We start from the raw sequence: 72,089 nt of genomic DNA, 5'->3' as shown, positions 1-72,089 counted from the left end.
CTGGCCTTAGCTGGGTTCCTGACAGCAGCTGGCTCCTGGCTCCCCTGATGACATTCTTACTTGTAGCTCAGCCCTGGGAAATTCCAAACAGAGGATTAGAGAAAATGGCTATTCTTTCTGCTGGGTTGTGTGGTACAGAAAGCAGCCTCAGGGCAAAGCTCAAGCACGTTTGTTGGTCGGATGCTCCTGGTGTCACCTGACTTTTAAAGTCAGGGTTATTGTCAGGGGGTGGGTATGGTGGCACGTAAGTGACTGTCAGTAGCAACTGAAGGTCTAGGGCCTTTGAATAATGCATATTAGGATGTACCAGCTTTGGTTTACAAATTCCATGCCTTTTAGTGCCCTCATCCACTGTTGTGGGTTTTCTTTTCCAAGGCCAGCGGTCAGCCCCCACTTTGGTAGGGGTGGGGCACACAGTGTCGATGAATCCAGAGGCCACTGTCTGTGTAATCAAGCCTTGTCTCTGTTCCCCCTTCTCTGCCCACTGGGGGCCCCCTCACATCAAACCCTTTTCATTCCCTGTGCCCAGGCTTCATTTCCTGCTTTAACCAAAGCCTATTATTGTGTGTCAAGGCATAGACTCATTTCGATGCTTTTGCTTTCCTCCGAAGCAGGGAAGCCATGGGGGCCACTGGGAACCACCTAAGGCTGAGTGAGGCCCAGGGGCTCCAGGGGAGGGCACGGGGGAGCTCCCATAACCTCCTAGACAGCTTGGTTTCCTTGTCTTGCAGAAATTAAGATAAATGTGTTTTTCTTAGAAGCCGAGTTTCTAACACTACTCACAAATTCCATTGACAGAGAGAGGGAAAACTGTATTCATTTCTTCATTGCATTTTGCTAAAATAAGCCCTATTCCCCAGTCCCTGAATGTTTCATTCTGTGGTAAGTGCTTGAGAAGTTGATCTGGTGGAGATGTCACCATCGCAGACTTTCTCTCACAGTGCTGTCTCCCCCGCCGCTGTGTTCTGTGACATTGCTCCTTTGCAGACTAGTTTTGGTGAGTGTATGTATATGGGTTTATGCCCAAACAGTGAATTGTACTTGGTTGTTCATTTTGACCTTTAGGTTTTCCAGCAAGTGATTTCTGTAGTGCATGTGTGTTGTCTACATTTGAGCTATTAGAATACCTTGGAAAAATGTTTGTTTTTTTTTTAAGCTATGCAGAAGTAAAGGAATTGCTTTGTGTTTTTTCCGAATACATGATAATTGAATAAAAATATAATTAAAATATTTAAAAATGCCTGGTAAAGACATTAATAAAAATCTGTCCTTGTGCAAAAGCATTGTTAGTAACTTGTTGATGAATATGTTTTTTAGTCATAAGAATTAAGTATGAATATTGACAGATCATCGGGTTTTCATTTCTTGCCTTCTTTTAAATTAAGATTTCCCCCCACCTTGGCTCTAATTCTGTTTTTTTTCCTCTCTCCTGTTTTGAAATTTAATATCTATGTTTCGGTTCTTTCAGGGGCTAACAGACATTTTAATATGCATCTTAACTCTAATTAATACTAAAATTAATCAGTTTTAAACTTTCTCTGGACTCATATGAAGGCCTTCACCCCAGTTACTTCCTTCCCAATTTATGTGCTATTGTTGTGTAGCACCTTAGTTCTATTATAATTTTTTTTTATCTCCTTAAATTAGATGTTTTTGTTTTGTACGGTCAACGTTGGCTTGGGTTTTATCCACATGTTTCTCATTTTCTTTGCTCCCATTCCTTCTTGACTAATTTCCTCTTGAGGTCAATTTCCATTCCCCTGATAGGCATCCTTTAGAAATAACTTTAGGGAGGCTCTGCTGATAGAAAACACACACAGGTTTTGTTTTTCTAAACAGTTCTTAATTTCACCTGCAATCTTGGAAGTTACTTCTGCTGAATGGAGGATGACAGTTATTTTCCTTTCATCCTTTAGAAACATTCTTCCATTGTCTCCCGGCTTTCATAGTAGCTGTTGAGAAGGCAGCTGTCAATGTAGTCATTCTGTTGGGAGGATCTGTCTTTCCCTCCTGGCTGCTTTCATGGTCATCTTTTCATGTTTGTTGGTTTGCAGCTTGACCACAGTATGTTTAGGTGGGGGTTTTTCTTTATTTTTCCTGCTTTAGGGTTGGTTCAGATTCCAGAATCTTAGGATAGGTGTCTGATGAATTCTGGAAAAACTTCAATCACTGTTTCCTCAAATCTTGACTCTTCCTTATTTTTTTCTCCTTCTGGAACTTCAGGTACATTGCTGCTGGGCCTCATCATTCTACTCTCCATCTCTGTTAACCTACCTGTCATATTTTCCACTTGTCTTTCTGTGCTGCATTTTAGGTAATTTCTTCAGATATATTTTACAGTTTATTGGCTATTTAAGACATTCATTTCTAGAAGCTCTACTTTTTCCCCCTTTGAATTTTTTTTCAAAAATTAAAAAAATCTTGGCTCTTTCCATTCCCTGTTTAAGTATCTTTTAACATGTTTCACATCTCTACCTTCTGTATTAGATAATTTCAATATCTGCTGTCTTTGTGAGTCTGAGTCTATGGTTTGTACTGACTCTTCCCTGGCAGTTTATTTCATCATATGTTGTTGGTTTTTAAAATCAGGTCTGAATGACCCCAAAGCTCTTGCCCTCATGCCCAAACCTCACTGCCTGTGTGGCCTGATGTTGGGAAGGTCTGACAAGGTGGCATCCTTCTGTGGGTGCTTCATCTATCTTTTCAGACCAGTTCACTTTGTAATACCCCAAGGAAAATATTTTGGACTGATGTACATTTTACTCTTCTGTTGGCAGGTTCATCAGTTTCCCCTTTTTGGAAAGAACTAGGATCTGAACAGAAATTAGGCTGTTTCCAATGTTAGTTTATAAATATGTCACAATTTGAAGGCCACTAGTTGAATTTCATTGCCTTTTGTGGGGAGGAGGGGTATAGTAGAAGGTCAGCTTGGCCCCTTGCCGTGCACATCCAGCTGGCAGCCAGGTCTGTGCTGTCTGCTGCCAACATCCAGCTCAGTCAAACCTGCCATCCCCTTCTTGTGTCATCACTGCATCATTAGTCCAAGCTGTCATCATTGCCTGACTCAACCTGCACTTCCTCGCATTGTTTCCTGCTGCAGTGCATTCTGGGGGGAGCAGTAACAAGCTCTCCAGTTATCATGCCCTGATGGGAGCCCTTTCAGCAGCCCCCTATTGTGTACTTGAAACTTGAAGTCTGGGGCCTGGCCAGGGTCCTGTTGCCCTCACTTCCTGGTATGCTTGCCCTTTCTTCCCTGGGCCGCCATGCTGCAGGCATGCTGGCCGCCCTTGAACGCTTGGAATCCCTCTGCTCTTTTCTGCCTCCTACGTGGGCTGTTCCTTTGGTCTCGGTGGCCCTTGACCCTGCTCTGTATGGGGTCATTTTATTCTTCAGTCCTTCTGCTTAAAGCTTACCTCCTTAGAGAGACCTCCCCTGGTCATCCTGTCCTCTGTCTTCTGCCTCCCTTGTCACTCGTGCCTTGCCACACCATGGGGATATTTAGCTGTCTCTGTGCCTCCCGACCAGGCTATAAGTTCTATAAGAGCAGAGGCTATCTCTGTTTCTTCACCAGTGTACTGACCAGCACCTAGCACAGTGTCTGGCAGTAGTAGGGAAGTTCTTAAATGATGGCTGTGCTTGCTTTATGTTATGCATTTGTAACACAGCAGAGACTTTTTCCAAACCTTTGCTGTGGGGCTGTGGTATTAAATGTGATCTGGGTCTGATTAGGCCTCTTCCCAGGACTGTAGGGTATCAGGAAGCCCTTGTTCTGAGCTGAGGTCACTCTTGGGCAGGGGCCCTGGAAGCAGGTATCAAAGAGGCCTCAGGGCATTACTGTTGCTACAACTACTATCATATTTTTAAAAATGAGTAGGAGTTTTTCCTTCTAAGCCTTAAAGTGGTTTACCAAGTGGCAGTACACACTCAGTCTCTCCTCTTGGCGCTGCAGCCACCTCCCAGCCCCAGCCACCTTTCTTGGGAGTGCGGCTCAGCTGGGCAGGGGTGGCACCACTGCGCTGCGAGGCCGGTGGTCTGATGAATCCTGTGCAGGTAGCCCAGTTAGCGCACATCAGCCTTGCCACTTACCTCTCTGTGAATTCACGTCTGTCTTTTTAATTCTTACAAGCTTTTCAAAGTAGTTGTTAAAAATTATTAATATGTGGGCAAAAAAGTTGAATAGATATTTCTCCAAAGACAAAGGGCCAGCAGGCCCATGAAAAGATGCTCAACAGCACTAATCATTAGGGAAATACAGGTCAAGACCACAGTGAGATACCACTTCACACACATTTGGATGGCTGTTATCAAAACAAACAAAACAAAACAAAACAAACACAGGAAATAACAAGTGTTGGGTGAGAATGTGGAGAAATTGGAACCGTTGTGCATTGCTGGTGGGAGTATCAAATGGTGCAGCCACTGTGGAGCACGGCAGTCCCTCAAAAACTTGGCATAGTATTTACCATGCGATCCAGAAATTCCACCTCTGGGTATAGACCCAAAAGAAGTGAAAGCAGGGACTGGAAGAGATATTTCTAGATCCACATTCTTGGCAGCATTATTCACAACAGCCAAAAGGTAGAAGCAACCCAAGTGACCATCGACAGGTGAATGGATAAGCAAAATGGGGTGTGTATATTTATATATCACAGAGTATTATTCAGCCTTAAAGAGGCAGGTACTTTAAGCAGTGCTGTGCTGAGTGCTAGCTGCCGTTTGGTACTGGTACACAACGCGTGGTCTTTGACACGACATAAATTAGCACATACGTGAACTGGTAATGGCCCTGCTAGGAATCTCAAGATCTGGGTTTGAGTCTCAGCTTTGGAATGTGTTTCCACACCTGAAAAATAGGGTTAGTGTTTTGTTCTTTCTTGACTTCTCAGGGTTCATGTAAGTTTCAAACAAGTGAGAAAGTGTGACAGCCCTTTGTAAACTGGAAAATACTATACAAATGCAAGGTGGAAAAGGGTATGTTTTAATGTGAGAACATACCACTATTTTTCTAATATTTTTTTCTTCCAAGTAGTACTTGAGAAACTTTGTTTATCCACAGAAGGTGTGTCTTCAATTTGAAACTGAACTGCTACCAACCTGGATGCAAGCCTTTGTCTTTGGCAGGCACTTCTTCGTCTACTACTATTACACAGACGAGTTTGGTGCCCTTATGAGAATGTAGCTTTCTCAACACATTTCCAGATATTGTGAAGTGACTGCATTTTCCCTAAGTGAATCACTGTCCAGGTTTAAGGTCACCCCACTTCTCCATTCGTTCTCCATGTGCGGTAGCCCGGGTGAAGCGGCCGAGGACTTACCCAGGGTGCATCAGCTTAATCTGGAACTGGGTCGTGGACACTGGGGACTAGTCGACTTTTAGCTCTCCTTGTTGCTTTGCACAGGGCTGAGCATGCCAGGTAGAAACCCAATTTTTGCCCTCTTTATTTTATTTATTTATGTATTTTTTTGTTTTTTTTTTGGATGGGGAAGTAATTAGATTTATTCATTTGTTTATTTATTTATTTAAATGGAGGTACTGGGGATGGAACCCAGGACCTTGTGCATGCTAAACATGCACTCTACCACTGAGCTATACCCTCCCCAGTAATTTTGGTCCTCTTTAGAGATACTGTTGTTTGCAGTGTAATAGATGGACATATAGGGATGTGATTTCTGGATGAAGTTCATAAAGTCCATTAACAGCCACAGTTTGGATATAAGTTCTGAGAAGTGTAATTCTGTGACTAATGGGTGAAAATGTTATGGTGACAGAGTTATTTTTCTTCCGCTCGTGTGTACTGTGTGGTTCAGGGCCCTGGTTCCACACTGGACAATTGCTCCCCTCCCTGCCTGTCCTCCCAGGATTTTCCCACCAACTTCAGGACCACCGCATGTTGTGGTCGTGTTGCTGACACTGGAGTATGGTATTTTTACAAGTCCTCAGTCAATTAAATTCAAGATACATGGCGTCAAGCTTTCCATGTTCTCCTGAGCGTGTGCCAATGCCCTCTTCCTTCCTGGTAAGGGTTAGACAACTTGGGCACAGTAATGGTGGCCACATGAGAGGGAGGGGCTCAAGTTCAGGGGCGAGACAGGCCTGAGCTTTCTGCAGTTGTGGCAGGTGAGGATCCCTCTTCTGTTACCATTCATGAGGAAGCAGATATTTGAGATGCTATTTCCCCCTGTCTGCCCCAAATAAGGCTCCACATTTGTCTCCAACTGGGACACCTCTTTGAATGCAAAAAGAGCAGCTTGTTTCAGCGCCACCTCATATCATTTTGAATGATTCAGCGGGCAAAATAGTTTTATCTTGGTATAATTTGCCTAAAAGTAAGATGCACCAATGCTCAGATTATGAGACCTTCATATTAAAAGCAAATAGGATTACATAAATCTTTGTGTGGGAGGCACATAAAGTCATCTGCATATTTTACCATCTTAGATTTGGGACAAGTGATTTATTCTCAGCCAAGGCAATGACAAGTTGCAAGTTGGCTGATACTAAATCTGTGATAACAGAGCAACAGGCTCCCTGTCAATTATTGGTAATGAAACCTACCCTGCCACCACCTGCAGACCTTCCCGGAGCCTCCCCCAGTCCCTGACAACTTTTCTCATCTGTTCAGAAATTCTAACATATTCTACATTCTGTCTTCCAACATTGTTTTTTTTTCAATTCTTTGCTAAGAATATTTTGACAATCAGATGCTCTTCAAAAACCAACAAAAATATCCAAGTATGTATTTGCTTCACCTTCTGTTCTCTCCTCCTCTGTGTAGAGGGTTGCTCTGCTGAAACCACAGCCCCCTTTCCTGTGGTCCCTGAGATCCGGGCATTTGCATGTTTGTTGTCTGTCTGATAGTGATGGGTCCTCCCACCATGACATTCTGCCAAGCACCCTTCTCTAAGATATCATTTGTCATCTGTCAGTCATTGTTCTGGGACAGGGGGTCCTGAGTTAAGTAAGTTTGGGAGATAAATGCTGGATTAAGCAAATTCCATTGCTGCAGGATTTCTGTGTCCCGACTGCAGGTAGGTGCATAGAACCCCCACCCCCCCACCCCAGTAGTGAGCTCTGAGTGTCACAGCAGGTCCCCTTTTCCAAACTTGCTGGCTTCAGAAACCTCCTTCCACAGTGCATCTTGTGAAGCTGTATCACAGGTTATACGTGTGAAAATGCTGACATGATACAAGGGAAGCAGGAACCTTGGATTCTTTGATATTAAGTACCAGGCACTGCCTCGCTCACACAAATGCAGGTATTCTCACTGTATATGGTTGTCCTCTTTTTTTTTTTTTTTAATTTTAATTAAACGTAATCAGACTTCAAGAGTAGTTCTCAGTTTTAAGGCATCCTGTGGAGAATGATTTGGAAGGTCGGGATGAAGTTTGCATTTGTGAGTACTGAATTATCTTAAAGCATGCAGCTTTGAAGACACACAGCTCTGAGGATCGGACTGTGCAGGGAAGTGCACGCCTCACAGAAATCAGGGACCCTGATGAGTTTCTGGTGCTGAATTCGGAGCCATCAAGGTGGCACTTAGAAATCTCCCTGTAGACACTGCTCTACCGCCATGGGTGTGCAGAACACCTGGGTTCAGATGCTCCTTGTCTGGTATTGTCTGCTAAGCTCAGAATTAGGCACTTAACCTCCCTCAGAAGATTTTTTTCTATAATAAGGATTCCTTCTTCTAATAATTTCCTTTTAAAGGAAAATTAATTTGTGAAGAAAACAACCAGATAGCTTATGTGGAAAATAAAAAAAAGCAAACATAAAAAATATTCTATACAAGTGAAATCTACTCTTAACCAGTTTTTGAAAACAAAAGTAGCACACTACATTATCATTTTGCATCCTTCAAATTGTTTTCACATATTATCATGAGCAAGAATTGTTCTTTCTATAATTCAAAGAATGACAACTCACATTATAAGTGATTGCAGCCAGCTTTTCCAATGACATATGCCATGCAGTTACTGACAGGGGATCTCAGTAAAGTCAAAATTCTTAAAAAGTGAAACTAGTAAAATTTAAAATACCTTTATTAACATTTCTCATAATTATAGTCCCATATGAGAAAAATTACACTTTCCTAGAATGAAAGAAATTTCCTAATCTTTGGGGTGAGGTGGTATGTGGAGAGAATATTCTGCAGGTGATACTGAATCAATGATTAAGTGCAGAGCATTGATCTTTTTCAGAGTGTTCATTAACTGGCATTGCTGTTTACATCAGGAGGACCAAAAAGTGCTAGGAAAGCCCTGGAACATTAAGCCTGACCTGACTGACTGGCATGGCTGTCGGAGCAGCAGTGGGTCATAGGCCTTCATGGAGCCCTGGAAACTCAAGCTTTGGTAGAAAGATCCTGAATGATTCAAGCATTTTCCCTGGAAGAATGCTTTAAGATATACCACTGCTTTTGTTTTTTGGGTGACTACAGCCCACATATGCTTAAAGTGAATTCTTAATTTGGGGTTCATTTGGGGATTTCAAATTCTTTACAGTCTGTAATGAGTTATCCTTTCAACTGTGTGCTTTTTTTTTTTTTCCTCCATAAAAGCACTTTACATTGTACTGAAAAGATTACATTCTTTTGGCTTTGGAAAAATATTTCCTGTTCGGTTCAGGCCATTAAAGCCTGTTAGCATTTCACATCTGGAAGCCCCTGCCCGAGTCTGCCTTCCATCACCAGCTCAGCGAGTGTGGCAGCCAGGCTGGCCTCTGGCGTGTGTGTAAAACTCCCCAGACTTGTTTACTTCTGAGTGTGCCCTTGCCGTTGAGGGTAGGGGGTGGGCGGAGGGTGGGGGAGCTTCCTTCCTGTGTGTGTGTGTGTGTGTGTTCTTCTTCCTCTCAGGTTGGGGAGGGGTCTTCCCTCCCAGCCGGCACTGGATGCCCCCTCCCCTCTCCTGCTTTAATGCAGCTCCTTTTTCCACTCCAACCCAGTTTTCCAGAAAGCTCACCCAAACATTTTCCATGTAAAAGGGGCAGATTCCCCCAGAGGGAGGAGAAGGAATTAAAACCCAAAACGCTGTCAGAAAATGGCCTCCCAGCATCCTGGCCAGCTTGGGGCATATCAGGCAGTAGGGTGCTCCTTCCCCGGGGCACAGGGTCTGCACCCGTCTTGGAGGTTTTAAAGGGGAACCCATCATGGGTGCTGCGTAGTTGTGTGAATATTGAGATTTTTGGATATTCTTTTTTGCAGAGGGTCAATTTACCTCCAGAGGCAGGCCCAACTGACTCTCAGGAAGTTGGGGCTGATGGATTCTGCTGGGCTTGGCCTTCGTGCTGAGAACCCCTGCCGGGAATCCGCCCCTGGGCTCCCAGGCAATAGAGCCAGGAGGGGGCAGGGTGCCCGGGGGATACTGTCCTCTGGATTCTAAGAGGGGGTCTCCCAAAGCCAGCAGCGTACCCAGGGGGAAGTGATTTCATGGTCTACAAGGAGCAGAATACAGTCAGTGCACGTCTGCTGACCACACACGACCAGAGCCCGTGCCAGGCAACCCAAGGCAGCCTCTAGGGGAACCAGGCCGAGGCCTCTGGGCCCAGGGATCTTGAGTGAGGTACCCCCTCCTGATGTTCCTCCGGAAGACGTGGCCAATTACAGTGTCTCCCAGTCCTGTGTTACCAGGAGACTCAGCTCGTGCCTGTGTTGCTGGGAGGAGGGGGGTGATAAGGCTCCTCTGTCCGCCCTCAACCTCACTGGAGTGGGCTGCAGGCCTGGATCCGACAGCCGTCTCCCCAGAGACACAGGGCCAGCACCAGAGAGTCAAAGTCAAGGTGGAGTTTTCACTTGTTCTTTAAGATGGCCTTCGGGGAGGGCATTTTTGAGACAGGTGGCTGTTGATGTTGTTTTCACGGGAGAAGCGTGCAGCGCGAGTCAGGTGCCCCTCGGCCGAGGCCGCCCACTGCCCAGCGTGTTTCTCCAATTGATCTGAACACATACCGTGTCTTTCTTCACACCTGCGGGAAGCCACTGGGCCAACTAGGTGATCGGCAGTTGGAACAGCCAGCTCAGCTAAACAACCGCCCACATTTCCCAAGTGCTGGGGACGGGAAGGCCACTGAGGGAGGTCTTTGTAGGGGGAGCTGTGGGCGATGAGGAGAGCGGCAAGTACTCAGTGGGCCCGCGGGAGCTCTTCACTCACGTTCGTGGTGGGGTGGTGAGGCTGCCTCCCCTGCTGACCGCTGTCAAAGGCCCAGTTGAGTTGTGGGGGGCTCTCTCTGCAGGACGGGGGGGTGGCAAAGGCGTATTAATTCTCATCCTAGGCCCAGGTGGAGACTCAGCAATCCACAGCTCCCTTGTATTTGGGGGCTCCAGGAAGGCCCTGGGAGTGCTGGAGTTTGGGGTGGGCCTGGAGGATGGCAAGGCAGGAGGGTCAGGGGAGTGGGGGTACCACAGGGGAAGGGAACATGGAATTGTATAGGGTCTTCAAGGCTCTGTAGGGGAGACCATTTTGATGGGGTCACTAACATCTTCTGAGTGTTTTATGCAGTTTGGAATCAGACAGACCTTCTGGCGTTGGCATTGCCACTGACTAGCCAAGTGTCCTCTGCAGGCCTCAGTTTCCTCATCTGTAAATGGGAGTTAGGCCTGACTCAGTGAAGTAAGAGGTGTGGCACCCTCAGCATCCTAGAGCTTGCTGCAGTTATTTTAATTAGTGGCAGATAGATGCAGGAGGGGCCAGGAGGGGGTGAGGCCAGAGGCTATCATGAGATGCTGAGGCCTTGAACTGAGAGCATCAGGACAACTGGAGAGAGGTGATGCGGGCTGAGGGTTTGGTGACAAGTTTGAAGTGGTCCCTAAGTAAGGAACCATCTGGCTTGGCTTGGATCCATCTGGCTCTGAGCTGTGTACCCAGAGGGCCCAGAAAGATGTAGGGAGGGCATATGGGTTCAGCCTGTGGGCCACGTCTGACCAGTTGCTGGGAGCTTCCTGGCCCATTGTAGTGAGGAGCCTGGACTTTGCTGAATGTGTATGTGTGTGTGTGTGTGTGTGTGTGTGTTTAGAGAACCCCCCCCCCCACACACACACACAAGTGTGTGCCTTCTGCAGCAGAATATCTCTGCTACTTAGAGGCACAACGTTTTTTAGACAGAGAGACCCCCAGGTTCATCATTGACTTGTTCATCGTCATTGAACGGACTGTTAATTTTTCATGTCTTTATTTGAAGCATTCGTATCAGTTCATTTATAGTTGTAAATTTTTTGCACGAATTTCACACTCATGTTTGAAAAAATTGACTAGCGGGAGGTATTTACTAGCTCTTGGCCACTCTGTGTGTGCCCATGATGTCTTCACCATGGCAGGTGGGGGCGGGGCCGGGGGCTCCCACAGAGGCTGAGGTTGGTCCCAGTAACTAACCACAGCATAAACCCATCATACGTCAACTTGGTGGATGGGAGACGTGCAACTTTTTGCTGCTAAGAGCAGTCTCTGTTCTGGAGAAGTGGCTGGCAGCAGGAATGGAGATTGGGAGGGAAAGCAGGAAGCTGGTATCTCAGTGGGAGTTTCTGTGCAGGCTTCTCTTTCTTGAGGAGGCAGAGGAGGAGGAGGAGAGCGGAGAGGAGGAGACAGCTGCTCTGGCACCCTCCCCACCATAGGAGGCCTGGAGGTGAATCAGAGGTGGGGTCCACAGACGGGCAGGGGCTACAGAGCCCCCTCCCGCTCGGGGACATGCCAGCCAGAGATGAGTCAGCATCTCAAGGGAAAACCAACTGCTGGTTCCAGGCAGAATTGGATGCTATCAACTCATATGATGACTCAGGGATATAATTTTCCTCTGAAAGTGTGATAAGAAAGAGATGCTGAGTGGAGCCGGGATCAAGACGTGCGATAGTCTATGTGTGTACAGACATGTAGGTTTACACAAGTAGTTTTATAGTTTAGATTAACTAAGTACATTTGAACTCTCTTACAGTAGAGTAGCCCAAGCAGAGGACAGTTGGCAAATCTTAACCTCATGGTGAATGTAAACTGGCCAAGTAATAACTCAGGCTGGATTTTGTCAAAGTTATCAAGGTTCTAAGCAGATGGTGTCAGCTCTCAAGGTTCCTCTTTGGACACATGGCCATTGCGGCTGCCCTACTGGGAAATACTTGGGAAGCCATGTGGTGGTTTGGGCGTAAGAAAGGAAGGTTCCTCCGTGGGCTTGGAGGGTTCACCTTGAACCTCATATCTCCTCGGGATTGGTTCCAACTCTGCCATCAGGAATGTCTAATGTTTTCTTTTGTTACCTGCTGCTGCACTGCTTTTTCTTTTTCTTTTTCACTTAAAAAAAATAGGTGAACATAATTTTTAAAGCAAGTGTTCAATTGGCTGCTTAAAAAAAAAAATCAAGAAGTGACTTCTCTTTGAATGAAAGAGTAGAGCTCGTCATTTTTTGCCTTCTTCTTCCCCCAGCAGGTGTTTACCCGGTGGATATTTTGGAAGATGACCCCACAGGGCACAGGGAAGCGGCCCTGGCTTACTATGCCGCGCTTAGGGAAGGGGCACGGAGCTCACCAGAGGTTTTCTCTCTTCCCACTGGAGAGCAGGTAGGTGTGGTCTTCCTCATTGGTAGAGAGCTCTGTAAACTCTTACTTGCGACAAAGGAGAATGTTAGTGAGAGTACTACAGGTGAAAAAAAAATTCCTTCTAGAGTGAATACTAGAATAATTTCACTTTGAAAAGCAAAAAGAATCCTGGACTGGGATTCTGGAATCCTGAGGTTAAGTCCAGTTCTACAGGGCAGTCAGCAGCTGGATCTTCCATGTCTACCACTAAATAGCTGTGTGACCTGGAGCAAGTGTCTTCACCTCTCTGGTCTTGCTATAGTCATCTCAAAAATTGGGACAACAACAGTGCTTATCTCATACTGTTGTTATGAGGATTAGATGAGATCCTGTGTGTAGTGCCTGGCTAGCCTCAGTTTTCCCATTTTCAGATGAGAGGAAGACTGGTCTTAGGTCTCTAAGTTTATTTATTATAACCTTATTCCTAAAAATTTTATGATTTGGACTGAAGTTATATCGATTATGGTTTTTAGCACTAATAAGACTGCATTTTGACTATGGACTGGAAGAGGACAGAAAGGAATGAAAACTGTTTATTTGTTAAGATGGTGGGATTGTGGGTGAAATTTAAAAATTGGCACTTTTAAGACCTTTCCCCTACCCTGAAAAAAGTAAAAAGAATATGTGATTCCTGGGCTGTACCTAAGCTGATCACCTTTCTTTCAGATTTGAATCTGCTCTATTGAAAGAGATAAGACTTTCTTGTTTTATACATGTTAAGGTTTCATTCATACTGGAAATCATTGCTGTCTGGCAGGTGAAGTTGGTTGAGGAAGACAGGGTTTTATTTCGCTGTACTGAAGTTGTTCTGGAACAGTTAATGAAAACAAAGGCTTGTACAGTTTCTATAGTGTGGCTTCCTTGAGATTTTGGAGATGCTGGTTTGTAATTGACTCCTGAAGAATCCAGTTCCCATGGGTGATTCCTCGTTGTTACGTCGAGGGAGGTACGAACACGCTTTCAGCGCCCCCTAGTGACAGTTATCCAGAAAGCAAGCAAGCTCTCGATCAAGGCTGGGGGTTTACTCTTAAGTGAGCCAGGGGTCTGCTGGGCTGGAGGGTTGTTGGATGGAGTGCCGTGAATGCTAGGTAATCTGAGAAGTGTGGTGAAACACAGGAGCTAGCCCTGAAGTACATGCGGATGCAGTTTTCAGTCATCTGCTTTTCTTCCACGCTTATTTGTGGATGACATTATTTAAAAACAAAACAAAACAAAACCCACCTCCGGTGTAGTATGCTCAGTGAGTGGATAGTTTTAGTGTTATTAGCAAAGACATAATAAAATGAGGCAATTACTAAAATTAAGTTGTTTTAATGTGATAGAAATGCTGAAATGGCTTTCCATCTGTTTGCTTCTCCTTCTTCTAAAAAAGTCCCTCAACTAATCATTGGTCTTCCTACCATTTTAGCAGCTAATTTAAAAATGAGAGCAGTTTCCCGCCATTTAGCAAGTTGAAATAGTCTGATTTGGGATGATATTGGACCTCCTCATTGCTTTTGGTGAATTTTTCTTTTTCAACCCAGAGAAATTTTTCCAAACAGAAAAGACAAGGAAAGATGAGGCTACAGCCATAATCACTCTGGTCTTCCTCAAGGTCTTTTCTTTTTAAAATCAACTCTGTTTTCAGTCTTGAAATTGTCTTATATTTAAAATGCAGTCACATTGATTGATTTTTCCTGATTGTAGAATAGTGTATGCTCAATGTGTACTAACTACTGGGGACTTATAGCCAAGGAGAGAGAAAGCAAAATCACCTGCGTTAACTGCTGTGAACATTTTGAAATATTTCCATTGAGCTTTCTTTCTGGTCACGCCTTTTTTCTTTTTTTAAACATTCAGCTCACACTCAGAATACAATATTGTCTATAATAAGCATCTTTCCATGTTGATACAATGCTCTGTATGTATTGTTTTTAATGTCCTTGTGACGGCCGTCTGGTGAGTGAACCCCACTTCAGGTGACTGCCATGGAGGGCCAGCACATTAAGGTGACTTGAAGATGGGGAGGTGTTGAGATGTGTGTAGTTCTCAGGATTTGCTAAGAAACAATTCTCTCAAGCCGCGGAGGCCTGCTGTCAACTTTTACAAGCAGCCTGCCTGCCTCGCTCTGCTGTTATGTCATTTTCTCATTTTCTTATACTCTCCTTGCTTTTCAAAGCAGACTTTGCAATGAAATTTGTTGCCCTTTTGCTTTGGGAGCTGGGAGCAGTGGGTTGGATGGCTGATGGCCATGAAAAGGGCTTGGCACGTAGGTGCTGGAGACAGTTCTGGGACAGTCCTATCGTCAGAGACCTGGCATGTACTGCTTGGCATCCGTCGTGTTCATAAACAGACAGACCCTGAGGGTCCCCACCTTGGTGCTGACTCAGAGCCAGAGCTGAGCCTGTGAGGCCCAGAGAGGGTGTGCGTTTCCTGAGACGGCTCACAGGGACCCGAACCAGGGCAACGGGCAGCCTGAGATACAGGCTTGTCCAGGCTGTTTGCAGAGAGTGGCTGCAGGAGAACGGTCAAGGCCAGCTCTGCAGGTGGGGCCTGAGGTTGGGATGCTGGTGGAGGAGGGGATTCCTGCTGGGGCAGGGAGTGAATGGAAGGAGAGACCACAAGGGCGTCAGCTGAGGAGGTGTTTAATTGTTGCTTGGAAAGACAGACAGGTGAGCGAGGGCAAGAGAGGGTTTGCTGGGTGGGAGACAGAAACAGGGCCTTCATCAGATTCCCTCGTTTAGCTTGGAAAGAGTGAGGTTTCCATTTTGGTGTTGCCTCCATCCTGTCAATTTAACCTCTGTGCACCATGTTCTTTCAGTGACTCTTGTGCTGATTAATTGTGAAGCAATTTCTTGGGCCTTTACCATGATAACAGAACAAAATGGTGATTTTATTATTTTTCTCAGGTGAAACTTGAAGCTTCATCAGTTTGCTTTTGCGCTGTGTACCCCTATGCACCGCAGCACAAAATCTTGGTCTTGGTTAATCCTCAGGACACAAAGACAGGTTGGTGGTTATTAATGAATGTAATAAACAAGGATTCTGACTTAATTGTTTACAGTGAATGGAATCAAATGCCTAGGAAACGAGGGCTGTACTCTTAGGCTGGACTTAGAAGAATATCAAGGCAGAATGGATGTTTTTCCAGCTGTTAGAGATTCAGTAGGGCATCCTAATTTCTGTTTATTTGATTCACATAATGGCTTTTGTGTTAAAGGCACTAGGCACCTTCTTGCCCGCAGTGACAGCATTCAGAGCTGCTTCCGAGGGTGGCACTTGCTGTCCTCATTAGTAACATGTATGGGTTGCACACACAGGGTGGAGCCCTTTTTGGGAGTGTCACCACAGCCCTGTGAGCACAGCGACCCTTCTGAGCACCCCTGCCTGGCCCTACAGATGCAGAAATGAGGCATCTGATGGTCAAGGAACTTGCCCAGGGCCACGCAGCTATCCAGAGCAGTTTCCTTTCTGGCGGTGAGGTTGCTGTAATCTGTAACTCATTTATTTTTCCTCTGCATTGTGACCAATTTCAGCTTCTCGGAGTGAGTGCTCTGAGCACATGTGGACGGCCATGCTCAGTTGCATACGAGGCAGGGGTCTGGGGCTGTTGGCGGGGAGCGTGTGAAGTGGGTGAAGGGCTCCCGCCTGTCAGCCCCCCTGGAGCCCAGGCCACCAGTGAGCTATAAGCAAAGTGCCTCACCTCTGGCCTCAAGGGAGTCCCAATTTAAATTCAGTCCTATCTAGAAATGCTTTCCTTTCTTAGACTTTTCTGTGTTTTACAGATTTCCTGTGATTCCTGTATATTGCTTTCCTAATAAGAAGTTAAAAAAAATCCTTAACGAGTTAGGCTTCTTTAAGTGGAGTGGTGTCTGGTGAAAGGTTTGGGTTTTAAGATAACTTGCAGACACGCCTCCTACCTCTCTCCAGCCCCCGCCCCCGGAGACGGGCTCTGCCTTTCACCCTGCGTGTCCGTCTGGGGTTTGTAGTCAGGGGCTGCCCTGCTCGATGCGTGTCACAAAGCCCAGGGTGACGTCGTTGACCAGGAAACATTATTTAGCACGTAGACTGTCATCAGTGCTTCTTTTGTTGCTAATCCCGAGACGCGAGTGTGCTTAGCGAGCTGCCTGGGAGTCTGGGGCATGTTGGCGAAGCCTCCTCATCACTCCAAGGCTGAGAGAGGCTGGGCTGTGTGTGAGAGCTTTCTGGTCAAGGTTCAGGACATCTCCTGTTTCTGTTGAGCCAAGCCCTGGTCGCCATGATGCCGACAAAGGGTTGTCGCAAACCGTCAATTTGTTCAAATAAACAAACAAACAAACAGCAAAGCCCAGTAAAGTGAAGTGCGTGCAACGAGGTGGGCCTGGAATGCAGCTTTCCAGCTTTCCCTTGGAAGAAACCAGACGGGCTTTTCGTGAAGGTGGCTTGAGAAGCACGTGCCCTCGGTCTGGCTGCTCCCTGTGGGCTCATTCTGGACTGTTTCTTGAATCAGAGGCTGGTTTATGTCACCGAGGAGATATAGCCAAAGGCTGCCGAGCCCATCTCTTCCTTAGCTGCCTCTGTACCTCCCAAGGGCCTTATCTTTCATTTATTTCCCCTTGTTTTGCTATTCCTCTTATTTTAAAATTATTAACTGATCTCAAGTATTTACAAAGAGTAAAAAATTTCTCATCAAGAAAGTTGTCTTATCTCCTGTATTAAATCAAAACTCCTAGCATTCCAGCTTCCCATCAGCTGATGGCCTTTTGCTTTTCTTTTTTCTTCCTGGGACCTGCAGAGTAGAGCAAGATGAACCTGGACCTTGGCATCGGATTCAGCAGACAGCCTCCTGGCTCTGCCAACTGACTGGGTGACCAGATAAGTTATTTAGCCTCTCTGAGCCTCAGTTTGGTCATCTGCAAAGTGTGGACATCTTAGCTACTTCACAGGGTAGTTGTGAGAATGAAATGGTTTGTGGTAGAAAAATCTGATACTTTGGACCATCCAGGGCAGACCGTGGGCATGGCATGTACAGTCTCCTTCCGTCATGGGCTCTCCTCTGTCTCTGAGTGTTGTGTTATAGAACAGTATTTTAAATTTCTTGTGAGTTGCTGGCCAAACTTTGGCAGCCGAATCACCTCCCTGACAGATTCTGCTTGCATACCTCATGGAGAGGAAGCCAACATCAAACCAGGGCAGTCTAGTCTGATTGTGAACCACCCTAATTGTAAAACCATTATTCTTTCTACTAATCCAAAACATTGGCTCAATGTCATGCAATCCACCCAAAGCAGCCAAAGATCAAGGATGGGCCAGGGAGGCTGTGCCTCTCCACCACCTGGATAGAAAGACCCAGGTGGCAATTCTCATCCTTGGAAGCATGGTGAGCAAGGGCATTGACGTGGGTGGCTGGACCGCGGACCTGACCTGGGGCTGTGTTAATGGAAGGATCATGTTCCAGCTCAATTACAGCTCCATTCTCTCTGGTGCTGCTCAGGCTGCAGATGGAAAAAACTGGTGCTTATCCGTGGAGAGCAACCGGGGGATGAGAGGCTTGAAACCTTTTGAACAGGGCTTGAGAAAACTAGGGCTATTTTGCTTTGGATAAGGGATGCGGGGGTCCAGAGGCTCACGCTTGAAAGGGTGTTCAGATCATTAGGCCCAGCGCTTTCCGAGATGATTTCAAGTGGTGCGGCTGAACTTTAGAAGGAGAGGAAGGATGGTCTTTTGAATTTTATTTCAATCTGAAATATATCAAGGTGAAAGTATCCGTTTGTGACTAATATGCCTTTAATGCTTACCTAACATTTGTTAATCTCCTTAAAAAGAAAAAAAGTCTCCTAGCTGAGCACCCTTAGCTAGAATTTAAAGATTTGTCATTGTAAGATTTCTTTTTATAATCATAGCAAATGATGCCTCGAGGGTGGTTTCTGGGTCTCTACTCCTGGGATAACCTGTTCTATTCTGGGACAGCTCTGACTATTAGAACATTCTTCTTAAGGAGCCCAAACCGGTATGCCCATATGTCTCCTCATTGGCCCAGTGCCCACCCCGGGGGCCATCCAGGCAGGTGGGCATGACTGTTCCCCGGGGCAGAGTTTCCCAGGCTGGAGGCCAGCTGCCCTGTCTCCTGAGACCCTTTTAAGATCGCCCACATGTTTCTCCTTCTCCATGGGTCCTCCTTTGATGTGGGCTCCAGAGCCCATCCCACCCTGGAATCCTCTTTCAGGTCTGGTTTCTCCTGGAACATGGCGTCCAGAACCCATGGAGTGGGTGCCCGGGTGGAAAGAAGTTGAGTTTTGGAGTCAGTTAGACCTGAGTTCAGACCTTCTGCCACTTATGAGTGGGTGGCCTGGGTTAAGTTACATGGCGTCTCTGACCCTCAGTTTGCTGTTTTCCTACTCGGTGGTGTGGCCCGTGGGCCTGCAGAAAGGTGTCACCGGGGAGCCTGTTAGAAAGGCAGGAGCATGTGCCCCACTCAGCCCTGCTGAGCCAGGGTCTGTCCTTTAACAAGACTCCCAGGGGCCATCTGAGAGATGCTCGCTGGAGAACTGCGAGAGGAGAGCGGTGGCTGGTGGGAGCATTCCTCGCTCTCCTTGGGCATCCTGTCTCCGCAAAGCTAGCCTCAGTTGACCTCAGCATCTCTGTAGAACCAACCCAAGGATGACTCACCTCCAGCTGACAGTGAGCTCATTACCACGCATGCCTGGCCCCTGGGTTTTTAACACACACTTATCATGGCTCGATCCTCCAAAATGTATGTAGTTGATGTTTTGAATCCTTTTTTAATTCCCATTATGTATTTATAAGTAAACAGATTTATTGAGATATAATTCATATATCATACAATTACCCATTTAATGCATACATTTCAGTGTCGCCCCACTTAAGTCTCATTACCCCTAAAAGAAACTGACCCCAGCCCCCTTATCTGTCACTTCCTTCTACCCGCCTCTTCCCCATCCTCAGCCTTAGGCAATCTATTCTGTTTCTGTGGATTTGCCTATTCTGGACATTTCTGGTGCATGGAATCGTGTGGTATGTGGACTTTGGTGTCTGGCTCCTTACATCACTTAACGCCTTCACGGACTATCCATTTCATGACATCTTTCAGTACTTCATTTATTTTTATGGCTGAATTCTGTTCCTTTGTATGGATTTACCACATTTTGTTTATCCATTTATTGATTGATAGCTATTTCGGTTGTTGCCACCTTTTGGCTCTTATGAATAATGCTGCTTTGAAAAATCACATACAGGTTTTTGTGTGGATATATATATGCATGTATCTTTCCAAGTTATTATTTTTGTTTTCTTCCAAGAAATACCCAGAAGTGAGATTGCTGAATCATGGGGTAGTTCTATTTAAACATTTTTGAGGAACTTCCATACTGTTTTCCGTAGTGGCTGCACCAATTTACATTCCCACCAATGGTGCACAAGGGCTCCCTTTTCTCCACATCCTTGCCAACACTTGTTATTTCTTGCTTTTTTGATAATAGCCATTCTAACAGATGCGAAGTGATATTTCATTGTGATTTTGGCTTGTGTTTCCCTGATGGTGAGTGATGTTCAACACTTCTTCATGTACCTGTTGGCCATCTGTATGTCTTCTTTGGAAAAATATTCAGAGTAAATGTGTTCTGAGATTCAATTTTCCATGTGCGGAAGGGAGTGTTTTCTCACAGCACCAAGTAATTCTCCAGACACCAGCTGAATGTTCTACCATTCAGCTCAATTCTGGCACTGGAGATACCATCAGATCGTTACCTGAAAACTGGGTTCGCCTCTTGGAGAATGTTGAGCCAAAAGACACAACCAAGCCAAAGATCGGGAGAAGGAAAGATTTATTATTACTTGCAGCGAGTAAGGAGACCACCGAGGATCTTTCTCAAAGCAGCATCTCTCCTAACAGCAAAATTGGGGAGGTTTTAAGATGAGGGTACATGCATATTCATGAAGAGGCTTGGGCAGTTGAAAAAGTCCAAGTTTTAGTTGACTGACATCACCAGAATCAGAAAAGGTCAACATCATTCTCCTTTCAGGCTTATCTGTACCACTGAAACAGAGCTAGGAGTCTTTAGAGCTGATATATTATCTTTGCTGTTGCTGATAATAGTCCTTTGTTTCTGCATTCTTCTGTACCCTTAGGATCATTAATTACTGAGACCTGTTCAAGGGCAAGCATTGTAGCCAGGCTTAGACTGCAAAATGGCTTAGGTAAAAAATGGCTTCTCTTATGTCAAGAAAGCCATGCCTGGTTCTCTTTCTCTGGGGATCCCCTGCCCTGTCTGCTTACAAGATTCCACAGTTAAAGGTTCAGTCCTACAAGACCCCCCTGCCTCCCCTTCAAGCCTGGGCTGCTACCTGTACTAATGACCTACTGGCTATAAAGCAGAGGTTCCCATGACTCCCTCCTCGGGTTGGGTTAATTTGCTAGAATGGCTGGCAGAACTCAGAGAAATATTTTACCTACTAGATTACTGGTTTGTTATAAAAGGATGTAACTCAGGAACAGCCAGATGGAAGAGATGCTGAGGGCAACGTTAAGGGGAAGGGCATGGAACTTCTATGCCTTCTCCACGTGTGCCAGTCTCCCAACACCTCCACGTGGCCTCCAACCCGGAAGCTCTCTGAACACTCTCCTTCTGGGTGTTTGTAGAGGCTTCATTACATAGGCATGATTGATTAAATCATTGACCATTGGCAGTTGGTTCTACCTCTAGGCACTCTCCCCTTTCCAGAGGTCGGGGGTGTGGACTGAAAATTCCAACCCTCCAATCACGTGGTTGGTTTTCCCGGCAACCAGCCCCCATCTGTAGGTGGGTTCAAAAGTCACCTCATTAACATAACAAGAGACACCTTCCTTGTTCTCATCACTTAAGAAATTCCAAGGGTTTTAGGAGCCCTGTGCCAGAAATGAGATGAAGACCTAATGTGTGTGTGTATATATATATATTTTTTAATTATAAATCACAGTATCACACAGATTCTCCACCCATTTTTTAACCACATTGGTGTTTTTGTTGGTTTTTTTTTTTTTTTTTTTTTTTTTTGCTATTGAGTTGTATGAATTGTTTGTATATTTTGGGTATTAACCTTTTATCAAATAAATGATTTGCAAATATTTTTTCCTATTCAGTACATTGCCTTTTCATTTTGCTGGACAGTTTCCAAACTGTGTTTTAGTTTGATGTAGTCCCATGTGTTTATTTTTGCTTTTGTTGCCTTTATTTTTGGTGTTAAGTCCAAAAAATCATCACCAAGACCAATGTCACGGGGTCATTGTGGTTTTGCTTTTCATTTCCCTGATGACTAAGGATGTTGAACATCTTTTCAAGTGTTTATTGGCCATTTTAACATCTTCTTTGGAGAATTATGTATTGAGATCCTTTGCCCATTGGGTTATTTGTCTTCTTGAGTTGGAAGAATTCTTTGTGTATTCTAGATACAAGTTTCTTATTGGATATATGAATTACAAAGACTTTCTCCTATTCTGTGGGTTATCTTTTTACTTTCTCAATGGTGTCCTTAGAAACACAAAAGTTTAAAATTTTTATCACATTCAGTTTATCTATTTTTCCTTTTTGTTTTGTCACTTGTGCTTTTGGTGTTAAATCTAAGAAAACTTGCCTTGTTTGGAGAGTAAGCCCTTTTATCCAGTTCTATTCACTCTTCCTTCTGGCTGTGTAGTTAATATCATTTGAGGTTCTGAAGATGTGAATTCTTTATTTTTAATCCAAATATTTAAAAAACTTTTTAAAAATGTGTGCAATCATTATACAACACACACACCGAACCCATTACTTAGTGTACATTTCTGGAGATTTCAGGGGACTCATAAAATGCAAGTCAAGAGACTTTATGAAATGCATGCCCGAGGTTAAGAATGGAGTGGAATCCGGCCACTAAAATTAAGGTGACATGTTTAATTATTTTCCTAACACTGGTCTAGAACGCTCTTCAGAAAAGGGAGTGAAGCCAGTTTACCTTCTGTGGTCTCGGTGAACTCATGCTGATTTTAGGGCCAGTGTCTCTTTTCTAGGGTTTTTATAGGCTGTCTTTCATAATTCACTTTATACCATCGTTAGGAGGGGATGTTCAGGGACCCAGGCTTTAGTTTCAAGACCTGCACCTTCCCCTCCCACACTGGGAGAGCACTGGCTCATGTGGCTTTCCGGCCCCCTCCCAGCACCCCGTGCTCTCAGAGACTCAGGGTGACAACCTCAGGATCGCATTCGCAGGACTCCCTGGCCCCTGAGATGTACGTTCACTGGGTCTAGAGCCTTGGGCTTCTCAACAGTAGCTAACACACTCCTTTGCCTGTCTGTCCGCTGTTTCCAGCTACCAGCCTCCCTCCTGGTTTGGAGGCCCTCTGCCTTCCCAGCGAAGAGGGGCCTCTGTGACCATCAGAGCATCTGGGTAAGGTGTGTTTCTCCCTTGAGCTCTCCCCCTGCCCCAGACCAGCCAGCCTACCCAGGCAGCTCGCCTGTTTCCTTGAACGTCTTCCCAGCCTACCTGAACTTTCGACTTCCATCTTCTTGGATTGTGCTGGGTCTGGGGACCGTGGTTCTGGGGCACCTCTTCCACCCTTCACATTTGTCCTTTTAACATCTGACCCTTTCTGATGGAAACCCTCTTGGCAATCCTAGGCCACATGTACAGTTTTTCTAGACGATCTCTTCCTGTTTTCCTTGTTATTAAACTTGTCAGATTTTTTTTCAGCTCTCTTTCTGACAATGTTCGACTTTTTTTTTCCTCTTTATAAAACCCAGTGGTCAGATGACCAAAGGGCAGGGCAAAGAATATGTAGAGGCTGATTAAAAATGGCAATTTATAATTGAGTCAAATGAAAGAGATGTAATGCCACAGTGCTATGGAAGTTTCCAGAATAAATGGACGCTTGGGTGTTGCTGAGTATGGGGAGGAGCACTGAGTTCTTGGCAGGGAAGTCCAGTCTGGCCAACATAGAGGGAAGGAGGCCAGAGAAGTTCTCTGGTACCCGCTCTGTAGGACCTCTGGGCCCCTGGCCTGCCGTCCAGGCTCACTGGTGGCCACACAGCCGCCTCTCTACCCACAGGACTGGCCGCTCTGGACCTGAAGCAACACCTGGAGAGGCAGATAGATCATGGAAGACAGGCCCCCCATCCCGGGCAGCGCCCCGTCTTGCAGACACTGGCCATGAGCCTTACTGGCCTCTCCTGTGAACGTCTGGAAGCTTCCTCACACAGAGTCTCCTCATTGTGCTCCAGGCCCTTGGCTGGTGGGGAGTCTGTGCTGAGGGGAGTTGGCAGGATGCCTGGTGATGATGCTATGGAGGCTGACTGGGGGGGACTGGGGCTGGAGGAGGGGACTTGCCTTTGGATCTTCAACCCTTTGCAGAACGCTTTGCTCATGATCGGAAGGGAGGATGGAGAGAAGGGAGGGCAGGTGCAGCATCCCGGGGAGGCTGCGCAGCCCAGGGAGAGAGGCGGAGGGCTTGTTTGGTGGGGAGGACATGGGTTGGTGAATTAATGGAAATGACAGGATTTGGGATGGATGGGAGGTGTGGGGGAGGGAGGCCTGGGAGGGACTTGAGTTCCGGCTGGGCTTGGTGGTGGTGCCAACAGTGCTGGGTGATCTGGAAGGAAATGCCTGGGGCGAGGGCAGCCTAAGCTCACGTCCGCAGGGTCTGCCGGCCTCAAACTGGAGGAGGGGTCCAGGCAGGGCCTTCACTTTGCAAACTCTTCCTGGAGGTTGTGTGCGGTAAATTCTCCATGCAGGGGAGGCAGCGAGGCTGAGAAGCAGAATGTGGGGGTCCTTCCGGAGAAGGCAGGAGAGGGCGGGAGAGGGCAGGGTGTCTGTGTTTGTTACCGTGTGTTGATTTCCTTGATTAGAACATCTTTCCCCTCAGCTCGCTTCCAGGACATTTTGTGACCAAGCATGACACTCATCCTTCAAATTGCTGCTAATTTATTTACGGTTTTTGGTGATTGCATGTCATGTGCATGCTGAGAAAAACAAGCAGGGAATCGAAAAATGATGATCTTTTCCTGGAAAAGCATGCCTAGTCTAGGCCTGCAGTGACAGCGAGAGCCAAGGCAAACATTCAGAAGGCCGCTACGGAGCCGCCTTCCTGGTGGCTGGCTGTCGTGGGCTGGTGGGGATTGCGACACGGCGGGCTCGGGGCCAGGCCCTCTCTGGGCTGCACGTGGGGCAGGTGGGTGGGGGGTCAGGAGGGGTGGGTGGGGGGAAGTGAGGTGTGCCCCTGAGATGCCCGGAGAACTTCTGCAGAGCTGAGAGGCCCTTCCTGGGACGTTCCTCACCCCTGAGCAGGCTGCCTAGATTTTGGGGAAGAGTCAGGGGTGGAAGGCCAGACAGTGATGGTGGGGAGGTGCTGTGAATCTGTGACCTCCAGGAAGGGACTCAGCTAGGGCCGCTCCTGGTCCCGTGCGTGCTGTGAAGGGAGAGGTCTGGCCTCCCAGTCGGTGGGACGAATTGGGCTCAACCCAGTTCTGTTTAGCAGGACGAGCCCAGCAGGCTGAATCAGCGAAGCGCTTCCTCCACCGTGAAGCGTGTCTCCGGTGAAAACCAAGCTAACGTGGTGGGAGTGGAGGAGAGGCTTGCTGACCTGGTGAAGTCTGAGTTTCGTCATGCGGAGAAGTCACTGCAGTTTTTCTGGCTTCCAAGTGTGACGACCCCTAGAGACTCAAGAACACTGAATGTTCAGGGACCACCTGCTTAGCAGGCCCCCTTTGATGGCAGCCTCTGCCGTTTGTTCGGTGGACGTTGAATCTTTATGCTCAAGTCTGTGCTTGCTTTTGGGATAATACAGAGGTAGATGTCAGCCCCAAATGGGTCCCATTCTCCCACCATTCACTGGGGGAGCCCCACTTAAGTGGATTTGACAGTTTGGGGGAAAAGAGTTTTGGCCAGAAACTCAGCCTCGATTTAGATACCTGCTCCTCCTGGCAGCAAAGGTGCCTGTGTGGCCCTGCAGGCTGGGCCAGGGTCAGGTGGCTCCCAGGTTGAGTAGGACCCAAGTTCACATAAGCTAAGGGAGATTTGTGCCAGAAGCAGAGAGAGTTCTGTTTTCCCTGGGCCATGATGGATGCAGATTGAAGAACTAGTCACAGTGACAGCGCTGTGTTTTGGGAACACATGTTGGCTATTGTTTGGGATTTCCTTCTTTATTCCCTATTAATTTATGGCACTTACTGTGAGTTGGATTTAAATGTAGGGGAAAACAGCATCCCACGAACAAAGGCATGTCATTCTTACCAAGGGATGAATGGTATTTGGAAAACAGAAATTCCAAGGAAAATATTCCAAGTGTCAAGGATAGAGCCATTATCTGGGGGTGGAGAGCATTTCTTTGAGGCATCTGAGGTTTTTACCACTGCAGCGTGGGCTGTCTGCACCCTTATCTGCTTCCCCCAGCCCTGAGAAACTCTTGCTTGCCTCAGTGCAGCCTGTGTGTGCTGTGGGTTTCTTCCTGTCTCCAACACCTTGGTGTCCAGCTGTCCCGCAGGACCCAGGCACCCCATCTCACTGCATCTTCCTTGATTGAAAATCTCGACTCATGATAACAAAATTGCTGGAGGCAAGAAAGGCCTGGGAACCACAGGGAGGCTGACGCAAAGATACTGCAAACCAGATGTTTCTTTCTCCATGGCAAGGAGGCACCCAGATTCACCGGGCATCTGGGGAAGTGCTTTTCTTTAAGGAAGACATCTGTATGGAAAAGGTAGCCCGAGTAATGCGATGTGACAGTTGCTACATCAACGCACGTATTTTTCCCCTCCCCTTAAATTATTGACTGGCTCAGTCAGTGTTGCATAAAAGTCATGCAATGCCTTGGAATGTGTTTATGTGCTGTCCTCTGCCAGAACTTTTCAGCATTTTTTTTCCCTATGTGTATTTCGCTTTTGGGAAGATGGCCTGTCACTTTGGTTTAACTGTGCTCTTTTTTGGGGGGAAACTACATATTTCTTAGATTTGTAATGGGGCAGTGGTGGCTTAGACTGCAGGGGAGTGACTGGGGGCCATGGATGGCAAGGTGAGGGGCAGCAGGGGACTTGAAGCCCCTTCAGCTGTAATAGAAGAAGTTTAACCGTGGGCCAGTACGTGAACAACTTGTAGTTAGTGTGGGGAAGTGAGTGTGTGTGTGTGGACCCCTTCCTTCTTCCTTGGATCCCATGATGGTGGGGGGCACGGACCTTCTCTGTCTCTGCTCAGGTCCAGGCTGTGTATCCAGCTGCCTGTTGGCCACCCCAACCTTGCTGTGTCTAAAAGGCATTTCAAAACTGAAACTCTCACAACTCCTCCTTGTCTTCACTTCTTCCTGTGAAGGCACCTGTGTCTTTCTGCTCAAGATTGAGAGCCAGCTGCCGCCTGCCTCCCCTCTCTCTTCTGCCTTAGGACCAGTTCGATTCCCAGGTGGTCTTTTCTGCCCCTGAGAATCTCCCTTCTGGCCAGCATGATTGCTGCACTCAGCCCCTCCTCACTTCTTGGCTGGATCACCACGGCCTCCCATTGTCCTCCCTGCCTCCAGCCTCACCCCCACCTGAATCCATTTTCCACACTCAGTGTGATCCTTCTCAAATAACCTTTTTTTTTTTTTTTTCAATTTCAGAAGGACTCATTCTTCCCACCTGGGTATAACCCAACTGTTCTCTTCCTAAAACACCACTCTGATCACGCCTCACAGCGACCGTACTCCTCCAGAGATACATTGCAAAGCCAAAACCTCAGCCTAGTCCCCAGACCCCCAACACTGGAGCCCAGTCTGCTCAGGCCTATTCTTGGACCTCTTCCCCAGGCTTCCCAGTCAGCCTGCTATGGTCTGAATGTCTATGTCTCCTGCCAAAGATCTATGTTGAGATCCTAAGCCCATATGATGGGGCTGGGCTGTGGGGCATTTGAGAGATACTTAGGTTGTGAGGGTGGAGTCCTCACCATATGATTAGTGCCCTTATCAGAGAGACCCCAGAGGGCTCACGTGCCCCTTCTGCCACATAAGGATGCAGCGAGAAGTTGGCCATCTGCCACCCAGAAGGGCTCTCATCAGCACCCATCCATGCTGGCACCCTGGTCTCAGACTTCCAGCCTCCAGAAGTGTGAGAAATAAGTTTGTGTTGTTCTAACCCACCCCCTACAAGGGTATTTTGTCATGGGGGCCTGCGTGGACGAAGACACAGCCCCTGAGTGGGTTTTTGATGCTGCTTACATCTCGGGCACTGGTCATGGTGTGGATGGTGGTGGCCTGGTGGCCTGCTTGCTCCTGCTGGGCAGTGTCTTCTGTCCTGGACCCTAGGTGCCAAGTCCAGTGCCCGACATTCATCAGTGTTTGCTGAGTAACTGGCAACCCCTCCCCAACCCGAAGTGCAAAAGAAGGTCCACCCTGTTACAGTCTTTCCATGCTGGCCTCTCCTTTCTCGTCACTGTCTTGGCTTGTCCCCTCCACCTCACTTGTCTCATCTTTGTCTGCCCTACTTGCTGGCCTTTGTGGGGCCTGGGCCCGGCTCAGTCCCCTGGTCTCCCTGTCCATTCTTCACTTGAGGAGCACAGTGGTTAGAAAGGGGGCTCTGGAACCATTGAGACCCAGTTCACATTCATTCCCAACGCTGCTGCTTGCAGGCATGGCCATGTGGTTGGGGTGAATATTATGATTTTAAAACAGTAATCAGGTCACATCCCTCTCCTCTGAAGCACATGGCTGCCAGTGGTCTGCAGAGCGCAGCCCTGAGGCCTCCCTGGCCGGGAGGTACTTCATGTCCCAGGTCCTGTCTCCAACTCTGTGTGGTAAGTGTCTCAAGCCAGAGTCTGAATTTAGTTCCTCCAGTGGATTTGTTATGTGCTCAGCACATAATAGCTACTCAGCATGTAGGTGGGATGAGCACCATGTGCTTCAGAATCATGACCTCTGGAGGGTCCTGAGCCACCTTGCTGCCTCCCCCATCCTCTGTGCTGGGCAGGTGAGGAGGGACGGTAAGCACACCCACCCATGTCTCTGTCCACCTGGATGTTGCTGATCCATCACAGTGCTCCCCATGCTGAGTTGGACGGTGGCCTCAAAGTCCTTCTCAGGGCAGCTCCCCGCTACCACAACCCATCCACTCAAGGTGGTAGCTGACAGCAAGCTTTCCCTGACCTGAACTGTGGAGACATCACACTGACTTTTAAAAAATGATTGTTTTACAGCATGGTACTGGCACCAAAACAGACATATGGACCAATGGAACAGAATAGAGAGCCCAGAAATAAACCCACACACATACGGTCAATTAATCTTCAACAAGGAGACAAGAATATACAATGGAGAAAAGACAGTGTCTTCAGCAAGCAGTGTTGGGAAAACTGGACAGCAGGATGTAAATCAGTGAAGTTAGAACACTCCCTCACACCACACACAAAAATCAACTCAAAATGGCTTAAAGACTTAAACATAAGACAAGGCACTGTAAACCTCCTAGAAGAAAACATAAGCAAAACATTCTCTGACATAAATCTTAGCAATGTTCTCCTAGGGCAGTCTACCCAGGCAATAGAAATAAAAGCAAAAATAAACAAATGAGACTTCAATAAACTTATAAGCTTTTGCACAGCAAAGGAAACCATAAACAAAACAAAAAGACAATCTATGGATTGGGAAAAAATATTTGCAAACAATGTTACTGACAAGGGCTTAATCTCCAGAATACACAAACAGTTCATACAACTTAATAACAAAAAACAAAACAACCCAATCCAAAAATGGGCAGAAGACAAGGAATTCTCCAATGAAGATATACAAATAGCCAATAGGTGCATGAAAAAATGCTCAGTATTGCTAATTATCAGAGAAATGCAAATCAAAACTACAATGAGGTATCACCTCACACCAGTCAGAATGGCCATCATTCAAAAATCCACAAATGACAAATGCTGGAGAGGCTGTGGAGAAAAGGGTACCCTCCTACACTGCTGGTGGGAATGCAGTTTGTTGCAACCATTATGGAGATTCCTTAAAAAAACTAAAAATGGACTTGCCATATGATCCAGTAATCCCACTCTTGGGCATATATCCAGAGGGAATTCTAATTAGGAAAGACACATGCACCCTAATGTTCATAGCAGCACTATTTACAACAGCCAAGACATGGAAACAACCTAAATGTCCATTGACAGATGACTGGATAAAGAAGATGTGATGTATTTATACAATGGAATACTACTCAGCCATAAAAAGAATAAAATAATGCCATTTGCAGCACCATGGATGGACCAGGAGATTGTCATACTAAGTGAAGTAACGTAGAAAGAGAAAGAACAATACCATATGTTATCACTTATATGTAGAGTCTAAAAACAAGACACAAATGAACTTATTTACAAAACAGAAACAGACTCATAGACATAGAAAACAAACTTACGGATACCAGGGGTGGAGGGTGGGGAATGGGATGAGGAGGGATAAAATGGGAGTTAGAGATTTGCAGATACTAATGACTATATAAAAAAATAGATAAGCAACAAGTTTATACTGTATAGCACAGGGAACTATATTCAATGCCTTGTAGTAACCTATAATGAAAAAGAATATGACAATGAATATATGTATGTATATGTTTGACTGAAATGTGATGCTGTACACCAGAAATTGACACAACGGAAATTGGCTCTACTTCAATTAAAAAAAAAAGATCCTTGAAATGTGGAAAAAAAGATTTTTATTGATTGATTAAAAACATTTAAGTAAAAAAGGATTTTAAGAATCCTTAGGCAAGGTGGAAGATTTAAAAATCTTGTTGGGAGGTTCTGGGCAGGTGAGAGAGTGTGCCTCGCTCAGGAATGATGTGTGTGCATAGTTTTGGGGGGAGGAAGCAAGGGACACGGTGGTCAGCTTAACACTTCCTGATGGAAGAGGAACCATCATGAGTGAGTGTTCCAGCACCACTGGCCGAAAAGATAGTCTTTGTTCTGTTGTTGTTGTCTTTGCGCCTCTGTCAAAGCTGACTAAATATGTAAGTTGACTTTATTTATGTGGGTCTATGTCTGGCCTTTCTGTTCTGTTCCATCGAGCTGTCTACTTTTTCACCATACTGTCTTGATTACTTTATCGTAAGTCCTGAAGTTGAGTAGTGTCTGTTCTTCAAATTTGTTCTCCTTCAATGCTGGCTTTTGCTTCTCTACACAAACTTCAGAATCAGTGTGGTGAAATCCACAAAGTAGCTTGTTGGGATTCTGACTGGGATTGCACTGAATCTATAGATAAAGTCGGGAAGAACTGACATCCTGACAACATTGAGGCTTCTGATCCAAGAACATAGAATATCTCTTTCTTTCATTAGTTCTTTGATTTTGTTCATCAGAGTTTTATGTTTCCTCTTATAGCTCTTCGACATATTTTGTTAGATTATGTAAATCTAAGTATTTCATTTTGTTTAAGCCTAAGTATCTCATTTTGAGGGGGAGGTGCTCATGTAAAAATGGTATTGTGTTTTTAATTTCAAGTACCACTTGTTCATTGGCTGGCATATAGGAAAGTGATGGGCTTTTGTGTATCAGTCATGCATCCTGCAGCCTTGCTCTAATTGACATTTGTCGCTCTGTCTCTCCCTTGATTAAGCCTCACCCAGCTGCCCACTGCTTGGGGTCCCCTGAGTGTGACCTTGGACTTGGAGGGCTCTGTGATCATGGGTTGTCCTGCCTGTGGTGCCCTCACCTGTCATCTGTTGAAGCCTTACCCAGCAATCCAGAGCCCCAGCCAGGGAGCTCCTCCAGGATGCTTTCCCAAACCCCTCAGCAGAACTGACTCCTTCCTCTGGGTCCTTGGGACACTTTGGCTCCCAGCCCGATCCAAGTGCCGATCGCATCTTGCCTCCCTCACAGCAGCTTATTTAGATCTCTCTTCTCGGCAGGCCGTGAGCTCCCGGGGCAATGATGGAGACCTAGTCATCAGCCTCTGGGGGCCCGTGCATTCGGGAACTCTGTCACGGGTAGTTGAATTCGGTTGGTCCTGTTGGGCCTTGATGAAGCCAGGCCACAGGGAGTCAGCCTTAGGGACCTGACTGTCCTAACTTGTTTGGCAAACCTTGGGGTGTCATAGAATAAAATCCATTCCTAGCATCTTGTGTGTGGTCACCTGTCACTTAGGGAGAGGGGAGTTAAATCAGTGCAGCAAGGCTGGCCTTTAACCCCCAGTGCCCTATTGACTGCTGTCACCTCTGCTCAGCCTTCTGCACATGTCCAGTCTCTGCCCAGGTCCTAGGTGGTGACAAGCCACAGGATACTGATGAGGGTCGTAGTTTTCTTTTAAAACTACAGCTGTGTGGTTTCTACTTTTGAACTCTCGGAACTTGCTGGCTCCGGGCTCTCAGAAGTGATGCACGAGGCTGGTGCTGCGGTGACTTTCAGCCCCCCAGGATCTGCGTTTTGTCCTTGCTGAGCTGGGAACGGCCTCTTTCCAAGGGCTCTGCCACCATTCCTCCTGCCTGTTTCCTCTTAACTACGTAGCATGCTTTTCTGATCAAAAGCTGCTGTTCTTGAAAGGCCAATTCTGTTTCAAGAGTTGTTTTCGAGGGCAATTCATTTTAGGCTGATTAAATTTGATTGGACTTCACCTGCATTGTTATGTATACTTAGCAGCTTAAGATTCGTTTTGGGGAAAAAAAAATCCACTCTATCTTGTGACAACTAGTGTGACTGATTAATGCTCTGCAGTGCGCCATGAAACTTGCAAGGTATGGCACAAACACCAAATCATAACATTTTAGAAACTGCCTTAGCAATTTGAACATCTGTATTGCAGGGATATGCCGTATTAGTAAATTGAACATCTTTTATTGATTCACCTTGTTAAGCAGGAAAATAATCCTTACGGCTTTAGAAGCCTTTTGCAAGTTCTAGGAGGTGCCATTTGGAACACGAATTGAGTTGAGTAAATGAAGGCAGATGTCAGGCATTTAATTGGTCCTTCTCTCTCAGCTGGCTCTGTCAATTTTGGTACCACTGTTGGAGATGACAAAATTCACCAATGATGTGAAGCTGACATAGTGAATTAGATGCTGTTGGTTTTTAGGGGAGAGGAGGCTGGCTGTGCAGAGTTCGTGCTTAATAACTGGCTAATGTCATAACCTGGTCTTCACAGGGTTTTCTTCTCAAATTCCTCAAAGAGCAGAGAGGAACAGGGAAGAAGGTGGTGGCAGCTTAACTTGACTGCCCCACGAATCTTAAAGTCTTGAGCTTTGTATTAAATATTCAAGTGACTTTTGTTTTCTACTCTGTGTTATCATTTTCCTTCAACTCTTCAGCTAAAAGGATTCAACTGGGAAGATGCATTTTTTAATTTTGTGGCTTCTGGACCCTTAAGGCTCAGATACCTGGCTTGAGAAGCAGGTATAAAAATGGTAATAAAAGGGCTGTGAAAAGATACGGGAGGAGAACTAAACTATGATACCTCCAGACAATGGAATATTTTAGCACTGAATAACAGTGCTAAAAAGAACTTTGAACTCTCAAGCCATCAAAAGACATTGGGGGATCCTTAAATGCATTTCACGAAGTGAAAGAAACTAATCTGAAAAGGCTACATACTGGTATGATTCCAACCCTGTGACATTCTGGAAAAGGCAGAAGTGTGGAGACAGTGAAAAGATCAGTAGTTACCAGGGGTAGGGGGCAGTGAGGAGGGGTGAACAGGCAGGCACAGAGGATTTCTAGGTGATGCAAATACTCTTATGATACTTTAGTGATGGATTCATGCAATGATGCATTTGTCCACACCTGTAAAATGTACAACATCAAGAGTGAACTCTAATGTGAGCTATGCGCTTTAGGTGAGAATGATGTGTCAGTGTGGGTCCAGATGTACCCCACTGGTGGGGGATGTTGGGAACAGGGGAGGCTCTGTGTGTGGCGGAGGGAAGAGGGAATCTGGAAAATCTCTGTACCTTCCTCTCAATTTTGCTGTGAACCTAAAACTTCTCTAAAAATAGTCTTAATTAGGGAAAAAAAAGTTACCAGAAAACAACCAAAGTCACTTTTGTGTTGAAAATGTAATTCTCAAGCAAGAAAGGAGGGTTGCCCAGCTGAGAGACAAGAGGCGGAGGCCGTGATTGGGTTTGCCTTTGGAGCATCCACTTCGTAGGGATGGACTGGCGGGGAGGCTGGGGCAGGGGGCTGGGTGGGGTGCTGTCCAGTCACTGGTGGAGATGAAGGTGCCTGGGACCAGCTGGCACCCAGGGTTTTGGAGGAGGGCGTGGATACTGTCCCGAGGCAGCAGGTGGAGTGATGGGACCTGGAGATTGTGGCACCACGAACATAGGAGAACTGACACGTTAATGAGAAGATGATGAATGCGTGTTACGTGCCAGGACTGTGCTGGACTGTGATGAGGCGTCTGGAGCTTGGTGAGGTTGAAGTGTTCCAGGGTCACCTCTACTAAACAGCAGGACCTGTGTCCAAACGTGGAGTGGGCAGGATCAATGGGCCTCAGCGGGGTGCGAATCGGGGTGGAGGTCTCCACCCTTCCTCTCCAGCAGGTCCCAGCCCCAGACCCTTCTTATCCAAAGACTTCCCACCGCCCCTGCCTGACTTGCCCCATTCCTAACAGCTGGCCCATCTCCGGCCTCTTGGAAAGAGCACTGAACGTGGAGTCCAGTAGCTGAGGACTGGACCTAACCTCAGCCCTCCTAGCTGCTTGCTTTCACCTCTCAGAGTGTCAGCATCCTCAGAAAAGTGCAGATGACAGTTTTCATTGTGAGAATGGAAGACAAGCAGGTAAAAGAAGCCAGCACCAGCCCAGCACCAAGGGTGATGAGAAGATGGTTTGTTCGATGCCCTTAGATAATGTTGGGTTTGACTAAAATTTCAGCGTTCCAAGTTGTGTCACATAATTGGACACTGGAAAAAATGTAATTCTCATCCATTGAATTTGTCAGTGTTGGTGTGTAGCCTTTTGTGCCCAACAGCTTTGGGGTACATCCTGGGTTGAAATCAACCACGGGCCATCCATCCATGCAGGCACCTGTGACGTCCTTTTAGGTGAGAGTGATCACTCTATCCTGGCTCTCAGATAATTCAGCTCTAGAAATATCACCTGCTTTCCCCACACGTAAACTTCCTCTGCACCTTGACAGTGGCTGCATGTGCTAACCCTGCCCCCCGGGCGGCCGGGTGGCCGTGTGCACATCATGGGTTTCTCTTGGCTTTCTCCTTAGTCATGGCTGTTTACATGAAGGAGTCCTGGTGGGCCACCGAAGATGTGCTGAGAATCTCTGATCCTGCAAGAGAAGGTCTGATGAAGGTGAGGCATTGCAAACTTAATAAGGCCACTGCAAAACAGGCTTTAGAAATCAGTGTACTTATTACAGTTGATCATTTAAAGCAGTCTGCCCCTGTGGATTCCTTTTCTAGAACTGCTGTAACAAAAGTACCACAAACTGGGTGGTTTAAATAACACACATGTGTTATTTCCCAGTCCCAGAGGCTCGGGGTCTGAAATCAAGGTGTTGGCAGGGTTTTTTTTCTACTGAGGGCTGTGAGGGAGAATCTGGTCTCTACCGCTATGTGCTGGCAGCATCGGACATTCTGTGGCTTATCAACTGCCTTTTCCCTGTGTCTTCACATCATCTTCCCTCTGCGCGCGTCTGTCTTTGCCCTAGTCCTTGCTTTCTGTATGGACACCAGTTATGTTGGACTGGTGCCCACCCTAATGACCTCATCTCAATTTGATCATCTACAAAGACCCTATTTCCAAATAAATCCCAACCAGAGGCACCGGGGGGTTAGGGCTTCAACACCTTTTTGGGGGAGACAGTTTAATCAATAACACCCTGCCAGCAAGGAAGATAGTTGTAAACAGCAATATGCAACAGACATCCGACTGTTGGTAAACCTCTTTTAACTTCCTTTCATGTCTTAGTTTTGAAACTTTCATCCGCATCCTCTCTCTAGGGTGTAGGGAGTTTCTGTATTGCATTCCAGTAATGTTTGTTGGTACTCACTGAGTTAGACATATCTTAGATACTAGCCTGTGTATTACCTAGACCTGTTACAGGGATTATCTCATTTCAGAATCTTTAAAGTATTTGATTTGCGGATGAAGAAGCTGAGGCTGAGCCGCACAGCTAGTAAGTGATTTAGCTGGGCACAAAGTCTAGTCTCTCTGACGGCAGGCGGTCTCTACAGGGCAGCTGTAAAGCAGAGACCCAGGACAGCAAGCTGAGGGTTCCTTATGGCTAAGGATGTTGAGCGTCTTTTCATGTGCTTATTGGCCATTTGTATGTCCTTTTTGGGGAAAATATCTATTAAAATCCTTAGCCCACTTTTTATTTGGGTTATTTGACTTTTCACTGTTGGGTTTTCCACTTATTCTAGATGCAAGTCCTGATTGTATGTATGATTTGCAAATATCCCTCCTTCCTCATTCTATGGGTTGTATTTTCCAAGTCTGTTTCTTCCCCCAGCTTTATTGAGATACAACTGACATATAACATGGTGTAAGTTGAAGGTATACAGTGTGTTGATTTGACACACTGTATACTGCAGAATGCTGACCAGCGCAGCGCTAGGTAACATCTGTATCACATCACATAGTTGCCACTTCTGTTTCGTGGTGAGCATAAGAGGCCTACTCCCTTAGCAACTTCCCAGTACATAATATGGTAGTATTAACTACAATCATGATGCTTTATATTAGATCCCCAGAACTTACTCATCTTATAACTGGAAGTTTGAACCTTTTGACCCACATCTTCCCCTTTCCCCCGCCCCCCAGGCCCTGGGAGCCACCACCCGGGTCTCAAGTTTCTGTGAATTCAGCTCTTCCGTGTTATGCATGTAAGTGGGATCATGCAGGGTTTATCTTTCCCTTTATTTCACTTAGCGTCATGCCCTCAAGTTCATGCATGTTGTCACAAGTGGCAGGAGGTTTTCAGGTCTGCTTTTAATTGATTTGGTAGACACTATTTTGAAAAGGGTTTTCTTCCAGCAAATTAATGATGGCTTGAGGTTCAGCAAATGAGCGTGGTAATGTACGCAGTGAGGCTGCCTGGCGTACCTGTTCGTGTCACCGTCCATGGATGAACTAGGTGGTGTGAGCACTGAGTGTTCTGAGTCTCTGGAGGAGTCTGACTTACCCTTTAAGTTTTTTGTTTTTATTTTTAATCAGAACAAGGGCAATCACTTTCTTCATGTGTCACTGCTTCTAAGTTTAGATGAGGAAAACCCTCACAGTTTGTGAAAATGTGGCCTCTGCGGTGAACGGAAAGAAACCTGGATGTTAATTCCACTTAATGAACCAGATTGTAAAGATCTCTCTGCCCAGCTGCATGTGGTGATGGTTTCCTTCTCCATTTATAGAACCTGGGGTCTTGACTCTTGGTGTTTTAATTACATTTTGTTCCTTGGCCAACTCTTCTTCACAAATTATCCACCCCCCCCCACCCAAAACAAACAAATAAACGAAAACTTTTCTTAATGTTCTTTCTGTGAATATAATTAGTGGTCCTAATTGAGGGATTAAAACTGGATCTTAGTTTTGTGTTTTCAGAAATGTTTCTAAGTCAGAATCACATGTCACATTTTCCCCCTGTAATGAAACTGGACAAATTAAGTGCATTTTCTTTTTTCTCCTTTTTTCTCCTGCCAGTTTTTGATTGGATATTTCCCTTCTGCCAGATGCAATCTGTTTTTCTCTTCTGGCTTTCCTCTGAACTTTTTGGTTTTATAAGTCACACCCCACCCCCACCCCCTGCCCCAAGTTTTGTGATGAGCTGGTTATTCTTAAAGTTTGAACTTGATTTGGCTGCTACTGTCTGAGATACAAAATTGGGGTGGCTTCTCAGAGTTAAGCTGGTGTGGTTTTCGCAAGTCTTTTTCTCATCTAAGATTTGGCTCTGGATGAAGGTGAAATATTTTGCATTCTGGGACAATTAATAAGTTTATTGGCTCTAAACACTTTGTGCCATTTGCTAGAGTGCTGCAAGCTGCCTCATTTTTATTATTAGAACATACAAGTGTTTTAGAGACCAGATAGGTCATCTGCTCCCTTGACCAGCAGAGGAAACTGAGGATGAAAGGGGCTGTGAGTGGCTGCAGATCGCCTAGCAAATCCAGGCGGAACAGCCATGACCACAAATGATGATGGGGATAATGACAATAATAAAAATATAAGGGTCAAAATTAAATGTAAAACCAAGCATTAATATTTATATCAAACTTCCCTTTCCTGAAGTCTCAGTTCTAATGAATGAAGGTGCAGAAGGGAACCCCTGGCTGGGCTGCAGCAGGTGCAGTGGCCTGGGACTCAGGAGTCCTGGCCTGCCTTTGACAGAGGCCCCGTCCAGCCACCTTCAGTCCTCTTTGAGACATGGCAAGGAAATCAATACATGTAATTGCCTGCCCTCTTTGAGCTTCTGTCTCCTCATCTATAAACCAGGACCTCCCTGGTTTCATCACAAGTGCCACATTTTACCAGCTGCTTTTAGGAGGATTCTGAGACCATATCCAGGCTCAGCCCATAGAGTGGGGATTGATTAGCTATGTCTGCTGTGGGTGTGGGAATGGGAGACCTCCATTTATGCCATGTACTTGCCATCTGCGGGCTAGACAAGTGCAGAGAATTTTAACAGGCAGGAGCAGGAAGTCGTTTGGGCTGGTTACTGAGAAAGCCCTGCGTGGGCCTGACCTTGACCGCAAGACAGTTTCCTCACTTGTGATGACGCTGCGATGGGTAAGAAGTGGTTGGCTCCATTCTGTAGCCTGAGAACGGGCTGGACCTTGAGTCAGTCCTGGTAATTCTCTGGAATTGGGATTCTCATGTGTGCTCAAAATCTGTTGCAAGCCATTGGAAATCATTTTCTCTTGGTGTGGCAGTTTTACAGAGATAGTAATCCCCGATGATTTACCCTCCTTCTGAGGGCCAGAATTCTGGGGCTGTTGTTAAAAATGGCAGATTGGGTTTATTTCCCGGACACACCCGTGTTTCTGCTGACATGGCCTGCCCCAGGGTAACCTCCAGTGTCACTGGCTGTGACTGTTCTCTGTCTATGCACATTCTGCCACTGGCCCCCCCGGCACTGCCCCTCGCTCTGGGAAGCCCACTATGTGAAAGGTCAGGGGTGTGAAAACCTCCGTGAGAAACGGACCCATGTTCTGGCTTTGGAGCCTGAGGTGAATTGGATGATGGGGGAGCCCACACCTCGCCCCCGACCTCCGGGTGGACTCTAAGCGTCGAATTTACCAAGCCTGATTTTCCTCTCCTATCTCACTCAGATGTTCTTTTTCTTTCTCCTTCGAAGGTTCAGTCATTTGGGGAAAGGATTGTGCTTTTCCTTCTAAACGTCGTTATTTTTTGAAGATTAGAGAGGAACTTGGATGATGATAACATGTTTTTTCTACCTCACTCTGGGAAAGAGGAGGCTAAAATTCTGTGGAGAGATGGAGAAGCTGTTAGATTCTATACAATCAAAGCGAAAGTTATGGACGGGGCCTTGCGGCCACGTGGGACCACCATCCCTCCACGCTCAGGGAGAGGAGGGCTCCTAGATGCCAGCCTGCCTTGCACGACGGCTCCTTTAGCACCAGCATTGCTTGGAGAGAATCTCCTGGCACAAGAAATATCACTAATTCAGCTGTCATGTCAATAAGCCCAAGGTTTGGATTCCATTTTCACCACATTTCTCGTTCTACTGGCAAACAGGGTGGAATTTCAGCATGTCCCTTGGATTCCCAGGTGGTGCCATGTCCCCCCAGTAAAAGACTTGTTGCCATTCATGGTGTAAAATGACTTTGCAAGCCCCGTCCTTTTCGCGTTTCTTTAAGGTTACCAATCAGCCATCAGGAAAATTACTGTCGCTAATAGCTGACATGGGGTACGAAAGCACGCTGGATGCCAAGAGTTACCTCAGAAGAGAGGGAGGGCAGGCGGCCATGATAAAGAGGTAAGGGAAAATCCTGGGGCTTACTTTTAGGGGCTGTGATGAGCAGGGAGTGTGGAACTTGTACCACTTGGTCCAAGGCATTGGGCTCATCTTCAACATTGCTTTAATAGTCTCTTTAATTTTTAAAGGCTATCACCATCTCTGACCCAACTGGTCCAACCTCCATCTTTTCATCCTTATAAAGTTCTAAATTTTAGCAAAAATTAAATTTCCAGGGAAAACACCACATACCTGCTGTTCTCTGAGTTCACTGTATGGCTGCAGTGTGGTTTTGAGCTGTGTTCGCGTTGTGTGTGTGTGCCACCTGTCCAGGGTGGAGCAGTTCTGCATTTCTCGCTTTCTTCTCCCTCAGCATGGTGTGAGATGTCTAGTTTCCCATGCAAACGACTCCTGTAGTTAATTATTTGCCAAGGTCAGTCACAGAGGCTGGAGCACCTGTGTTTTTCAGCATCTTGGGTCACGACAGCCATTTGCTCTTTGATTTTGATGAACTGTTTCACTTTTTCGGGTGGCTGTGTTCTTTAGCCACTCATTTGAGAGAGCCCAAGGGATCTGAAGAGTCACTGAAATGGAAACGAACCTTTTTGTAATAATTCCTCTTTCTTGGGAGACTCATTTGTTGTCATTTTCTACCAAATGGCTGGTATTAGATCTGTAGCAAAATCATTTATACAGCAGATGTCCTATTAATAGTAACAAAAACTGGTAACAGATCCCAGCTTGATGTGTGAGAACCACAGCTGTGGGGCAGGAGGAGCTTGACTTTGCCTCGCCTGGCGCTGCTGTTGCTCCTGGTCCCACTGATACCCCAGACTATCCCCGAGGATCACGCAGAGGCTGGTACGGCTGCCTCGTTCTCCCCAAGGCAGACCCAGAGCCTCAAAGGGAAAGCAGGATATTAAGACGCTGAATTGAGGCAGATCGGACTAGATGCTTGGATATCTGCCTCCTCTTCATTTCTGGCGAATTCCACGAACTTGGTGGAAAGTTCTCTGAAGCTGCTTACTAGGTCTTGCTTTTGTCCATGAACTGATTTTTTAAAGTGGCAATTGACTGTCAGTTACTCAACAATTTAGTTAGTCTAAAAAGTATCAAACCTGTAGAAGATGAAATTAATAAAATATATTTTTCGGGTATATTGCCAACTAAAAATTTTTTTACTGCCTATTTCTGGATTAGTTTATTTTTGGAGAGACAGAATAATTCTATATACCTTGCTATCGGCAATGCAGGAGAGTTTCAGCCGCTCCATATCCTTGCCAATACTTGGTGTTGTGAGTATTTTTAATTTTAGCCATTCTGCAAGGTGGGAAGTGGTATCTAATTTTGATTTTAATTTGCATTTTTCCAATGATATTGATCATGTTTTCAGGGGCTTTTTTGATAGTCATAGATCTTCTTTGATGAAGCGTCTGTTCAAATATTTTTGCCTATTTTTTTTGTTAGGTTGATTGTTTTCTTATTATTGAGCCTTGAGCATTCTTTATATGTTATAGATATCCATTCTTTATCAGATATATATTTTGGAAACATTTTCATTTTTGTATAATAATTTTTTGCAAAGAGCAGAAATTTCAATTTTTGATGGAGTCTAATTTATTAATTTACCAATTTTCATTATCATTCAGTTCAAAATATTTTCCAATTCACTTTGTGACTTCTATGAGTTCTTTAACAGTAAGTTTTAAATTTCCAGATATATTTGTGGACTATTCTGGATGTTTTATTTTTTGTTTATTTCGAATCTAATTCTGTTGTAGTAAGATAATAGAATCTGTTACACTTTAATATTTTGAAAACTATTGAGGGTTGTTTTATGGCCTAGTATGTGGTTTATCTTGGTAGACACTCCATATGGACTTGAAAGAGTGTGTATATTCTGCAGGAGTTGGGTTTCATGTTTTGGAAATGCCAGTTAGGTTAAGGTGATTGATGGTGTCTTGGCTCTTCTATATTCTCACTAATATTTTTGTCTAATTCTGTGAATTTCTGAGAGATGTATGTTAAAGTCTTTCCCTATGATTATGGATCATCTTTCATTTTTTTAGTCTTATCAGCTTTTACTTTGTATTTTGAAGCTTTGTTATTACCTACATCAAATTTATAATTGATCTTTTTGCCTGATGTATTGACTGTTTTGTCATTTTGAAGTGTCCCCCACTTGTCTCCAGCAATATTTCTTGATAAGATGCCTATTTTGTCTGTTACTAATATAGCCACTTCATTGTCTTGTACTTTGCTGTTTACATAGAATATATTCTTCCTAGCTTTTTACTTTTTGTCTGTTTATGTCTTTATATTTAAAGCATATATTTTGTTGACAGTATACAACTGGGTCTTGGATTTTAAATCTATTTTTTAAAAATCTCTGTCTTTTGATTGGACTGTTAGTCTATTTACATTTCATTATAGGTATGGTTATACTTAGATCTTCTCTGTTATGATTTGTTTTGTCTTTCCTCTTTTGAAAATTTTTCTCTGTTCCACCTTGTCTTTTGTTTTAAGAAGATTTTTTAGTATTCCATTTTAATTTCTGTCTTGGTTTGCTAGCTCATTATTTTTGTTCTTGCTCTAGCTATTACATGCTCAGCTTAAACTTATTAACTTGGAGTTAATATTGAATTACTTGGGGTAAAATATAGAAACCTTAAAATAAATAGTGTATTTTTATGTATCATTTTATTTACAAAGTGCTATTTTAATATATTAGACATATTTGTTATAAATCTGTCACTACTGATTAATAAGTTTTAATTAAGTAGTCATATTTTTTAAAAGTATTAAGAAAAGAAAAATATGTAATTTAAAAATATTTACCATTAATTTTTTTTTTTTTTTTGTATAGGTCCCAGTTGCCATCCAGTGTCATTTCCCTTCAGGCTAAAGTACTTCCTCTAGCAGCTTTTGTAGTGGAGTTTCTGGCAACAGATTCTCTCAGGCTTTGCTTACTGAAAATACCTTTGTTTTATTTTACTTTCAGGTTTGAAGGATTGTTTAGTTGGACAGAGAGTAATTAGTGATAATTTTTTTCCTTCAGCACTTTGAATCTGTTGTTCCAGCACCTTCTGGCTTTCATAGTTTCTGGTGGGAAGTCAGCAAGGGAGTTATTGTCCCTCATACATAATGTGTCACTTTCCTATGAAGACTTTCCAGACTTTCTCTTTGGCTTTTTTGCAGTTTCACTGTGATGCGTCTAGGAGTGATTTTATTTTTCTTTATCTTTTTGGGGGGGTTGTTGAGCTTTTTGAATCTTTAAAGTTTTCTACCAAATCTGGGAATTTTTTGGCCATTATTGCTTCACAACTTTTAGACTATTTTCTTTCTTTATCTAGTCATATGTGTATCGGGGTGCTTCATATTGTCTTACAAGTCTCTGAAGTTTGTTCACTTTCCTTCAGACATGTTTCTCTCTTCTTAGGTTGGATCATTTCTAGAGATCTGTATTCACGTTACCTGCCATCTCTAGTCTGTTGTTGAGCATATTTAAAATTTTCAGTTAGTGCACTTTTTAGCTCTAGACTTTCTATTATGTGTAATTTCCATTTCTCTGTTGAGATTCTCTGTTTATTCATCAAGCATATATTTCCCTTTATTTAAAAAAGTCATTTTAATTCTTTAAACGTATTTGTAAAGCTGTTTTGAGTTCTTTGTCTGCCAAATCCAATGTCTAGGCCTATTTAAAATCAGTTGTATTAGTGGCATCAGCAACATGGCAGAGTGAAAAGCTCCCTCTGTCCCCTCCTTCAGTCTATAACCAGTAAAGTGTCCACAACTCAACAAAGGTGCCTCTGCTCAACACACAGGATGCTGGAGAATTCCACACATGCGTTCATTTAAAGGTGGGTGGACTGGAACACACAGGGGAGGCAGAACTGAGGGAACAGCAGCCTGGTTCTCTGGTCATGGAAGCTGAGCCCACAGCCCCAGAGAACACATAGCAGCAGGGGAGGCAGTGCATTCGTCTCCGGCCTCCTGGCCGCAGTGGTGCATGCACGCACAGGTAACTGGGCAGCAGCGGCAGAGAGGCCTAAGACTCCATCCTCCAGCAGCTGAGGCACCCACAACTCCAGCCTCCTGCTCCCCTGCCCACAGTGTTGGAGCCTGTGAACCTTACAACCCTGCACATGGCAGTGGCACCTGTGCAACTCCTGGTCCCCCTCTCCCTCTACCTCCCTCATGGCAACAGAGATTATGACTCCAGGGATCCTGGACTCCAGGGAAGAGCCCACCATCCCAGTGCAGCAGGCTGCAATGCCAGTGACACTGGCAGCAGGAAGGCACCAGTGACCCTGGAGGCACAAGAAGCAGTAACAAGGACACAGGTCCACAATTCTGACAGATGTGGTGGAGGGTAGAAAGTGCCAACTCTCAGACATAGTCAGAGGCAGCTCAGATAAGTCAGAAACTAGTGCTAGAGCGCCACCTCCTGGAAAACAAAAGAAAGACCTCAAATTTCTAACCTGTTGCATTGTTAGAATCGAGCAGAAAGATATTTGCTACTTCAAATATGCTGGCAGAAGAACAACTCATCAAGTATCATGAAGAACCAAAGTAACATCATGCCATAAAAGGAAAATGACAGTTCTCCAGAAACCAAATTTAAAGGCAGGAATATTGCAGTCTAATTAATAGAATTCAAAATAGCCTTCATGAAGAAATCCATTGAGCTATAAGAAAACTCAGAACGGTAGTTTAGTGAGCTCAGGAATAAAATAAACGAGGAGAAGAAATCTTTTACCAAAGAGAAACTCTAAAAAATAATCAAACAGAATTCTGGAGCTGAAGAACTCAATAAATGAGATGAGGAATGCATTAGAAAGCCCTGGAAATACATCAGACCATATGGAAGAGGGAATTTATGAGCTTGAAGATAGAAATCTAGAAATGATGCAAGTAGAAGAAGGAAGAAAAATAGGACATAAAAATGAGGAAATTCTATGAGCGCTGTCCAACTCTTGATGAAGGGTGACATTAGGGCCATGGGTATCACAGGAGAAGAAATGGAGAAGGGAGTGGAGAGATTATTTAAAGAAATAATAGCTGAGAACTTCTCAAACCTGTGGAAGGAACTGGATATATGAGTCTGTGAAGCTAAGAGAACACCTAATTACCTACATGCGAAAAGACTTTCTTCAAGACACATTACATTAAAAGTAAAATTATTAAATGTCATAATGTCAAAAGTCAGTGACAAAGAATTTTAAAGGCAGCCAGGGGTAAAAAGGGCCAATAACCTACAAAGGAACTCCCATTAGACTATCAGTAAATTTCACAGCAGAAACTCTACAGGCCAGGAAGGAGTGGAATGACATTCTTAAGATACTGAAAGATAAAAACTGTCACCCAAGAATACTTCATCCAGCAATATTATCATTCAGATATCAAAGAGAAATAAAGACTTTCCTAGATAAATAAAAACCAAGGGAGTTCATCAACACTAGATGTGCCTTAAAAGAAATGTTGAAAGGAGCTCTTCTACCAGCAACAAAAAGGAAAAAGTACATAAAACTCTGAGTAACGTGATAAGTAGACAGAATCAGAAAATTGTAACTCTTTATCTGAATAGGTTTTAAATGCTTTATTATAGCATAAAGATTAAAGGGTAGAAAAAGAAGAAAAAAAATTATAGCTACTTCAGTTGGCAACAGACTTACAACATGAAAGAAGGTAATTTGAGACAAAAACACAAAGGGGGAAGAGGAAAAGGACAGAAACCTTATAGGTAAATGAAGATAAGATGTTATCAGCGGAAAAAGGACTGGTTTATCTATGAGACATTTTATACAAACCTCATAGTAATCACAAAACATAAATCTAGAGCAGAGACATGAAACAGAAAAAAAGAGGAAACTGAGAAAAACATCATAGGAAGCCACCAAACTAAGCTGGCAGACAGAAACACAAAGAAAAAGAAACAACAGTGATGTAGAGAAACCAGAAAACAGGAGATAAAATGGCAGCACTAAGTCCTCACTTATCAATAATCACCCTAAATGTAAATGGGGTGAATTCACCAATCAAGAGACACAGAGTGGCTGGATGGATTGAAAAATAAGAACCAGCCATGTGCTCCAGGAGACTCCAAGAGGCTTACCTAAGCTCTAAAGACAAACGTAGGCTGAGAGTGAAGAAATGGAAGGTGATACTCCAATCAAATGGCAGCCAAAAGAAAGTGGGTGTAGCCTTGCTCATATCACACAAAATAGACTTAAAGCCAAAAGTAATAATGAGACATAAATGGACAGTATATAATAATAATATAGTGTATATATATAATAATTATATATTATATATCTACAATAGTATATAATAATAAAGGGGACAATTTAGAAGACATAACTGATATATATATATATATATATTTATTTATATATATATTTATTTATTTATTTATTTATTTATTTATTTATTTATTTATTTATTTATATATTTAACACAGTCACACCAAAATATATAAAGCAATTATTAATAGACCTAAAAGGAGAACTTGACAGCAACACAATAACTTTAACATCCCTCTTACATCAATGGGTAGATTATCCAGACAAAACATCAACAAGGAAACCGTGGCCTTAAGTGAAACTTTCGACCAGATGGATTTGGTAGATGTGTATAGAACATTCCTTCCAAATGCAGCAGAATAAAGTGATATAAGAGGGAACATATCTCAACATGATAAAGGCCATATATGATAAACTCACAGCTAACGTCATACTCAGTCATGAAAAACTAAAAGCTATTCCTCTTAAATCAGGAACAAGACAAGGGCACTGACTCTCACCTCTCTTAACATAGTATTGCAAGTCCTCGCCAGGGTAATTAGGCAAGAAAAAGGAAATAAAAGGCATTCAGATTGGAAAGGAAGATATAAAACTGTCACTATTTTCAGATGACATGATTTTATATATAGAAAACCCTAAAAAGTCCACCAAGAACTATTAGCAATAATAAAAAAAATATGGTAAAGTTGCAAGGTATAAAATCAACATACAGAAATGTGCTGTGTTTTTATTTGCTAACAATGAGCTAGCAGAAAGAGAAACTAAGAAAACAATCCCATTTACAACTGTAACAAACAGAATAAAATGCCTAGGAACTCATTTAACAAGGAGGTGGAAGACCCACGCATGGCAAACTGTAAGGCGTGGTTGAAAGAGATGGAAACGGACACAAGTAATGGGAAGGTAGTCTGTGTTCACGAATTGGAAGAATTAACATTGTTAAAATGTTGATATTAGCTGAAGCAATCTACAGATTTAATGCAATCTGTATCAAAATCCAAAGGATGTTTTTCCACAGAAGTTAAACAAAAATATCTAGAATTTATATGGAACCACAAAAGACTTCAAATAGCCAAAGCAATCCTGAGAAAAAAGAACAAAGTAGGAGATACCACACTCCCTAATTTCACACTCTTCTACAAAGCTATAGTAATGAAAACAGCACAGTATTTGCAGGAAAAAATGTACATAGATCAGTGGCATGGAATTGGGAATCCAGACAAACCCACACATTTATGGACTATTAAATTACAACAGAAGAGCTAAGAACGTACAATGGGGAAAAGGTACACTCTTCAGTAAATGTCCAGTTGGGGAAACTGGACAGCCACATGCAAAAAAATGAAACTAGACCACTATCTCACATCACAGACAAAAATTAACTCGAAATGAATTAAAGACTTGAATGAAAGCCCTGAAACCATCCTAGGGAAAAAGAAAAAAATTTTTCTAGGAAAAAAGAAACACAATTTTCTAGGAAAAATCCTAGAAAAAAACAGGCAGTATGCTCTTTGACATTGGTCTTAGCAATATCTTTCTAGATATGTCTCCTCAGGCAAGAGAAACAAAAGCAAAAATAAACGGCATCAAACTCAAAAGCTTCTGCACAGCAAATTAGACCATCAGCAAAATGAAAAGGCAACCTACCAAATGAGAAGATACTTGCAGATGATACATATAATAAGGGGCTAATATCCAAAATATATAAGGAACTCATGTAACTCAACAACAAAAAAATGAACATCTTGATTAAAAAATGGGCAGAGGATCTGAATAGACGTTTTTCTGAAGAAGACATACAGATGGCCAGCAGATACTTGGAAAGATGTTTGACATCACTAGTTATCAGGGAAATGCAAGTCAAAACCACAGTGAGATACCCCCTCATGCCTGTTAGAATAGCTCTTATCAAAAAGGCAATAAATAACAAGTGTTGGCAAGGATGAGGAGAAGGGGGAGCACAGAGACCCTTCATATGGTCCTGGACACTGTTAGTAGGAATGTAAATTGGTGCAGCCACTGTGAAAAACAGTATGACGTTTCCTCAAAAAATTAAGAATAGAGCTGCCAAATGATTCAAGAATCCCACTTCTGGGTATTTATCCAAAGAATGAAAAAGACTAATTCAAAAAGATACACGCACCCCTATGTTCATCACAGCATTGTTCACGCTAACCAAAATATGGAAACAACCTAAGTGCCCATCAATGAATGAGTGGATAGAGAAGATGTGGTGTGTATGTATGTGGATGTTTGTAGACACACACAAACACACACACACACACACACACACACAATGGAATGCTCTTCAGCCATAAAAAGATGAAAACTTACCATTTGTGACAATGTGGATAAACACTGAGGGTATTATGCTAACTAAGTGAAATAAGTCAGCTGGACAAAGACAAATACTGTGTCACTTTTATGTGGAATACAAAAAACAAACACAAGGAACCAAAAGAAATGAATAAACCATACCTAACAACAACAAACAGGTAGATACAGAGAACAGAGTAGTGGTTACTGGGGGGGGGGGGAGGACAAAATGTGCAAAGGGGATCAATTATGGTAACAGATGGACTTTAGTTAATGATAATATATTCTTACGGACTGAATTGTATCTCCTCAAAATTCATGTTGAAGCCCAAACCCCCAGTACCTCAGAATGTGACTTTATTGGAGACAGGCCTAAGAGGTGATGAGTTAGCTCTAGTCCCATCTGACTGGCGTCCTTATAAGAAGAGGGTATTTGGACACACAGAAGGTCATGCAGGAGGCGCGCACACAGGAAAAACCATGAGAGGACAGGACGTGAAGATGATCATGTACAAGCTGATATTTTTACTAACATTTTTACTGCCTTCACAGTTTTGCCTTTTCCGGAATATCACATAATTCTAATTGTATGGCATGTAGCCTTTTTAGATTGGCTTCTTTCACTTAATCCTATGCCATAAGCTTTCTCCGTATCTTTTCATGCGTGATAGGTCATTTTTGCACATTCACGACAGTAGTGTGTATCTGCAGTTCTGCCTGGCTGATCAGACTCAGAATCATTTTTCATTTGTTTTGGGAAATTACTCACCTTCTGAATCTTGGCGGGCACAAATACCACCTCGTCCAATAGGAACTGAATGTACGACGTATTTCTTTTCCTGGGCTCCAGCACACCTAGGGCACAGGCAGTTGGGAAGTGAGGAAGGTGATGTAGTCGGGTCCGTGTGGCATTGATTTTCTGCTTAGGGTGACAACAGAGGTGAACGGCTGCAGTGTCAAATTCCAGTTGCAGAAACAGCAACTGTGCTGGTGTTGGTACTGTTTGCAGTAAAGTTCAGTTCAGGTTGGAAAAGTGGGAAAGGTGCCAACTATCGCCTCTCCTGCTCTCCTGTCGCAGGGCATTGATGTTTTGATGGGAAACAGGACTTAGTCTGTTGGGGGTAAGTCTACTTTGCCACAATTGGACATGGTGAGCCCTTGTTAAGAGTTACTGGACAAGTCTGTGCCCTGGAGATGTGTGGGCTGCATCTCCCAGCCCACATCCTCTGGTTCAGGGAGAACTTTGATGTTATCCAGATGCTCCTCATTGACCTCAGGGGTCTCTGAAATGTGCACAGTGAGGGAGGGGTCTGAGGACCCTGGGTGTGCAGATGGCCTTGCTCAGCTCAGTCACCAGGTTTGCTTTTCATTTGGGGGCGGTAGTCTAGCGGCGGTGGGGGCAGCAATTCAGAACACGTGGGCTGACCGTCAGTTGGAGAACTGCAGGTTTGGAATGATCAGCTGTCTTGTCTTTGGTGGTTTAGTTTCTGAAGCCAACCCTGCTTCCAGGTGGTACCAGGGACCCAGCCCAGAGGGAGGGTCCTGGCCGGTTAGTCAAGCCCAGGGAACAGCGTGTGTCTCTTGCTTTCCCTGCAGGTGGCCTGTGTGGTGATGGCACGGGTGCCTGCTACCTGCTGCCTGTCTTCGACACCGTGTTTGTCAGGAAGAGGTACCGCCACCAGGGCCTGGGCCTGGCCATGCTGTGGGACTTCTGTGAGACTTTCCGAGAGGACGAGGCCCTGGGCGTCAGCTGGCCGATTTCCACCGCCATGTACCAAGGTAAGCCTCCTTGTCAGGGAGGAGCCTTCAGGCATCTGGGATGGATAATTGATTCCAGGTGCTTCCGTGGTGGAAGGGCACTTGGAGCCCCCAGCACGGTGACATGTTTGTGGGTTTTCTCTTCCTTCTGAGAAATCTCCCCTGGCTTCAGCACCAGCGAGACTTTAAGCTTGATCACAAGGGGTGAACCTTTCCAAGCCTGAGAAACAATAAAAAACCAATCAGCACAGTGCCAGAGAGCAGCAGAGTCCAGAGAACTTCCGCTGTGCTGCCGGTTGCTGCTGGGCCCCTGCTGCTTCCCTGGGAGATTACAGTCCATCTCTTCGCCCTTCCAGCCAGGAGCTACGGGGGCCAGGGGCTGAAGGGAAGGAAAGCTCTGAGTGCCCAGGGCCCCAGCCTCCTCTCTAACTTTTGCTGCAGAAGGCAGCTCCCCATCACCCATTCTCGTCTCACTGAGTTCCTGTGTTAGTCAGGGTTCTCCAGGGAGGTGGAACCAGAAGGGTGGATCCGTACATACAGAGAGGAGATTTATGGTAAGGAATTGGCTCAGGCAACATGGAGACTTAGAAGTCCTAAGATCTACAGTCAACAAGTTGGACAGTCAAAACAGCTAACAGTGTGGTTCCAGTCCAAATGCTCACAGGCTGGAGACCCAAGAAAAGCTAGTGTTTCAGTTCAAGTCCAGAGTCAGGAAAAGACCAATATCCTGGCTCAATCAGTCAGGCAGAAGGAGTTCTCTTGTACTTGTGGGAGGGTCAGCCTTTTTGTTCTGTAATCCAGGCCTTCAACTGATTAGACAAGGCCCATCCTCATTGGATGGCAATCCGCTTTACTCAGACTATGGATTCAAACGTCAATCTTATCCAAAAACACCCTCACGGACACACCCAGAAGAATATTTAACCACATGTCTGGATATCCCTGCCCCACACAAGTTGACACAGAAAATGAACTATCAGAATCCCCTTCCATGTTTTGGAAGAGAAATCTTAATATGTATTTGCCAGAAGCAGTTCAGAAGCTCTGGTGTTAAATGTCTCACTCCAAGTCAGCAAGCATGGGAGACTGGGGAGCTTCTCCCGGGATCCCGTTGTTCCCCAGGAAGCACACCCGCCCCACACTGGGCCCTGCCTCACTTCTTGTCATACAGATGCTTTGGACCCTGACTGTTGAGTTTCCAGAGTCCTTATGGTGTGAGAACAACAGATAGGAGGGAAAGACTGGGAAAGGCGAGGAAACTTCTGTTCCTCTGAAGTCATAAGTAAAGCAGGTGATAACATATTTTCCTCAAGTGGGTTTGGTCATTTCTTTGTATTTTCAAACTCTGTCGCTCACAAAACTTGGAAGATCCTGAATTTCTGCAAAGAGGGCTCAAGGCTTGCTGCACTGATTTGCTCACTTGGAGGTGTTGGAAAGTTCTGGAACCCAGATGCTAGTTCTCTGTCCACACTCACGTGCTTGTCCATCTCTCCCCTCATTCTTACTTCAGCTCTGAGACTTTTGTTTGCCCCCAGGCCAGTGCTGCAGACACCCTCGCAGGGGCCCGTGTCTCCACCTGGAGAGAAAGGATCTGAAAGTGCTGATTCTGAATCATGCTTGGGGTTCTGTCCAGCCGAGTGTGCTGGGGCCTCGAGCTCCTACATCACCCTGACTGTGCCTGCGCTCGTGGGCTGGCAGGCAGAGTGTGGACAGAGAAGCAGCTGGAGGCTCAAGGCCAGGGTGGGTGTTGGTTACTCCACGCTGCACTGACTGGCTTTTACAGTCCTGCCCTTCGAATGGACAAGAGGGTCCCCTGCCCAGGGCCTCCTGCTTTAGCCTCTCTTGAAGCTGTACCTTTCTCCATGGAATGAGGAATTGCAGACCCAAGAGGATGTTCTAAACCAGCTCAGGCTACCAGGACCCCAGGATTCCTGCCAGTGGGCGCTGAGGGCCCGAGTGGACCCCATCCCTGGATCTGTGCTCCTGAGGGTGGACCGCACCACTAGTTTGCACAGCCTGAGGCCGTGGAGACAGCTGCTGGTGGGATGTGGATGGAACGTGGGCATTGTGTCCATGTTGGTACGTCCTTGCGGTGGGAGGGTGGTGGGAGGAGAGAGGGGTAGGCTGTCAGCTGGAGGCCAGCTCTCTTGGCATCACCACATTCTGCTGCAAAGCTCCAAGGAGTCCAAGAATTCTAAATTTGAAACTGGCTTTCTCTGTTGGTATGAAGTTATATTTGTCAAGACAGGAGAGCAGAACATTCTATCTCGCACCCTGCTAGCTTGGCTTCAGGCTTTCGAGTCCTTAGCATCACGCTCTGTGGGTTTCCATCTGTGCTCTTGCCCTGGGCCTGATGGAGCACCCCCAGCACCCGCAGGATATGGAGCTGTTTCCCATCCACTGAACCCGGGGCCCTGCCACGTGGAAGTGCACACCATGTGAACGTGGCATGAAAGTCTACAAGCCTGACTGAGGGCACTCTGCAGTCAAGGCGTCTGTGGAGTCTGAGCTGGAAAGTTCAGGGGGAAAAGGGGGGCTGTGAGGCCCAGAGGGTGGACAGGCAGCGCCTGAGGTGTGGGGTGGGGTGAAGTTATGGGCTGAATTGGGCGCCCTTCCCATCAATTCTTCTGTTGAAGCCCTGGCCCCCGGTGTGACTGGGGCCTGTAAGGAGGAAATAAGGCTCGATGAGGTCGGAAGGGGGGACCCTGATCCAACAGGGGGGAGGCGGTCCCTGTAAGGAGAGGAGGTTAGGACACAGACGGGTGCAGAAGGAAGATGGTGTGAAGACGCAGTAAGCGGGTCCCTCTGCAAGGAGACGGGTCTCAGGAGGAAGCAAGCCCGAGACACCTTGATCTTGGACTTCTAGCCTGCAGAACTGTGGGACCAGAAATTGTTGTTTAAGGCTACCGGGGGTGGGGTTTCGTTGTGGCCGCCGGAGCGGACGAGCGGGGAGGGACGAAAGTGGGAGGTGGGTGAGGGTGATGGCAGTGGTTTGAGTGCAGCAGGGGCTGGGCGGGGGGGGGGGTGCTACAGGAAGGATGGAAGTGGCCGTGCCCCGGGACTCAAAGAGGGCCGGCCGGTGTGCACCGGGGCTCGGTGGGCCTCCCTGACTCCTGTGTGCCACTTGCCCTCAGTCTGTAGGAAGTTCCTGGCAGCCCATCCAGAGGAGCGGGGGCGCCTGTGGGAGGTGGGGGCCCCGGGAGCCTGGGGCCAGCGAGGCAGCATCTGGCTGAAGGTTCAACTTCAACAATCAAGAGATCCAGATTGTGAGTTGGGGTGGAGACCGTGCCCTTTGGTCTGGTAATTTCTAGCGTCAGGAACGGAGGCGCAGATTAACGTCTGCAGACGGGGTCGGGCTGGCCAGATGTTCCCTTTGTTGCTGATGCAGGAACAGAGGAGGGCGTGACACTGGGCTGGTGCCATCCTGGTTTCCTTCCATGTCCCTTCCTGAGTGAGCCGCACCTTCCAGACCCTCTTGCTCAAATAGATGTCCCCAAATGTAACCAAACCAGAAACTCCCTGGGACTAAGTGTTCCCTATTTACAATCAGAAAGAATCATTGAAACATGTGAGAGGACTAATTGCTTCTAACAGAAGTCCTGTGGAAAACGTGATTTCCAGCAGGCGATGTGTGCATCTGGGAACAATTCTGAGACTCACAGGATTTCCTGGCAGAGCAGCACCTGTCCCCTCTCCTTCCGGGAGGGCTCACTCAGGCGCGAGGCAGTGGCTCATGTTTGGCGTCTGCACGTGCCCGCCTTGTCCCTCTGGTCCTGTCTGATGGCAGCATGCGGGTGAGCTGCTGGTTGTTGGGCAGCCCTCGTTACACACACGCTGTCTTCAGCAAGTTTGCGGTGAGCTTTCGATGCAGTGTCTGTGCCCAGGTTGGGGGTCCCAGGGCAGGGACGGGAATACCTTTCAGTAGCCAGAGGGGCATGCAGGCCGGCAGACGCACTCGTCTCTGGGTGCCCAGGCTGCTTCTGACAGTGCTCCTTCCACCTCTCTCAAGTGTGGGAGGGAAGGACCCCCCCGGGAGGTGCGAGAGGGGGCAGGGCTGCAGGAGGGGTGTTGGGGGGCGGTGAGGGAGAGAGGGAGGGGCTCCCTGTTCAGGTTCCCTGGCCACAGCGAAAGTGGGGCTTTCCTTTCTCCTGGCACCCATGCTCTGGTCCGTGTCTCCTGCCACTTCTGAGACTGCAGGTGGCTCATTAGAGGACGGATGGGCAGGCCGAGGGGCCTCACTCCCTCTTCTCGTGGGTGACTGGCTCCTGGGAGGTGGTGACAGAGAAGACTGCCTTGGAGTTTATTGATGATAACAGTGGCAGGTTTGGCTTCTTGGTGCCTTTCAGCCGGAAGGCTTAATGGATCTTTACAGATATTAATGGGGTGACCGGGCACCTGGGAAGTGTGACGCCGTGACTGCCACCCTAGTGAGGCAGTTAAGGGACTTGCCCTGTGGCGTTGAGAGTTAAAAATGAAGGGGAACCAGCCCGGGAGTCTGGCCCTCAGCTGACCGGCCGGCTGGGCGGGTTTATCCACGTGTTTCACAGATGAGCTCGTGGCCGCCACATGGCCCGGCCTCTGTGGCTGGGACACTGGGTTCCTCAGCTGGGATGGAAAAAACCCCAAACGACTCACCTATCAGAATGTGAAAATCATGTGGAAATCGCACGGGCCAGAGGGCGTTTGCAGGGGAGGACGTTTTTGCATAATTGGGGAGGTGGCTTCCTTCCTAGAAGAGTTCCACTGGAGGTTATTTCAAGAGTGGAGAGTTGGTGTGGTCTCATCGGAGGAAATGAGCTGCAAGTCAGATGCCAGACTTGTCACTTTAACTCATTCTGAGGTGCACCAACTCTCTTTCAAACAGCAAATGAGGGGACTTTCACAGAGAAGGTTCCAGAAGCATGCTGGAGTCTCATGGAGAAAGAAGAGCCATCATTGTAATTAGGGGTATCATTAGATTACTAAAACTTTCTCTCTCTCTCTTTTTAAAATTCTAACTTATGGTCCTTGCACTCCCTGTATAAATCACTGCTGGTTCCCAGTTTCACCCACACCTCCTGCCTCCCTCAGGGCCAGCAGTCAGGATGTTAATTCACTCGGGGAGGTTTTCAGCCAGCCAGCTCCAGCTTGTAACAATTTTGTCAGTTAGTGCTGACATCTCAGGTTTTTTCCAGGTGGGCGAGTGGGGGCTGCAAATATAATCACAGATTAGCCCAGATGCTCTGCAGTTTCTCAGTTTTTAGTCTGTTTCTCTCCTCATGGATGTTAGCAAATGTTAGCCTGTTGGATTTTCCCACTGGTCACCAAACAGTGCAGATTCTGAAATCTCTTCTCTGGAAATCTTATATTAATTTAATTGTTTTTAAACTCATACTTAAAAATTTTTGGGGGCTTTTTTTTTTTTTTTTTTGGATAGGATAATTAGGTTTATTTATTTGTTTTGAATGGAGGTCCTGAGGATTGAACCGAGGACCTCATGCATGCTAGGCATACACTTTACCACTCAGCTATTCCCACCTCCCTGCTCTAATTTTAGTTTTTAATTAGTCAGTTATTCTTAGAGTTGCTTTCTTGAGTTGTTCAGCTTTTTCAGGTTCTATCTTTTGCCCCTTCTTTTCTTAGAATTGGAGGTTTCCTACAATTTCTTGGGTCATAGAAATAGAACTCTAAGCAAGAAGCCCAGGGGGCCAGGCACTTTTTGCATTCTAAGTAAGGCGTAGACATTTGACCACATTCCACAACATTCCAGCGAGACATTAACTCCTGCTCCTTTCAAATGTTTTAAAATCTATTTTTGAAGCAGTGTCATTTGTGGACTAGGGCCTTTAGAGTTTGCACGGTCCTGACTGTTGATAAACTGTGGCTTATAAAGGCACTGACAACATTACAGGGTTACTCAGACCTTTTCAGAGGAGTCTGGGAAATTTTTTTCTTCCTACATTCAGTTACATTTGAAGCCTTTGAAACTTGACCAACAGGATCATAATTCTATCTGATGTGACTTCCCCATTAGCCCGCACATGTCCAAGTTTCTTTACTGGAGGAGATGAAATTAAATACGTCGATAGTCAGAATGTTTTTTTTTTTTTATTCCAAAAATGTTGCTGGAGGCAGGAGGTAATTGCACACAGCTTTAAAAATTATTATTTTTTTCATATTTAGGTTATATTTTTGTTTTCTTTCCAGGTGAATTCTTAATAGATTCATTTGTAATCCATGGGAAAAATACTTTTATTTACATTTAATTTTTAAAGCTAGAGAGGATGCACATAAAGAGATGTGAAATATTTGAATGGGGGTGGGGAGTTATTTTTTCCAAAAGCCTGAGGCTTGGCAGACTGCAGCTGTAATTTGTCTCAGCTTGGAGAGTTGGACATTCACAGCATAGTAGCAAGACCAAGTTTATGGTGGTGGGAAGTGTTGAGAACAGAATCCCCATACTGGTTGGGTTTTTGGGCTAATGCTGCTCTTTGTAAGGTTGTGTGGCTCCCTCTAGTGGCCACTGTCATCTTCTGCAACCCTGGATGGTAACTCGTAGGTGTTTACCTTAGACCTACCTGCGTGGTTGCTTCTTAGATTCTCGTACTTGTAAGTCCAAATTAGTGCATTAATTAAAAAAAAAATTGAACTTTCATTAGCTGGAAATAAAATGCAAGTGGACATTTGATAGCTATTAGCATGCTTTTGTTTGTAACACATAAAAACATAGTTTTCCCCATTAGGAAAGGAGGAAGATTGATAATGGATTATCTGTTTCATTCTCTCATTCAGTCATTCACCATTCGCTCATTCATTCTCTCATTCATCCATTGTTTTTCATTCATTCATCATGTATTCATCTACTCATTTATGCAATTGTTTATTCTCTCATTCATTCATCACTTGTTAATTCATTCATTCAATTGATTACTGTTAACAGAGCATTTCTCAGCATTGGGCACTGACCAGGTAGCTGGGACAGGGTAGTGAATAAGGCTGGCTGAGTGAGTCTCTGAACTCATTTATGAGCTTACATTTTTGTGAAGGAAAGTACACAGGTAACCACTGTGGTATTATATAAATCTTCATGTATCAGAGAGGACTTAAGAAGGCTGGTATTTTTAAATGCTTACAATTAAATTTTTCCAAACCAAAGTTTGCTAATTTATAAAGTCAGAGGATAAGCTTTAAACATTTATTTATGCAGGTAACAAGGAATACATTTATTCTTTATTTGAAAAAATGTGTTTCATTTGTATTTTCAGCCTCAATGGATAACTGCCTATTTTTTCCCTAAAGGATCTGAACCCCTTCCCACACCTCCACTTACGGATTTTGGGGTGTGGGGAGGTGCGTAGTAGGATAAGAAAGTCATCCTCTTCCAAGCTGGTACTGATTTGGTAGGAGGCGGAGGGAGGCTGAGTTAACACGTGTGAGTAAAAATTCCAGTGAGCAAAGAGGAGGGTCTAGGAATAGTATGGAAATCTGAGTCCATTTAATGCCTGAATAATTGGAAGATCAAAACTCCAGCTCAGAGATGCTTGAGTAGAATCACTGTGTCGCGTCTTCTGATACCTGGCAGGCTTTCCTGTCCTCAGAGGGCACGTAGCAGGTGTCAGGATGAAGGTCAAGAGGACGGAAGTGGGTCATGAGGACATGTGCTTTGGGAAGGGGCCCCAGTGTGTTATTCATCTTTTGATTGTCCGCTCCCTTGTAAGCCATCCCGTTTGCTTATCCCTCTCTCTTGCTTGGGGAGGGCAGCTCACCCAGGGAGTTCCAAAGAGGATGTGAACGGTCACGGGCAGACTTCTTAAGGCGATGGACCCAGCCAGTCCAACAACGGAGAAGGCAGCAGGGTATGGTGATGAACGTGTCATTCTAGGAACAGTCCTCATGTTGTGCTAGTGCAGCTTCTCAAACACCTCTGCTGTGGGTCCTCTGTGGCCGCGGGCCCTCGAATTACGCTCAGCGTCTCTGAGCTGCAGTGGGAGGAGGGGCCTTCGCAATTAGACTTTTCACGGTCCTTTTCTCTGAGCTCGATAAAACTCTAACGGAGCCAAAACTAAACAGGGAACACATGGGGGATCAGCCGTAACTTTGCCTTGTTAAGGAAATATTGAAAAACCTGAATTTCAAATTCTGTGACAGACCAGTGTCTTTTGAGCGGAACAAATGTGTGGACAAATTGGTCTTTCTGCTCCCGCCCCTCAAGCCCAGATGCTGGAAAATGGAATAGGGCATTAGATTATCCTGTGGTTCAGCCCAGTGGGAGAGCAGACCCCTCGGACCAGGGTGGCCACTGAGTATTTCTTGGTGGCCTATTGTCATTCAGTATCTTACAATGTTTTGAAGTGATGTGATTCCACAAGCGTTTTCTTGGGTCCAAGCCAGACACTTCCCCACACAAGGCCACTGTGATGACATCCATTCTCTGGCGTGGAAGGGTCTTTGTGCTTGAACCCCTAAGGAGCTGATAATGATATTAAACTCCCAAACTTACAATTGCACTTTGTGGGGAATGCTGCTTATCTTGGAGAGCTGACAGTTCTGGGGTTGAAGACCCAACGTCAAAGGCATGATGTACCCCAGTAAGTGTGGGATTGTCTTAGAGAGGCTGCCTGGTGTCTGACATCAGTCCCAGCTGTTGGCAGAGGAGGGCTTTTGTGTTCCTTGGGTCTCGGATGGGCTGACTTATGACCCTACCAGGCCACTGAGCCAAGAGTGTGTGCTTTGCCTCTTGCAAACCCCTGACTGTCCTTTTAAACCTTGGGGGCCATTAGAGGAAGCAGGTGGTGTCCAGGGTGACCTTACGCCCGTGGATGTGTGTCTGGGGAAGGCTGCACTTTCAGTGTGAGCGCCAAATTTTAAAGCCGTGCCTCCTGGCCTTGTACTTCTCAGACCAACCTGGGCTGGGCCTTCATTTCCCGCCAGTGATTGTGTTCCCATCAGTCAACCTGGACTTGGAGCATCTTATGTACAAAACATGGTTTTTGAACACGGCTCACCTGCTCTGCATCTGAGCTCGCAGTGCAGGGCCCGGCCGGCCCTTCCGGCCTTAATTGAAAGGCTCGGTCGATTCTTTTCTCATTTCAGGAGAGGATCAGTGGCGAAGAACTGGAGAAGGATGATCAAGATTGCACAGGGAAATGAGCTGCGGGGCCGCTCAGGAGAGCCCGCCGGCCTGAGCTGCCGGACCGAAGGCAAGAGGAGGGCCGCGGACGCCGGGCTGCCCGGGGGCTCCTGGCGGAAGCACACGCCGCCCAGTCCCCGACTCCCAGGGGCGCATCTGATCTGAGCCTGTGCAGAGGCCCTGGGGCGTCGGACGTGGGTTTGAGAGCCGCCTGTCCCCGCTCGCGTCCCCTGGGAGCTGGGAGGAGCAAAGGGCCGCACAGACCCCGCCCACCTCGGGCTGGGTGCCTGGGCCCAGGGGAAGGAAGTCCGAGGAGGCACCTCGTTTCTTAAGCCCGAAGTGCCGTGCAGGTGCGAGTAATTTCCTTCCCGAGCTCAAGTTCCAGAAGCCCATCCGTTAACGCCGGTGTGCTTTCTGTTACTCAGGATGAATGTGTAGAGGCTGCCCTGGGACCACAGGACCCAGCCTCTTTCTTTAGCCCGAGGAAGCCCCCTCCCTGCAGAACTTGGCTTCGGGGTGCCCACTGCGGGCCTGCTGGACCCGAGACCCCTGGCGCCTGGGGGCTTCTAAGCAGATGCATTTCTGGAGAAGCTTCAGCTGCGTCGGGAGCCCCCTGAGGGCCGGGCGGGGCTGCCTGGTGCACAGCTCCGCCTCCTGCTGGCTGCGCCCGGCCCGTGTCCCGGGCCAGCTCCAGGGGACAGCCGGGGTCGCCACAGCTCAGAAGGGAAGCTGCCAGCCGAGGGGACTTTGGGCTGATGGTCCTTCTGGAGTGGACAGGCTTGTGCCCCTAAAGGTGACCGTGAAGGTGACAGCCTGGACTGCACGTGACGGGGTTCACCCATCCACTTCTTCATATCTACACAGTCCTGCTCGGGGCACATGCTCTGCGGAGACTGGGGTTCCCAAGCTGCGCCAAGGACCCTACCCCATGGACTGGCTGTGGCTGTACAGTGGGACCTCGGTTATGTATTTACTCATCCATGTGTCCTTCCATCCATCCATTCATCTATCCACTCACCCATCCATCTCCTTGTTCCTCCCTCTCTACTCATCTCCCCATCCATCCATCCATTTCTCTTTCTCCCTGCCTCCATTTCTCCACTCATCTTCCTATCCATCCATTTACCCGTCCACCCACCTGTCTGTCCATCTGTCCATCCATTCACATCTATCCATGCATCTGTCCACTCATCCATCTGTCCATCCATCCCTCCAACCATCCATCCTGTTGTACAACAGACATTCAGTGTGTCAGGCACAGGGGATGTGCAGATAAGTGAGGTGTGGTCCCTGGACTCAAGGAAACTGTCCTCTGGCAGGGTCTCTCCTGGAGTCTTTCTCTGCAGTTGTCTCTCTGACACTTGTTAGAGACACGGTTGAGAGCTCCCTACAGAGCCGTCGTGAAGTCCCCCAGCGCCAGTGGGCTCTCTGGCAAGGAGGCACAGACCGTACAGATGGATTCAGGTCTGCCGTGTGTGATGTCAGACGTCACCCTTCCCAAGGGGAGTAGACGTTTGCTGTGAACATTTCACCGTCCGAGATGAATCATCGGTGCTTTGTGTTTACGTGGAAGTGACCTGATGAAAGCGGCTTAGGGCTTTGATGACGTTGCTGTTCAATAAAAGAAAATCTCATGTGTTGAAGCAGTTCATTTAAGGACGCACTAACAAAGTGCCTGGCATTTGGAGGGAAACGCCCTGGAGCTCAGAGCAGCCCTTCCTGGGCAGCGGTCAGGCCCATAAGTCTGGGGTCCAGCGCAGGGTCCCTTCCACGTGGCGGGCGTGCACGGGAGTGTTGGTGAGGCCGTGTGCATGTGTGCGCGCGTTGTCTTATTAAATTGCCTTTGTTTACTTTATTATTCAGTTCCTCTGTGTTCTTGCTTGGTATTATTTAACAGCTCTATTGCAATATAATTTATAATCCATAAAATTTATTTCACTTAAGGTATATAATTCCATGGTTTCTAGTATGTTTACAGGGTTGTACAACCACCAGCACAGTCAGTGCCTCAAAAAGAAACCTGTGCTTTCCTGTTTGCAGTCTCTCCCTTCCCACCCACCCCCAGCCCCCGGGCAGGCACGAGTCTCCTTTCTCTGTGTAGACACGTCACTCAAGTGGAATCACACAAGATTTTCTTCTCTCACCGTAATGTTTTTAAATTTCATCCAAATCATATCATGTATCAGTGCTTTATTCCTTTTTAAGCTGAAGAGTATTCCATTGTATGGAGATACCACTTAAAAAAAACCATTGTTGACTTCTGGGTTGATTTCACTGTTAGGCAATTATCAATATGCTGCTATGAACATACGCATATAAGTTTTTATGTGGACACATGTCTTCAGTCCTGTTACGTATATACCCAGGAGTGGAAATTCTGGTCATCTGGTATCTTTTTTTTAATGTTTTGAGGAATTATTTTTCAAAGTGATACACCATTTTGTATTCCCTCCAGCAGTGAGTGAGGGTTCCAGTTTCTCCCCGTCCCAGCCAGCACTCCTTGCTTTTTTATCTTTGAGGTCACGGCCACCGTCCTAGTGCTTGAAAACCAGCATCTCGTGGTGGTTTTCTTGTGCATTTCCCGTGCAACGAGTGACCTGGAGCATCCTTCCATGTGCTTATCGGCTCTTTTTATGCTGCTTTGGAGAAATGTCTATTCAGATCCTTTACCCACTTCTCAACTGGGTTGTCTTTTTATTTTTGAGTCATAGTAGTTCTTTATATATTCTGGACACAAGTCTATCTTCACAGACATCATCTGCAAACATTTTCTCCCATTCTGTGGGCTGTGTTTTCACTTTGTTGGTGGTGTCATTTGACGTGCAGCATTTTGAATTTTGATGACGTCCAGTGTATCTGTTTTCTCTTTGGTCACTGTGCTTTTGCTGCTGCAGTAATAATGATTGTGTTTTATTTATTTTATTGAAGTATAGTTGATTTACATTGTTGTATTAGCTTCTGATATACAGCATAGTGATTCAGTTATACATACATACATATATATATATATATATTCTTAATCAGAGTCTTTTCCGTTATAGGTTATTGTAAGATATTGAATATAGTTCTCTGTGCTGTACAGGAGGACCTTGTTGTTTATCTATTTTGTATATAGTAGTTTGTATCTGCTAATCCCAAACTCCTAATATATTCCTCCCCACCTTCACCCTTTGGTAGCCATAAGTTTGTTTTCTATGTCCGTGAGTCTGTTTCTGTTTCGTAAATATGTTCATTTGTGTCCCTTTTTCAGATTCCACATATAAGTGATACATATGGCATTTGCCTTTCTCTGACTTACTTTACTTAGCATGAGCATCTCTAGGTCCATCCATGTTGCTGCAGGAGTAATGGTTATGTTTTATAAATGCTTGTCGAAGTTATTTGACTCTCTAATGAGTCTAGAAAAATCCACAGAGGAGTCATTACTATGAAGAAATCTGTCCCTGGGTCCCAGGCCCTGCAGGCTGCTCCACGTCAAGCTCACACAAGATCCAGAAATTCCTCTCCCGGGTATATACCCAAGAGCACTGAAGGCATGTGCCCACATAATGACACATACGCAAACATTCATCACAGCGTGGTTGATAATCACCAAACAGTGAAATCAATCCAAAGTCCCTCGGCAGGTGAATGGACAGATAAAATATGGTGTCTCCATACAATGGAGCAGTCTTCAGCTCTAATAAGGAATGATGTCCTGACACGTGCCATGACGTGGATGAACCTTAAAAACACGTGCAGTGAAGGAAGCCATGTGCAGGGTAGGCAGAGGACGTTGGGGACCCATGGTCGTGCAGAAGCTTGCCTTGTGGGTCAGGGTCTGGAGTGGTGGTGGACACTCCCTGCCGTGCACTGGACCTCAGACAGATTTTCCTCAGGGTGTCAGGCTACCTGAGCATCAGGTATTTTGTTCCAGAAAGTCTTTGAGAACAAGCCCTTCAGGATGAGGGATGAATGAATCCAGCGGGTTGGCTACTTGCAAAAACCTTACGGAGCCAACAGATTAGGAGAACGTTTCTAAAACCCCCCTTTTCTTGGAGGAGCAATATAAAATTTCTGGTTTTGATGAATTCTCTTTCTAAGGAGAGACTGGTCAGCACCTGGAAGTTTTGCGGTTCATTGTCTGGGTTTCCACGTCGAGAAGCCATGAAATTCCGTGGCCACCTTCCTCTCCTGCTGTTGCCTGTGTCCTTCAACTCACGCCCGGGAGAGGGTGCTGCAGAGCCCAGCGGCATGCGCTTCAGCGGCCCCGAAGCCCAGCGCCCAACCGGACATCAGGGAGCTGGGCTCTCGGTCATTTCCAGCATCAAATGAGACACAGTCAAAGTCATTTCATCTCCCGTCAGAGAAATCTTGTAAATGCCACAGTGATGGCAAGGCTCGTGTTTTCTTCTTTAATTCTTAATTTTTATTGAAGTGTAGTTGATTTTCAATGTTAGTTTCATGTGTACAGCAAAGCGATTATTATATACACACATATATACATATATATATTTTCAGATTATTTTCCATTACAGCTCATTATAAGAAATTGTAGTTCCCTGTGCTACACAGGAGGTATTTGTTTATCTATTTTATATGTAGTAATGGGCATCTATTTTTTTAACATTTTTTATTGAGTTATAGTCATTTTACAACGTTGTGTCAAATTCCAGTGTAGAGCACAGTTTTTCAGTTATACATGAACATACATCTATTCATAGTCACATTTTTTTTCGCTGTGAGCTAACACAAGATCTTGTATATATTTCCTTGTGAAGTACAGTATAATCTTGTTTATCTATTCTGCATATGCCTGTCAGTATCTACAAATTTTGAAATCCCAGTCTGTCCCTTCCCACCCCCCTCCGCCTTGGCAACCACAAGTTTGTATTCTTTGTCTATGAGTCTTTTTCTGTTTTGTATTTATGTTCTTTTTTTTTTTTTTTTTTTTTAAGATTCCACATATTAGCGATCTCACAAGGTATTTTTCTTTCTCTTTCTGGCTTACTTTAATTAGAATGACATTCTCCAGGGACATCCACGTTGCTGCAAATGGCATTATGTTGTCGGTTTTTATGGCTGAATGGTATTCCATTGTATAAATATATGACAACTTCTTTATCCAATTATCTGTTGATGGACATTTAGGCTGTTTCCATGTCTATTAATCCCAAACTCCTGATCTATCCCTTCCCTGCTTACCCCACCCCCGTAACTACAGTTTGTTTTTCATGTCTATGAGTCTATTTCTAGTTTGTAAATAAATTTTTTTTAAGATTCCACATGTAAGCAACATGATTTAAGAGTCCTTCTCTGACTGACTTCACTTTATACCTACTGGCTCTATTTCATGGAGTTGGCTTATCTGACTGAGCCCTCCTTCCCACCAAACAGAAGTCACCTTCAGGCTTTCTAGAAGGCCACTTCTCCACCCAGTGTGCTGGTGGGCTGCAGAACCGGTGAACTTCCTGGGCCTGACTGCCCAAAGCTCGCAGCACCCACTGGACGCTGTACAGGGCGGGGACTGAGCAGGTGCTCCTTTGGTCCCCGAGTTCTCAAGTTCTGTTCAGATTCTGGGAGGGCGTGTCCTGGGGAGGATTGTGGGAGAATCCTCCTGGTGCAGCACGAGTTGAAGGATGGGCTTGGTGAATCATCATTCCTTCCCTCCTCTCCACTCACACGCAGCATGGGTGCTTTGATTTGGGGAATGTCTGCTGGGTTCTCTCATGACCAAGAGAAGCAGGTCAAATCCACATGATCTAATATATAATATATAACAAAGTATATGTACTGTATTTGTAAAGTAACTGTGAAACCCATATACATTAAATCCATGTAAGCTATATAAAGAAATAAGGATTTTCTTTTGTGCCTCTTTCTTTTTCTGGGGTCAAGTCTACACTCTGGGGCTTGCATGGTGCAGGAAGGGGCCTCGGTGAGGAGGGGTCAGGAGGGGGCACGTGCTCTTGGCCTGGGTCTGTCCTGCCCACACTTGCACCAGCTCACACATCTGATTGTCCTGTCAGGGTCTTTGCCAGCCGTGTGGGCAACAAAGCTGCAGGGGTGCCTTCTGCCCCGTCTCCTGCCCCCACCTGGCTGCCGTCCACTGATACCTTCCCCTTGGAACCCACCAGGAGGTGACGCTGGAGCCTGCAGGCGTCCTCTGTCTGCCTGAGTCCTGGATACTCCTGGACACACAGAGAATCATTTGCTTCCCACGGGGATTCCTGTGGGGCGGGCCCTGGCATCCCCATCTACCTGTCTCCTGTGGTCTGGAGCGTGGGGGGCTCTTTGGGGCCTTTCCTTGTCTGGAAACTCCAGGCTGGGATGGGGCACACCCCTGTCTCCTCTGGAGATCCCAGTCTATTCGAGAGTTTCTTTCTTCCCTTCCCATCCCTGCCCAAATGAACCTGATTTTTTAGAACGTAAAGCCCATTAACGGGACATTTCTTTTCAGTTTTCTTCATGGATGCCCTGTATCCTTACAGAGCCAGACTCAGGTCTCACCTCCCGAGTCGGGGACGACTGACTGTCAGCTCCTGGCAGAGTCATGGTCCCCACGCTGCTCTGACATCCCGTCCCTCAGGCCAGGTGGGCTCCCTGGCTGATGCTCCAGGTCCTCATGTCTCCTGAGGGATGTGCGCTGTAGACAGCCATGCAGCCACTGTTTCTCACCAGACCTGATGCACAGCTGGAGGTCCCAGTGTTGGAAATGTTCTCCTTTGGGGGTGGATGGGGAACCAGGACTTGTGTCCAGGACGAAAGCACGTGGGGCTGGCTCCGGCCTGGCCCCTCACTCCCGTGGGGTCTGGAACAGCCACTGCCTTCTTGGGTACCACAGGTCCTCACGGTAAAATGAAAGGGGTGAGTCAGGGTCTGTGAACAGGCAGCTTGAGGGTCCAGATCAGTTTACAGATGAGACTTGTTTGGGCCACATAAGGTTTTGGGACATGGATGCTGCTGTCCCCACATCCCTTTCAGTGAAAGCATGTCCCCACCACCCACTGGCTGTCGGCACTCCTGGTGCAGGCCGAGCAATGCCCCCCAAAATGTCCATGTCAGACTCCCCCGCATCTTGGCTCTGTGGCCTCAGGTGTAAAAGGGGCTTTGCAGATGTGATTAGACATCTTTAAATGGCAAGATTATCCTGTGTTATGCAGGTGGGTCCAGTGTGATCACATGGTCCTTAAACAGCTTAAACAGGGAGGGAGATTTGACTACAAAAGACAGATGCGGTGTGAGACAGACTCCACCAATCACTGCAGGGTTTTAATGTGGAGGCAGGGGCCGTGAGTCCAGGGATGCAGCGGCTCCTAGAACCTGGGAAAAGCTGGGAAACAGATTCTCCCCGAGAGCCTGGAGGGGGAAGGAGGAACCCAGCCCTGCTGACCCCTTGCTTTTAGCCCCACTGAGACCCATTTGGACTGCTGACCTCCAGGACTTAGGATAATAAATCCATGCAGTTTTAGGACATTAAACGTGTGGTTATTTTTAACAGCCGCTGTAGGATCCTAGCATACCCCAGTCAGTGGTTCTCAGCTGGTTTTGATTTGCATACCAGGGGATGTCTGGCTGTGTCTGGAAGTGTTTCTGGTCATCACGGTTGGGTGAGGAGAACTGCTGGGTCTAGTGGGTGGAAACCAGGGAAAGTGCTCTACACCCCACAGTTCCAGAATGGTCCCCACAACCCCAGGAATTCTCTGGCCTGAAATGTTCTCCAAGGGTGAGAAATCGTGCCCAGACTAACAGGCGCCCTTAGCTCTCTCCAGCCCTGGGTGTCTGCGGGTTATCAGTCTCCGCCTTGTTCAGTTATGACTTCAGAGCAAGCGGAGAGCTCAGGCCTCCAGGAGACGTCAGCGAAAGACTTTAAACCGCTCTTAACTGAGCACTTGTTCGTGCCGGCTTGGTTTCTGCAAAAGAGAAACTCCTGGGTTCTGTCCATCTCCGAGACTGGGCGGATGGGAATGGGACTTCCACTATGACCAAGCGAGAACAGGCCAGTCTTCCGGTGCTTTACATCTTGGACCTTCTGACTGTCCTGACAGGTAAGAAAGTTCTTCCCTGTTTAGAGGAGAAACCACCATGTGCCTATAGTTCAGGTCCGTAGCAGGACCCAGGAGAGGCTCTGGAGAAGACTCACACTGGATGGCAGCCTTAGAACTTGATTTTCCTCTTGATCTATATCTTAAGCCTTCATTCTGCCTGGCGCAGGACGGCAGCTCTCAGTAGGTGTCCCCAGGGCAGTGGACACCAGCCTGCCTTCCTGCAGAATCTGTGGAGGCCCAGCCCAGGTGGGCATCTTTAATCACCGCTGGAAGCTCTGAGCTCTACAGAAGTAAAAGGAGCAGTGGTGCAGACTGCTCACGCCTGGCTCTGTTGATCTGTTTCGACATGGAACTAGTTTGCCACCCAGCTCTGGAACTTCAGGGATGCGACAAGACTTATTGATAAGTTAGACTAACAACAACCAAAAAACCTCCAATAAGTTAGACTTGTTCCTAAAAGATCCTGAGATCTCTCTCTCTCTCTCTCTTTTTTTTTTTTAAAGGGACAAAGTGTTCAGCTTTCATTGCAAGTCCAAAAGTGCAGACAGATTCCAAAGCTGCCTACTTTCTTTATTAGCCTCACAGGTTTGCCCACAACCCCCCCCAAATAAACCCCAAAAAAGCAGACCTGGAGCTACCAACCCGCAAAAATGCACCCTGTCTCTCTTCTCCCCAGGTTGAAAGAGGCTTAAGGCTTGCCTGCTCCCCGGGTCACTCACAGGATGGTGCTTTGGCGATGCTGCAGTGAAAGGGAAAGAATGAGAAATGTCGGGCGAACACTGTGCCGTCTGCTGTGGGCGTGCTGCCCTGAGAGGGGTTATTTCCTCTCGTTTTCCGTGCACCCGTGTGTGTGACCCACACCCTTCCCGTCAGCACTGGGCTGCAGAGGAATGGTGAGATTGTTCCATTTAGCTCTCTTTTTAAAAGCTTATTGAGCTATAATTGATACACAATACATTGCACTTATATAACGTGTAGGGTTTGGTGAGTTTGGGCCCATGCACACACCAGGTATGTAGGCTGCTTCCTGTTTTTAGCTCCTATAAAGAATAGTCTGTGAAATGTGGAGATCTTAGCCGAAGGAATAAAAGGAAAGTGTGGAGGGAGGGGTCATATTTTTGGTTAGGGAGGATTTCTGATAATTCTGGCTCTTCCTGAACAAGACCCGTCTTCCTTGGGATTCTGGATTTTTTTGTCACAAGCTTTGGCTGTAAGAGTCTACCTCCTCACCTCGTCCTCCAGACTCTCTCTGCCCAGGAACCCCAGCCCTAAGCTCTCTTCCTGGACGGATGGGAAGCATGGAGCATTGGCTGGACCGATTCTCAGCTGTGGAACAGTGCTGAGAACAGAAGAGCAGAGCTGTCTAGTGGCAAGAGGAGAGGGCAAGGGCCACAACTGCTTCCTGGCAGACAAGCCCTTTCTGTACTGCTGTCCAAGAAAGATGAAATTAAGCCCACATACATGGTCTTGACTTCAGAGTCCCGCAAGGGCATCCCAACACTTGAGAGGGAGGGGGAGGCATGGAGCTTCAGGGTGAGGGCGGTGGGATGGCCGTTTAGGCTGCACTGGTGACCCAGCCCCTGGAAAGAAGTGTAGCAGAACAGCACAGTGTTTGCCTGTGCTCCAGTGAGACCAGCCAGCTCGGATTCCCCAGAGAGAGCCTGGGACCCTGCCTGGGATGTGAGATGGATTGAATGGTGTGCAGATGACCATTTTTAAGTTTAAGATTTCCCAGTTGATTTTGAAATTAATTTTTATTAGAGGCAAGTGATCCCAGTTTGATTTACAATTGTGATATGAATGTGATGTTTTAAATCCATGTATAAATGAAACTATAAACAAAACAAAAGACAACCTACAGAACGGGAGGAAATATTTGCAAACACTGCTACTGACAAGGACTAAATTTCCAGAATATACAAACAGCTCATACAACTCAATAACAAATAACAAAAAAGCAAACAACTCAGTCAAAAAATGGGCAGAAAACCTAAACAGACATTTCTCTAATGAAGACATACAGATAGCCAGTCAGTGCATGAAAAGATGTTCAATATTGCTAATTATCAGAGAAATGCAATTCAAAACTACAATGAGGTAGCACTGGTCAGAGCGGCCATTATTCAAAAGTCTACAAATGATAAATGCTGGATAGCATATGGAGAAAAGGGAACCCTTCTACACTGTTGGTGGGAATGCAGTTTGGTGCAGCCATTATGGAAAACAGTACGGAGATTCCTCAAAAAACTAAAAGTAAACTTACCATATGATCCAGCAATCTCACTCCTGGGTGTATATCCAGCGGGAACTCTAATGTGAAAAGATACATGCACCCAATGTTCATAGCAGCACTATTTACAATAGCCAAGACATGGAAGCAGCCTAAATGTCCATCGACAGATGACTGGATAAAGAAGTTGTGTGTGTATGTATATTTAAAAGCAGTGCTTTACTGAGCTGTTGTTAACCCTGGGAGCCGTGCTGCTGCATGTCCACACCCCGTGACCCCTGTGCCGTGAAACCCCAGCCCACAGCACCCAATCCATTCACTGCACTTTATATATGCACAGTGGAATACTACCCGGCCATAAAAAGAATAAAATCATGCCATTTGCAGCAACATGGATGGAGCTAGAGATTATCATAGTAAATGAAGTTAAGCCAGAAAGAGAAAGACAAGTATCGTATGATATCACTTATATGTGGAATCTAAAAATAAATGACACAAATGAACTTATTTATAAAACAGAAAGATATTCACAGACATAGAAAACAAACTCACGGTTACCAGTGGGGAGATGAGGGGGAAGGATAAAATAGGAGTTTAGGATTTGCAGATGCTAACTGGTATATATAAAATAGATAAACAACAAGGTCCTATTGTACTGCACAGGGAACTATATTCAATATCTTGTAACAACTTACTCTGAAAAATATGAAAAGGAATACATATGTGTGTGTATAACTGAATCACCATGCTGTACACCAGAGACTAGCACATTGTAAACTGAGTACACTTCAATTAAAAAAATTTAAAAAAATAAAGCCCATGTCTAATAGGTGTGTTGACTTAGGAAAAATAAGCAATAATACAAGAGGCAAAATTGCAAGGGTGATATGGGTATGAGTACAGTTGGAAGACATGAAAAAGCCTTACCCTGGAAGGAAGTTTCTTAAGCTCCAGGCAGTGAAGTGACCAGTAAGGGCCATGGTAAAAGCTGGTTCGGGGTTTTCCAGCCCTTCGATTTTTGTCCCCGACACCTCTCTTGGGTCTGTCATCATTTTCTCTCCTCAATCCTCACACTGCAAGGAGACAGCAGTAAAGGGGCAGAACACACACCTGGAGTCTGGAGATTCTGGCTTTGTGTTCTGGCTGTGCCGCTTTGCAGGCAGGTGATCTTGGGTGAGTTGAGCCTCTCTGGGCCTCAGTCTCCTCATCTGGGAAATGGGGGATAATGAGACCCTGGTCCCCAGGGTTTGTTGGGTGGTCCCCATAAGCTGATGGATGCAGAGGCTGCTCAGCTTGGGCACATGCAGCAAGGCCGCCGCACTGGCTGTTCTGAGTGCAGGACGCCCCAGGTGGTTTGAGGGGGCGGGTGACCCATACCTAAGCCGGTCAGAGCAGGAGTTGGTGGACACAGAATGAATCTAAGAAGACTGAAAAGAGTTCGGTGGAAGTGAGTGTGGGGAGACTGCTGCCGTCCTGCAGCTACAGAGGAAGGCCAGAAACGGAACCAGAGCTAAGAGAGGGAGAGACAGTAGATCCTAGTGGCTCTGAGTTCCTGAATCCAGCTGTGCTTGAAGCCAGCTATCCCTAAAGTGTTCAGGTGCAAGAATTAAAAATATCCCTCTTTTGCTTAAGCCAGTTTGAGTTTTTGTTTTTGGGCGAGGGGAGGCGGTTACTTGAAAGCAAGAGTCCAGACAAGTACATTCTTTTCTCCAGTTTACTGTCTTTTGTAATAATGGAAGGGGAAGAGAAAGGTTGTAGGAGACTACAGATGATTAGTGCTGTTCAGGCCTTCAGGACCATCTAATTCTGCCCATTTCCCTGACACATCACTTTCATGGGGCCTGGCACTTTTTACCTCTGCCGGCCCCTTCCTCCATGAAAAACAAAACAAAAAGCAAAAACAAAAATCCATTTTGCTACTGTGTTAGCATAAAGATGAATCTAAACCAGGACATGTCCATTCCCCCCCCCCTTATTTTAAAATAAAACATTTCCTTGGGCCCTAGGCACAGTGTCTGTTGAGCTGATGAATAAGTCACCTCTGAGAGGATTAGCTTTTGTCTTGCTTGTGTACATTTTTGTGGTGTATGTACATTTGTAATGAACAGTTAGTTTCTAGTTACAACCAAATCACTTTTCAACTGATCTGTGATGCAGTTAAGGGCCATATCATCTGAGACCCAGTTCTTGACTTCCAAGTTTAAGCGATGTTGTGGATTCCGGTGGGTGGGAGCGCAGAACATTGATTACTTCCTATTGGGTCAATTCATTTGCGGTTTGATTGACTTTGATTGGAGGGGTGGCGGGATTGGCTGGATGCATTTGTGGTGTGATTTGCCTATAATGGGCTCAGGGCAATGCTCACTTCTGATTGGCTGAATATACTGGCAGTCTGGTTTATCAGAATGTGATAGGCTAGTACTAACTATACTGCTCACTTCTGATTGGCTGAATGCAAATACTGGCTTATTAAACTGGGATTCAGCTGAAGCCCCACATGCTCAAGACGGCAGGCTGAGAAAACCCCTCTGCCATGGAATGATGCTGGTTGAACCAGAGCTGAAGCTCCCCATCTGTGCCAATAAATCTCTAATTTGAAATGTCCCCAATACAAGTCCTTCTTTAAAGGTTATGGAAAACCCAGGAACGTTTATTTTGCAGGGATGATCTAAAGCTGTCCGTGAATGCTGATGGTAGTTTTCCTAACTTCATTGACTGGCTGGACACTAAGGTTCGAAACAAGGGCTTTTGCGGCATTGGCAGGTCAGGCTGGGCCCAACTTTGTCTCCCGGTGGATCCTGGCGTGCAAGAGCATGGGGGTGGGAAAACCAGCCCTGCTGTTCTGCTCTATCTTACCTCCTCTCCCACGTCCCCCCAGCTTCTCCTTGGCTTTTCTTAAAAGTGTTCCCAGACTGTGGCCCTGGAACTTTGCCAATATAACTGAAAAGAGATAAGT

At 45.9% G+C, this 72,089-nt stretch overlaps 1 long non-coding RNA gene across 1 annotated transcript; it reads right to left on the bottom strand.

Annotated features, from left to right (window-relative positions):
- Positions 1–34,797: 34,797 nt before the first annotated feature.
- On the bottom strand, positions 34,798–49,594 carry LOC141576009 (uncharacterized). The gene is made up of 3 exons (XR_012504175.1): positions 48,779–49,594; positions 39,644–39,975; positions 34,798–38,899 (listed from the first exon to the last, which is right to left on the bottom strand). It is a non-coding gene; the product is annotated as an uncharacterized LOC141576009 (long non-coding RNA).
- Between the last annotated feature and the right edge of the window lie 22,495 nt (positions 49,595–72,089).

Source organism: Camelus bactrianus, chromosome 35 (assembly GCF_048773025.1).
Source record: "Camelus bactrianus isolate YW-2024 breed Bactrian camel chromosome 35, ASM4877302v1, whole genome shotgun sequence".
In the NCBI taxonomy this organism is placed as follows: domain Eukaryota; kingdom Metazoa; phylum Chordata; class Mammalia; order Artiodactyla; family Camelidae; genus Camelus; species Camelus bactrianus.
This window is presented reverse-complemented; position numbering and strand designations above follow the sequence as displayed.